At 43.0% G+C, this 71937-nt stretch overlaps 3 protein-coding genes across 4 annotated transcripts in view; 1 reads left to right on the top strand and 2 right to left on the bottom strand.

Annotated features, from left to right (window-relative positions):
- Positions 1–17027: 17027 nt before the first annotated feature.
- Positions 17028–46492, bottom strand: VTA1 (vesicle trafficking 1). 2 transcript variants are annotated; one of them, XM_083733979.1, is made up of 8 exons: positions 45340–46492; positions 37838–37932; positions 35359–35486; positions 34630–34705; positions 27140–27245; positions 25584–25751; positions 23981–24061; positions 17028–18143 (listed from the first exon to the last, which is right to left on the bottom strand). In XM_083733979.1, exons 1-8 carry the CDS (start codon positions 45446–45448, stop codon positions 17998–18000), a joined length of 909 nt encoding a protein of 302 aa, XP_083590105.1. In that variant the 5' UTR covers positions 45449–46492; the 3' UTR covers positions 17028–17997. The 2 variants fall into 2 exon arrangements, with proteins under 2 accessions (XP_083590105.1, XP_083590106.1); XM_083733980.1 differs by lacking the exon at positions 45340–46492 and adding an exon at positions 39585–42516 and having other exon boundaries at positions 37838–39514.
- Positions 46493–51772: 5280 nt separating this feature from the next.
- Positions 51773–61609, bottom strand: GJE1 (gap junction protein epsilon 1). The gene is made up of 3 exons (XM_083734073.1): positions 61519–61609; positions 54264–54446; positions 51773–52310 (listed from the first exon to the last, which is right to left on the bottom strand). The coding sequence occupies exons 1-3, from the start codon at positions 61555–61557 to the stop codon at positions 51915–51917; spliced, it is 618 nt and encodes a 205-aa protein (XP_083590199.1). The 5' UTR covers positions 61558–61609; the 3' UTR covers positions 51773–51914.
- Positions 61610–65785: 4176 nt separating this feature from the next.
- Positions 65786–71937, top strand: part of NMBR (neuromedin B receptor) — a 16778-nt gene continuing 10626 nt past the window's right edge. The window contains exon 1 of the mRNA XM_083731689.1: positions 65786–66661. Within this exon, the coding sequence (XP_083587815.1) occupies positions 66213–66661 (449 nt within the window). The 5' untranslated portion in view covers positions 65786–66212. The remainder of the gene's footprint in view (positions 66662–71937) is intronic.

The following is a 71937-nucleotide window of genomic DNA, read 5'->3' as shown; positions in this document are numbered from 1 at the left end:
CCTCCATGTCTGTCTATAGCAGGGGTAGCTAATCTCAGGGCCAGGCAGTGGCGTAGCGTGGAGGGTGCAGGGGGGGCCGGCCGCACCGGGCGCAACAACTGGGGTTAGGGTTAGGGGGCGCAAATCCACGGGTTAGGGGGCGCAAATTACTTGCCTGCCCCGGGTGCTGACAACCCACGCTACGCCACTGGGGCCAGGGATCAACCACTGCCCACTTCAGGCTTCTCTGTGTGTCCCTTGGATCTCTCCCCAGGCCCCCTGCCTCAGCAGCCTTGCTTCACACCCTCCTTGTGTGTTTTCAGCTGGCTGAAATGCATCCTTCAACTCTGATAAAGCCTCTTGCTTACTTGGATGAAGGCTAGAGAGGGGCAGGTGGGCAGGTGTGGAAAGTAGCCTGTTGTACAAGGGAAAATTTATACCAATTGGCCTGCCCACTTTTCCCTCTGGCCCCACCCAGCATTGGCATGTGGCCCTCAAAAAGTAGCCTGGAAGAGCAGCTGCCCCTCTGCCTCTGCCCTACATAACCATGTTCCTGGCCCAACTCCACTTCTGCACTACTTTGTTTACCCAGTTTATCTGTCCAGATCTACTCAAATGCTCAAATTACAGGGGCAGCAGAGGGATCCTGACACCTTGTGATGCCGTCCCCTCCCCAGTGCTGTGCCGACAAGGCTGTGGGAGTGGGGTGTGGGGAGAGACATGCTTTTGCTAAAATTTAGAAAATTTAATATCGAGGGTGGAGCCTGTGAATTTAATTTCTCCCGTTATCTGAAGCCTTCATATCTGGATGCCATTAGTAATGGCATTAATGAAGGTGATTATTTTGTAAGAAAAGGTGGGCTTCATGTGCTTCAACATGTGCTTCAACAACCTGTTAGAGAATAAATATTGAGACAATTGAACTGCAGCATGGATTCATATTCTTATATGGCTGAACTAGACAAAATGATGTTGCTTGCTAGATTTATAGTTTGAGTGGTTTTCCTCACTCCACTTCCCCAAAAAAACAAGATTCCCACAGCTGTCCCACAAGACATCTTAGATTTAATTTTCATCTCTGAGAGGATATCACCGTTTTCTCATATGTTTCTATTTCTCTTCAGGATGCTGAAGGGGGATCTTCAAGTCTGTGGAAAAATATGTTGTTGTTAAATTGGTTTAAAACCTGTGAAGGCTACTTAAGGTCATGGGAAAGTGATATTTTCAACCAAAAAACAAAACAAAAATCTAATGTGAAGATGTCCACATTTCTGAGAATAAGTGGTTACGTGTGCGTGTTTGTGTCTCTGTGTGTGTGTGTGTGTGTGTGTGTGTGTGTCAAAGAAACAAGGAAGCAGAATGTTCACAGCAATTCCTACCCCCCCCCCCGCCTCCAGTTCATCTTTATGCATACCAGCTGACCCTTCTGGCACAACATTTAATAACTGCAGTTTCCTTTGGAAATACGGTGTTTATTATAGGTCATTGCTGCAGTACATGCCACACTATTCTTAGAACTCATGTGGTTCATGACTGGCCCTTGCCAATTCCCAAGAAACCTGTATACCCCCCCCCCCTCAATAATCAAGAATGACTAGTTGCTGTTTATTTCATCCCCATGATCTTTTTTTTTTTAAGATGTCAGGTGTTTTGCCCGAGCAGAAGTCATTTCACGATGGATCTTTTAACAACAACTTTATTTGGGGAGCAATCAAGCCATAGTTAAGTTCCTGCAGCAACCCTCAGCATACTGATTTGGGAGGTGGAAACTATTAATGTCAGTGGGACAAACTATAAGCATGGTTCAGATCAGGTGGCAGGCCCTAGCGATTTCCATTGGTTAAGTAGCTGCATAAATATTTCCAGGAGAAGTGAAGGGAACTTTAAAGTGCTTAACTTTGCCTGGATGCATCCCTTTGATGATTTAATTAAGGTCTTTGGGAAGCAAGTGCAGAATATGAATCTTTCCTCTAGTTTCCACATTCCTCTATCAAACTCTACAATGCCCCACTGATATGTTTATATATTGAGACCACAATCCTGTGCACACTTTTCTGGGAGTAATTATGGAACTGAATTTGATTTCTGAATAGACATGCATGACCATGCACTTTAAGGCTACAATGCTGTGCACACTTACCTTTATTTTCTTTAATTCATTTTCAATCTGCTATTAAGTCAAAAGAGGCTCTCAGGGCAGTTTCATAAGATGGACTTTGCTTTCATATTCACAGTCTAAAAAGGAGTACAGCACAAAAGGAAAACATATTGGGACGAAGGAGGGAGAAAGTGAACACAGGCATTGTTGCTTGTGACAAGGTTCTTATAAATGAGAAGCTGGAATAGAAAACAGTCCATTGTGATGTGGAGTCAAAAGTTGCTGGTCTCTCCCATTTCACCCTCTTTCTCCCTGGTTATCCTTTCTACCACCATCCCTCATAATTGGCACTGAGTTGTGTCATTTTTTGTTCCTCCTCTTCAGTCCTTGCCCCACAGGCAATATTTTTTGTACTTCTACACCCCAGCCTCCTAGTCCTTTCTCCCTCTTTCTGTTCACTGCTTTTGGCTAAATAAGCAATAGCACTCACAATCTGAACATCAGAAATAGACAGAACAACCAACTTTTGACAGTATCTAACTAACAGGCTATTCTATAAATCTAAAGCTGAAGCAAGGAAGAGCATGGCTTGCTTAAGTCAGCGGTGTATTACCTTTGAATAAAATATGCATAAGAACCATAGAGCATATGGTCAAGTTGGTTCCAGAGGTGCCAACTTGAATAAAATATTGGGTGGGCCCAGGTAAGTTCCACTTCACGTGACATGGCATATGCACACCATTTGAATGGCAATGTCCATCAACGTTGCAGGGGGCAATCCCCTCAAATATTTTAGGGGGGCAAAGGGAGTTGGCTCCTATGCTGGGTTCAAAATCTGGATTTTTCAGATTTGGAAATATTGACAGATTTCATCCTCCCCTCCCCCCAAAAATAAAAATTCAGCTAGGTAAAGATAAAGGTAAAGGACCCCTGACAGTCCAGTCCAGTCATGAATGACTCTGGGGTTGCAGGTACCAAATGTCACTAGCCATAACTGCATAATGTGGAGGGCAAGGGATAAAAGCTTTGATATGCAATCACATAAAAGGTTATGGCCAAAGACCTGGGTGCCAGAGTTTGGCAATATACAGCTGAGTGTCACCAAAATGCTGTGGAGGTCAGATTCTCCCAGTTTTACCTTGAATCTGCCCAAATCTTTGGTAAGCAACAGATGGGTCACAGCTTCCACAAGGCATAGAGGTATTGTGGCAATGTAGCAGCAACAGCAGCACCCCAAAGAGTTCAGTTCTGTCCACTAGGTAGCCTAGAGTGTTTCTCAGACTTGGGTCTCCAGTAGTTGTTAGGCTACAACTCCCACAATCCCTGACTACTGCTTCTGCTAGCTAGGGATAATGAGAGTTGTAGTCCTACATTTGGAGGGCCCTGGGTTTCTCAGCCCTGCTCTAGATTAACACACCATGCTACAATTGTACTGGGGTGGCAATTGTGACACTTTGTCAACAGCAACATTTGTCCATGTGAAGTTTCAACTTCCTCTGGTTCCCCGACTTTAAAAGCAGGGAAAGCTACTTTTGCAACACAGAGACAATTGATCATACTGATTTTTGTTTGGGCCCATCAAAAGCAGCAGAATTTATTAAGAAGGGAAAGCAATTCCTCTAGAAGGCTACTACTATATTATAACGTTATAAGAATCTTTTGATTGTGTGGGCATATAAGTAATGCTGCCGACTGCCATCCTAACTCTTTCCCCCAAATCCACAAACCATAAGCGCAACATTTAAACCATCTCCTCCAGGAAAGAGTAAAATAAAAACTCTTATCGAGTAAAACAAAATAGCAAGCAAGTAAAACAAATTGTTTTCCTCAAGTGGTTTCTCAGAAAGGGCATGAAAGAGCTTTAGGAGTGAAAGGAAATTGGTAATTGGGGCTTTGGGTCTATTATATAAAGGCAACTGGGAGAAATAATATAGCCTCTGAAATACAATTAAGGGAAGCTAAACAGCTAACTAGACTGTACAGACAAATGTGTGTAAACTGAGGCCTGTTTGCCTCCCTCCCTCCCTCTCTCTGTATGTATGTCTGTGTTTGTGTCTGTCCAAGAGTAAGGAACCTGTCGGTGGGCAATGAAAATCATGGTGATGCATGCAGACAGAGTGCACTCCAAGACAAGGTACTGTGACTTACCTAGGGGAAAGTGGGGCAGAAATGTTCCAAAACAAATGTCCCAAGAGACCTCTAGTCATGCTCCACCTTGGAACAAGACAAAATTGCTTCAAGGTGGGACTAGAGTGGAGGTCTCTCAGAGCCATTGTTCCTCAGCGTTTCTGCCCTACTTTCCCCCATGTGGTACCAAGGCAGCTAACAGCATTGAGCAACACTATGAAATAAGGATTACAGCTTGACCAAATGGAAAGTAGGATTCTTGTGGGAGGCTAATGCAAAAGATGGGTTCGGGTAACACCCCCCCTGTGATCTTGCATGGACTCAAAGAAATAGATTCCCCCTTCCCACCACCATAAAAGACAGACTTAATTATAGCAGCATATGGATATGGGCTTGATTTTTTTTATGTTGAATTCATAAAACATAAATTAGTTCCAGCTACTACTGTTACAGCGGGCAACATTTTTACTCCAGACATATTCAACAGTGGAGAAAACAGTTTGGTCAAAGCTATATGTATATGAGACACTGGTCAGCATTGTGCAGACTTTCAAGCTTCCAGAAGACATTATTTTTTTTTATTGATTTATTTACATTGGAAGATTTGTACCCCCCCCCCCAAAGTTTGCTTCTGAATCCCAGTTGCTGTAAACCACAGGAGGGGAAATGGCTCTTGTGTTCAGGTCCTGCTTGTGGGGTTCCTATAGGCATGGTCTGTAGGTTGGTCACTGTGGGAACAGGATGCTAGACTAGATGGGCCACTGGCTTGACCCAGTAGCTTTCTCTTATATTCCAGGGTGACGTGATATATTCAATATATAATAAAAGACAGTAGTACAATGGTTTCGGGTAAAGCTGTGCTTCCCCCTTGGTTCTCTAACATTCCAGCTGCCACTCTGCAACTGAATGTCTTGGCCTAGACTGGACTGTTGAAGCAGCAGATGTTAAGACCAGGGCTTTCTCAGTGAGTTACTTCTGCTAACAACTCCAAGTTTCTAGCTGTCTGGCAGATTGAACTGAATGTACTTTGAGGCAAGTCCCAACAGTACATACAGTCCCAAGAGCAACACTAGAGAGGAGTCGGACAGTCCAAGGGTCAAATACAGATTCAGGTCCGATGCAATGAGAAAGGTTCGAAGTCAAGTCATGAGGCCAGATTCCCATCTCTGAAGATGATCCAGAGTTGAATCCTAGGGTCAGTCCCAAAATCACAGTCCAGTTTGCTCAGCTGGACACAGAGTCCTCTGCCTTTCTTCTCTTTTATTCCTCCCAGTATTACTGGGGAAACCCCATGGGAAGAAGGCCAGGGGGTTGGTGGTGGGATAGTGATGAGTGGTCAGAGGGAAAAGACTGGGAGGAGGTATTGGAAGCTGAAGAGGTAACAGGACTTAGTGAGGAGGTAGAGTCTGTGGAGAGAGCAGTCCAGATTCAGAGGAAGAAACTGAAGCAGGAGAGAAGGGAGGCCAAGAGGCAGAGATGAATCTGGCTGGAACAAGCTCTCCTTTCCTCTGGTCTACTAGAACCAAGAGAGGCATGAAGAGGGCACAGGAGAAGCTAGCTCCACACAGGCGCAGTCTCAAATTGCTTGGGAGAACCCTAGGGAGGAGGGGACTTGGGCAGCTGTGGGGAGGCAGGGACCTTCAATCTCAGCACCTGCTTCATGGGGGCAAGGCCTGCTGGAAATGACTTGCTGTGCTTATTAGGCATGACCCTCTTTTGCAGATCCTGTTTGTGCTAATAAATAGTTAACTCCAACTTGCTTGTGTGATTTACTGTTGTCTCTCTTCTGTCACTAGGCATTTCTAGTTTGGCCTCCAGTCTGAGCAGGCCCTTCCCTTTCCACAGCTTGCCACAATGCCCCTGTGTCACATCTTGGGAAGGAGGCAGCAGCAGCATGGTTGACTTGTTTCATGCTGATGCTGCCATATCTTCTCATTTTGACCAGCGCATTTGCATTGTACACTTTCTCTCATTCAAGGCACCATAAGATCAGGTGTGCAATACATGGAATCAGTGCTGTTTTCAATACTGGGTGAGTAGCCTTTCTTCTTAGCCATCTGACCATCTATGGAATTAATTTCCAAGATCAGCAGCCATTGCTTTCCCAGATATTTGTACATCTGCTTGACGTGCAATTCCTTAGTTCCCATTTTCCACATCAGCCAAATATTTTTTGTTGTTGTTGTTGTCAACTCTACCTCCTTTGGCTTCTACTATGGTACTTTATGCCAAGTCAAATTACCACATGAATGGATTGTGCAAAATTTTGTGGCTTTTTCCATTCTGCTTTCCAACAGATTCTCCATGAAAACTTGAAGCCATCTATTTTACAAAAGATGGGCAGCACGAACCAATCTATTCCATTCCAGGACAAATTCATGTGAAGGTTTTTTGTTTGTTCGTTTGTTTGCAAAAGCCTGGACCTGGAAGGTTTCAGCCACTAACATTATCTTCCTGGACAATATATTTTAAGTGGGTCATTTCTGACCAAATCCAACACTCTTGGATGAAACTGATTTTCTGGATCCATTTCAATCAGGTTCAGGGCTGGTTTTCATGCAGAAACTGCACTGGTCACCCTGTCAGATGACCCTTGCCAGGAAAGAGACAGGGGTGTTGTATGATCCTGTTAATCCTGCTGGGTCTCTCAGCAACTTTTGACACCACCTACCATGGTATCCTTCTAGACAGGTCTAAGCTAGAGGTTGGGTAACAGTTTCTGGGCGATTCTACTGCTCTCTGGGTGGCTGATTCTATAAGGTGGCACCATTTCTACTCATCTCCTAAGAACATAAGTTGAATCTGCTGGATCAGACCAATGGCCCATCTAGTCCAGCATCCTGTTCACACAGTAGCCAGTCAAATGCCTGCTGGAAGCCTGCAAGCAGGACATGAGTGCAACAGAACTCTCCCCACTTGTGGTCCCCAGATATTGGTTTTCAGTGGCATACTGGCTCCAAAAATGGAGGCAGAACATAGCTATCATAGCTTATAGCTGCTGATAGTCTTGTCCTCCACTGATTTGTCTAATTCTCCTTGGTGTTATGCTTTGGTGTCCCAGGGTGATATATTTTTATTTTCCATGCTTTTTATTGTCAACATCAGCAGTGGGAACGTTTGGCCCATGGACACAATTTTGCCCACCAAGTCTCCCCATTTGGCCTTCAAGGCCGTTTTGGTGAAGCCATGCCCATCTACCCACTATATAAACAAAATAACAGGTAAGGATGTGGCAAGGCTGAAAGGGAGTTTCTAGGCAATGCCTAGCTGATCTTCAGTTCTTTCAATACACAGTGAAAGGAAGTCCTGACAATCAGCTGATAAACTTGCTTATTTTATTTTTATTTAACAAAATGCATATACCGCTTGGTAGTAAAAAGTAAAAAAGTGAAGGTGAAGGACTCCTAGACAGGTAAGTCCAGTCAAAGGTGACTATGGGGTTGCGGCGCTCATCTCACTTTCAGGCCAAGGGAGCTGGTGTTTGTCCACAGACAGCTTTCCGGGTCATGTGGCCAGCATGACTAAGCCGCTTTTGGCAGTTGGTACCTATTTATCTACTTGCATTGGCATGCTTTTGAATGGCTTGGTAGTAATAAAATGTCTAAGTGCCGAATGGCAAGTTGGTGGCCCCACTCATTTGTCATACTTGGTGTGTGGGTAGGTGGGGTAGAGATAAGGATCTGTTATATTGGCTGGATCCATTTTTGTACCCCTGATCTACATGAAACTGTTGAATGAGATCATTCAGAGATTTGGAAAGGAGTGCTGTTAATATGTAGATAACACCTATGCATTTCATACATCTATAGACTGGGACATGGTCTGTTTGGCAGATTAAGATGGTGGGCGTCCAACATGGATGGGAGCTGATCTTTGTTCCCATTCAGAAGAGGCACTGCTGCCTGTTGCCCAAGGGCTTGCCAGGGGAGGGCTGTAAGACATGGCATGGCCCATTCAGGCCATTGAGAGGCTCTTTGAAGCCCCTGGGGCCCTCAACCAACCATTGGCACTGACATGATCACCAAGTTAAATAAGCCATGTAGCTTGATTAAAAATCCTCAATTTTGATTCAAGCCATACATAGACAGGGCTGAATTCCCTGAGAAATTGTAAATCAGTAGCGTCATGCTGGAGTTTCCATTTGAAGTTCTTTGGTTGAAAGAGGACCACTGTAAGGTCAGCTGCAGGGTGTCCTGGTAAGTTGAAATGGTCTCCTACTGGCTTCTGGATACTGCCATTTCTGATGCCAGTGTTGTGTCTATATGCTATTCTGCATAGACACCGTTCTGTTTGTACTACATAGGCTGCAGAAGGACATTGATGGCAGGTGATGGCATATATTGCACTGGAAGTGTGATGGCCTGGGATTCGGATTCAGATGCTGAACCTGAGGAATCCCAGCCTACACAGGATTCCCCACCTCCAGAACCAGCTGAGCCGGGGCTGGGGCATGAGCCTAAAGGGTCCTCACCTGTGGTGGATCCTCAGGTGCACACAGCAGCTGAGTCTGCTCTGGCTCCTGAGGTGATGGAGGACCCATTGCCTGCAGGTGCTCCACTCTCAGCCCCGTCAGAGGAAGCTGAGGTTGCCTCTGGGTCCAGTAACCCTCCAGCCTCTCCTGAGCTGCAGAGGCTCAGGGCAGAGAGGCGGAGAGAACTAAGTTCCTGCAGGAGGAGTGCTCGCCTCTAGGCCAGGAGAGGCGAGTCTCCTGAGGTTTGGGGCCGCCCTATGCCTCAGGACAGATAAAAGCCAGCCAGCCCCATTCCCAAGTTGCAGGAGCAACATTGTTGGTAGCCAGTTCCTGCCTGAACCTTGTCCTGCTTTGCTGCTGGAGCTCCTGACCTCACCCGACTCCCGGCCCTGCACCCAGCCTCAGCTTTGACGGACTGCCTCCATATTGCACCTTAGACCTTGGACTGGACCTGGACCTCGCCTCTCGCCTCCCACGGGACCAGCACAGGAAGGGAGGCAATCCATGAAAAGCAGAACCATGAATTAGGGAGTAAATTGTGTTCATGAGTTATTCACCAAGCACACTTCCATGAGTGGATTCAGTTAATTTTGTGTCTTGAAAACATTCTACAGGAGTTGCTGCTGAAATGACAACTAATTTGCAGCTGTCATAAAAGAAAAAACACGCTATGATTAGATACCACCCCTCTGCCCCCAAATATAAGGCCTTCTGACCTAGGTCCTTTTACTTGGTACAGTAAGTTTGAAAAAGAGAAGTGTCAAAAGTGTGATTTGACAGAGTCTACATAGAGACAATATCTAAGTAGCCTGTATACTCAAATCTATTGCCCATGTTTAAAACATAAAGTCTCGGGCAGTTCTCTCAGAAGTACCAAAACATTTCCTGCAATAGTTCAGTTTTTTTTGGAGAGTGATCTTAAAGCATTATTTATGGATGTAATTATTCAAATTATTATTAACAGACTCTGAGAGGAATGTGGTATAAACTCAGTTCCACTTCCAGATTGAGAAAGCTGTTAATATTCCGGGCCAGTCTTGGAAGCAAAAAAGGAATGCTTAGCAGCTTGCTCAAAGTGTAATCAAATTATGATACCCAAAAGGCTTCCCTCTCTTTCCCGTTACTCACTTCTGTCAAATGTTAACACTTCAAAACACAAGAGCTACTTTGTTGTATCAGATGAAAGATCCATCTAGTCCAACATTCTACAGTAGTCACTGCCCCAGGGAAGCAGATGAGCAGGGCATGATGGGGGCTGCAATCTGCTCTGATTGTGGTGTGTTAAGGGAGGGGTAGTACATCATGCTCCTTCTGGAGTAGTTTGTCCACTGTTGGTCCCCACGTGAACTCAACTCTCATCTGTGGCTCTTGGAAGCTGTCAGTATGTGACTGCCACACCCTGGAAAATGGCTTTGACTGGCCAGCTAAGCCAGGTGCGAGTTGCCAATGGGTCTCAAACCCTCAGCGAGCTGAGGACTTCCCCTGCGTGCAAAGATAGGGTCCAGTGCATTGAGTGGACGAGACCAACAGTGGGTCCAACAGTCAATAAGGTGGTTTTTGCATGTGCTGTAGAGGGCAGTGAGGGGCACACATTGGCAATCCTATTAATTTATTTAAGCCATTTATATCCCACCCTTCATCTAAAGTGCTCAGGGAAATAGCAAGGCTTAAGAAAAGAGAAATCAAAGCACAACATCGCAATAAAGCAATCTTGTTTTTGGCAAAATAACCCCACTGTTCAACAGAAGTCAAAGATCTTATTACTGACGGAAGAAGGAGGTCTTCAGCTGACACTGAAATACAGTCAATGTTGGTGCCAGCTCAACATCTGATAATAGTAGGGGGGGATGCTGGGGTGTCATTGCTAAGAAGACCCTGTAAGCCTCCTTTTTTCTAAGCTCAATTTTACTGCTTATAAGTTTAAATGAAATATTTGGAGTATTTGGATCTTTCTTCCTGCCCACACTCCTCTTGATAGCTGTCTGCATAAAAGTATTTGGATGCAACATGTCTGTGATGTTCCGCATCTCTATCCCCAAAAAGCCAATTTTATTTTTCTATAGGATTTAGTAAAATTACACCATGGAGAAGTGAGGCTCTGGGATGTGTGCCATGCTTCTTTCGTCCTTATGTGTCATTTATCATGCTGAAGTTTCAAAGGATATAGCCTCTGTTTTCTATTATTCCCGACGAGACACAAACAGCCACTATACTGAACAGAACTGCATTTCAGATGACACTTTGAACAATTTACAGGACATCTTCATCTTATTATAAAGTCCACATGACAGAAAATAAGTGGAGCATCTCATTAAAAAAACCAAAGGAGAAAAAAGCAACCAGGGAGCAGGCAGGAAGAGGATCCTGGTTTCTTGATGAAACAAATGAGTGCTAGGCAGCGAGAGAACTTTGATTGCAGTGCTAGGCACCCCTTTTAACAACCATCTCTGCTTTGAAAGTTTTCAGGAGAGACAAGAGGTATAGGCTTGCAAAGTATGCATACAGTTAAGGCTCCTCGGGTCTTAGGGGCCCCCTGTTATTGGTACACATGGTTAACTAAGAGGATACCTTCAAAATGTGACTACAAGCAAGAAATTGCCATTGCTGAAGTCCAGTATTTCAGTTTGTTGCATTGTTTTCACTCTTCATTTCTCCAGCTTCCTGACTGAACATCTATTTGAGCCATGAAGCTCTTCCTTCTTTTGCATGGACCGTGCTGATCCACACTCAGGAGTGAATTTTCTATTAGTAGACGGGATGGATTTTTAAAAGGGAAAACTTCAGCATTTTGTCTTTGCCGAGATCCACAGCAATAAGCATAAAATCTAATCGTTTAACTTATTCCAGTCTTCCCTTTTCCGGCCAATGAATTTGGGATTCTAAGTCCTGGCAAACATGAAGAGTGGCACAACACCCAGGGCAGCAAAGCCACTTGCGCATTTTTCATAATTTTCTGCTGAATCATTTCAGATTGGTTATATGCAATGCAAGGAGTATAAGGAAGGAACCTCTCCATCACCCAAATCCAGACTGGCTTGCCTAAGAGAGGGCTGCTTCATGTTTGATATTTTAGCACGATGTGATTGTACAAAGGGAAAGTTTTCTACTGGGAAACTCTTCAGGCTGGCTCAAGGCATTTTGCTGCCTGAGGCAGAGCAACACATACACAGCACTCTAGGAGATCACCTAAGGCAGAAAATTTACAGTGCATATGATCATTGCATACTGTGTTTTAAGGAATTTTGTACAACACACCATAGGAGGGGAATTGTGCCTTGAAATATGATTTATAAAGCATTTAATAAATAAAATATAAATTGTGCAGGTGCCTCCCTCCCTCCCTGAAGTACACTAATGATATATTAAATCGCTAGCAACCTGCTGCCCTTTTTTGTGACACCTTAAAAAACAGTTGCCTGAGGCAGCTGCTTTCATCTGTCCAGAGCACTCCACATTGTGAGAATAAATACTTTTCTTTCTGCTTCCTGTCATGCACTCTCTTGCAGATTCCGAGATCATTCCTCAGGATTGAGCACCTGTATGTAAGAAGCTGCAGCAAATTGCTTTGACATGCACTTTTTAATTGTTGCACTCTAATTAAATACATCCATGTGCAGGCCTCTTGATCAGGGTGGGGGGAGAATTAGTGGACTAAGGGAAAGTCCTGGAGCTTGGGCATCTTAAAGTCATAGAACTGTAAAGGGAAGGGACCCCAAGGGTCATCGAGTCCAACCCCCTACAATGCAGGAATCTCAGCACATGGTAATCCATCAAATTTGCTGCACTGTCTACCTGGGACACACAAGAGAGATGTAATTTGGTACAGCTTGGGAATTACTGTCCACAGGTGCAAGTCTATTAACATTATTGGAGACTGCATCCTGTTAATTTTAATAGAGCAGAATAGCAAGCTAGCTGGGCAGAATGCACTGCAAGATCTGGTGCTGGGTTTTCATGCACCGGAGAGAGTGAGGGAGAGCACTAACAGGAATCCTCAAACCTCTGCAAATTTTGGAGCAAAAGTCTTCAACCTTCTTGCTATTGAGATTTTCTTTATAGTCTTTATACAGACTTTAATTCACAGCTCCGCTTTGCTATGGCTCTTTGGAATGCAGGAAGCCAAGGCTATGGGTTTAAGTATCAGGAAGTAAAACCAAAATGTTTTGACATTTGATGTGAAAATAAACCGCTCCAAATTCTTTTTCCTGTTTGTTGTGTGCAAACAGAATAGCTCGCAGATAATGGGCAAGTGAAATTGGTTCACAAGATATTCTGTTCCATCCTGAAACAGGTGTGCATTTTGTGTCATCCAACAAACGGCATCCTTTTAGACAAGTCCCCCAGCAATAAGCAGCACCTGTGCACTTGGTAGGAAATCAAATGACGCAACCACCTGGTGCCCATTCCATGTTAAAGACATTAATGGGGCCAGACAAGGAGGCAGGTGGCAACCATCTGATAGCATCATCCAGGCACATCCACTGGTTTCTGCCTGGTGACGTAATCCCCTCACTTCAGCCTGCCCACTTCCATGAGTTTCTTCTATTCATGAGTACAAAGGTAACACCACCAGCTAGATGAATCTGTAGGGCGTACCACTCCGGGTTAAACCAAGTAAGTGCCAGGGGGGATGATGATGATGATAATGATAATGATAATTATTAATTATTAGTACCCCGTCCATCTGGGCGGCTTCCACAGAGACCAAAAATACACTAAAATGTCACAGATTAAAAACTTCCCTGAACAGAGCTGCCTTAAGATGTCTTCTGAATGTCAGGTAGTTGTTTATCGCTTTGACATCTGATGGGAGGGCGTTCCACAGGACAGGCGCCACTACTGAGAAGGCCCTCTGCCTGGTTCCCTGTAGCTTTGCTTCTCGCAATGAGGGAACCGCCAGAAGGCCCTCGGCACTGGACCTCAGCATCCGGGCAGAAAGATGGGGGTGGAGACACTTTTTCAGGTATACTGGGCCGAGGCCGTTTAGGGCTTTAAAGGTCAACACCAACACTTTGAATTGTGCTTGGAAACGTACTGGGAGCCAATGTAGGTCTTTCAAGACCAGTGTTATGTGGTCTCAGCGGCCGCCCCCAGTCACCAGTCTAGCTGCCGTGTTCTGGATTAGTTGTAGTTTCCGGGTCACCTTCAAAGGTAGCCCCACGTAGAGCACATTGCAGCAGTCCAAGCGGGAGATAACTGGAGCATGCACCACTCTGGCGAGACAATCCGTGGGCAGGTAGACAATTGCCCTGGACACAGAATTGACCTAGCCTCCATGGACAGCTGTGAGTCCAAAATGACTCCCAGGCTGCGCACCTGGTCCTTCAGGGGCACAGTTACCCCATTAAGGACCAGGGAGTCCTCCACACCAGCCCGCCCCGTCCCCCCAAAACAGTACTTCTGTCTTGTCAGATTGTGGAACTTTCAAGGAAAAGGTGCTAAATAAAAAAAGAAGCCTGTTCTACTTAAAAGGTCAGAGTTCAAGGTCTTAAATGACAATCCCTGGAAGATTCCATGGACAGAAGCAGCTTTTCGGTAAGCACAGCTCTGCTTCTGTGACTGGAAGCTTCTGTGAACGGAGCAAAAGAGATAGGAGCCAAGCCCTAACCTTCAGCACTCCCACAGAGCTTTCAACTGGCTACTGCACTTAAGTGCTCGAGAAGCAGTTGTATATCACTGGCAAAAACATTTCATTTTAGAGAGTTTTCCATGTTCAACTAACGCCAGAGAAAGTTGGAGGACGTAGTCTTCTCTATTTTTGGAATCTGCAAGTGTTCCAGGTTTTATTTGGATGAAAAATACTACAGACGTTTCTCCTGGCTTTGCTAAGCTGAGTAAAACTTGAACCTCCACATACACAAAGAGAACAGAGGATTCCCAAGTGAGTTCTTTGAAAGATGCTTACAGTTCAGGAAAGCTGAACCCAAGAAACGGATTATCTGTGCATACGTGTGTACGTGCGTGTGTGCAGCAACAATTAAAACACAGGTCTTTATCATTGCAGCAATGTATACATATAACAAAATCAAGGTCATTCCTTGATGGGAAACATAATTCCTTATTTATGCATTAGGCCGGGAACAGCCAAAATGGTGTTTTTTTCAGTGTCCAGGGGCTATAACTCCCATAATTCCTGGCCACTGAGCATGATGACTAGGATAAAAATACCCCAGCGCCGGTGAAAAATACCCCAGTGCTCTCTGAGGTTGAATTCAATTTACTGCATAATGTAGGGGTATACAATATGGTGCCCTCCAGGTATTATTGGACTACAACTCCCATTTTCTTTTCAACAGCCATCCTCCGTCCAAGCTGCTCTTGAGGATTCCCTGACTCTCTGAAACAGGGGGCAGGTGGGCCTTTTTGGCTCCATGGGCCAGACCCTTTTCAGGATCTGCCTCATGGGCCAAATGTCCAAGGTGGGCAGGGCTGCACCTGCAACTTGTTAAAAACCCTTTGTGTTCCACTTGAAGCGGGAAGACTCTCAAAGGCTTTTGCAAGCCTCTTTCTGCCTCTTTTAAGCTCTTGATCTCTGTGGCCAAGTGCTTTAATGCAGTTGCCATGCTTCTGTTGAAAAGCACGGGGATTCATAAAGATTCAAAGTGTTTGAAACCCTTCTCCTCTCTTAAAGAGTGGGGAGGCTGCTCTGTAAAGCAGTCCACATGCTTCCATTGGGAGCGCAGGAACTGTATTAAAGCATCAAAGGGCCCATTTGAAGCAGCTTTTCCCTTCCTTTAAAGGGGCAGGGAGACTGTTTTGAATGGTGCTTTTGCACTGCTTCTCCTGTAAGCAATAAAACAATAAACAGGATGGTAATACAATGTCTACTGCAATAGACAGAAGACAACTGCCTGTAAATATACATCCATAAAAATGGCAGAAGTAGTTTCTTTCCCAAATCAGATTTATCTTAAACAATAGCAAACACAGTAAATAAAGAGTTGGCTTGTAACATGTCAGTGGTTCTGTGCTCATTTATTCTCTTTCCAAAATAGATCTTGAACAATTGCAAACGCAGTAATAAAGAGTCCACTCGTGATTTACCAGTGTTTCAGTGCTCAGACATCGTTCCAGTGATCCTACGCTTTGTCACTAGATATCTTGGTCATCGAGCCGACAAAATCTATTGTAACAGAATTCCACTGAATTAACAAGTAGAATAAGGAAAATTAAAATTAAAAATCAAAATGAGGAAAATCAATGTATTTTTAATTTTTTAGATAGTTAGCGACAAAACGTTGGATTATCGGAATGACATCTGAGCACTGAACCACTGGTATATCACAAGGGAACCCTTTATTACTTGTATCTCCTGTAAGAGGGCAGGCAGCAGCAGTGGCAGTGATCAGTAGAAGTGGAAGACACTCTCATCTTCCCACCATCCATCCTTAAAGAAGGCAAAGGGCTTTAATATGATAAATACCTAAGTTTTCATCGTCACTGTGCACACACACACATGTGCTCATCAGCTGAGGCTTTTTTTAAAAGTAAGAATTGCGTGCTGGATCAGGCCAGTGGCCCATCTAGTCCAGGATCCTATCCTCACAGCTGGGATTCCAGCAACTGGTATTCAGAAGCATATTGCCTCCAACAGTGGTGGCAGAACATAACCATCAGGGTTAATAGCCACTGATAGCCTTATCCTCCATGAATGTTTCTTTTTCTTTTTTGAATGGTCAAGTGATGGATAAAAGAATGGACAAGCCTGCTCCCTCCCAGCACATGGATGTTCTTCCTGCATGTGCAAATGATTGCTGAGTTCAAACATATTATGGATTGGTTCTAGTTTAATGGAGTCTAAACACCTTGTGGAATATAAATGTCTGAATATATTGGGAATGTCTAGTATAATATACACTGATAGATTTAACTCAATACCCTGCTTCCGGGCAAGATTCCAGGTAAGATTGCAGTTCTAGCCTTGAGCCGATTATTCCTTTCAAAAAGTTATTAAGCTTCTAAGTCTGAACCTGGTACTCTGAACTTGGATCAACCAAAATGATTGAGGGTCGATGCCTCCATTCAACAGCCACTGAGTGGATCCTATGGGGTGGTGCATCAGGCATGGAGGAGAGCAGTGGTGACAGGCCTACAGTCTCTTGGGAAGATGCAGCCATTGATAAGTAGGCCGCCTTTTGTGTGATTTCCCAACTTGCCTGCCCAATGTCCCACCTGGCAACTAAAGAAAGCTTTGGGCCATCCAATCCAATTCACGCTGATCTGTGGCTGTGTGTACCTGACTCATCCAAGGCCCTCCGAGTACACCTGATCTGAATCGGGCCTCAGCTGAATCCGATGCACCCCTTATCCCATTATGTAGAAAATACGCAGGACTAAAACTAAGACTAGCGATTTAGTGCATTTGATACTAAAAGGCTTTTATTCCTTATTAAACAAGCATAGACACCTGTTAACATTATATGAGTAATTCAACACCACATGTAAAGGGTGCAGGATGCTTTAATGGAGTCTACAATCTACTATTAGTTGAAAACTTAAATTTAAGTAGCAATTTCCCCATCTGGCTACAGATGCAAATAAAAATACCCCCAAACCCAAATAACAGCAAATCCAGATACTTCGTTATAGCAATGGCCTCTTTCTAAGATTCAGAACACAAATAATCTTGAAGTTCAGGATGCAGCCGGCTTTTGGACTTCAGACACATCTTTCCTTTGATTCCTTTTATCTTCATACATGAAATAAACCGTACAAAGGGGAAAGAAACCAGAAACAAAGTACAGCATAGAGCTTTGATGAGTGCTGGAATCACACAGCATTAAGATGCTTTTGCCTCAAGTATCTTTAAAGCTCCCTACACCTTTCTAGTCCTCAAAAAAGCCTCCTTCTGCCTCTTTTTGGCATATCACAATCTTATGGTATAATGCTCCAAAATGATCACCTGAACTTTAAAACCCTTCTGCATTTCCAAATTATTTTATTTTATACTTCAGATAAATTCCAAACGCACTAACTCCCCCTTTTCATTTTAAAATAAATAAAAATTAAATGTTTTTTTTTTTTTTAGTAGCTCAAATGTTGGGGCATTCTGCAACATTGGACAAGAAATGCCTCAAATTTGGCATCTCGTGCTCAAACCACTGTCCCCAGATGGTTCTTGTTTCTCTGCCAATAAATGAAGACAGGCTGTAGTTCCAGACTAGACTACAGAAAGATCTGATAACAGAGACACAGATTTTGTTTTCTTGTCACAGAAATCAAAAGCTTTTGTGCAACCGTGTTCCCCCGACAGGCTGAAGGTAGGAGTAATGGACTGTTCAAGTTTTCGAAGCGCAAGTCATGAATCCGGTGGACAAAGGCATCATTCTCTGCCTGTAGTCAGTAACTTGAGGGCTTTCTGTAGATTTTGCACAGCAGTGCTCACATCTTCATATTGCAAAGCACTGCCAGCATATTTGCAATATTTCTGGGCCTTGGCAAAGTCTTCGGGACTCAAATGAATTTCCCCTGTGAATCAAGAGAGAGGATTAAGAATCAAGGCCACTACATTATGCACATATTTACTTAACCACTTGAAATGCTTTGGAAATATCAATGGTGAATGCTAAAGTTGTCTGATACCCTTTATGAGTAAGCCAATACTTTGAGAGAGATTTGCCCTTTATCTGAAGCCACTAAGGAAAGCTTTTAAAAACGCCACTCAGTTAAGGGTAATCATGTTACAATGTGCACAAAAACAAGGACAATGTCTCATGCGTTAACCTTACATTTCCTTCCCTCCCGCTCCAGCCTGGAACACAACTAAGGCCATTCATGCCGCCTTGGTGTAATTTGTCTAGATACGGGAACATCCCGTTACAAGATACACCCATTCCTTGATGCAAGATATGCACACCGTCACATTTCTGTCCTCAGGTTAAACAGTGTCAAATATGTACTTAATGCAGCAACAATTTAATATAGAATGATATACTTCTGCCTATTTGTATTAAAAGAAAATGTCAGGAGGTGCTCACTTGTAATAAAATGATACAAGTTCTCCAGAACTAGAGCAAACTTGTGAAAGTTTGTTACTGTTAATGTCTCAACAAAGTACGATACAAAGCAGAAGGTAAGAGGAAAGGTGGAATAAATCCTCTGGCCTGTTTTGTCAGTGGTATTTAGCCATTTTTTAAAAAAATCTGCTTCATTTTGTTTGCGTCATTGTTAAGTAAGTGGCCTTGGGCTGATGCTTGCCTGAATAAAGATGGCAATATTAAGTGGTTAGTGGCAAAGAAACAAGCCTACATAAATAAGCTAAAGTAAGAAAGAGCAGATTCCTTTGGATCACAAATCCCCTATTAGGGCTACTACAACAACACAAAATGTTCACAAATCTGCCAACAGAATGCCAACAAATGCTGCCATGTCTGAGGCTGCATTAACAGGAACAAAGGCAAACAAACCAAAGGAGTAGGCGGAGGGAAAAATCTGTTTATCTTTTATGATGTTCTGTGGTCAGGGAGACCAAGAGGGTATGGTGAAGTATATTCTGCATACTGATTTACAGAACAGTCTTAAGGTGGTGGTAGATTTAAAGGTAGAGAAATTGCCACTTCTGAAGCTCGGCCAACTCATGCCAAAAGATGTGTGTGGATTTTCTGTCGTTTGTTTTCCCCCATTCAGCCTTTTAAAATTCCTCCCTTCAATGTTAATGGGAGGGAAAATAACTATGCCTGTCCTAGGACTACAGTACTTTTGGGGAACAAGGAAGCTTTGGACTGGTGAACCAAGGCCTTCCAAGATGCAGCCCAGAAGAAATGCTCCATTTTGGGCCCTCTGTCTATGCAGCACCACCAAAGACAGAGACAACACTTCCCGCTAAACCGGGGAGGCCGCCATCAATGGACCTCCCCCTCTCCACTGGAAAACAGCTTCCAGCAGCTCCTTCAGCTCTTGCTCCTGGAAGTTTAAGATTTATTCCTTACACTAACCCACTAGAGTTTTATTTGATTTGTAGCTTGCCCCATTCCAAAGGCTTAAGATGAGTAATAGCATGTTAAAACACCTTTACAAATCCTGAATTTCAGCAGTTATATTGCTCTAGTCCTAGCCACCAGCTGAAAGAGTATCTCACACAGCTTTTGGAAGATCCTCATATTTGAGCTTTGGTAAGTCTCCAAGGGGAAGAATATTCTACTCATATTGAAGAACGCCCCCTGAGAGGATGACTCAGCACCTCTCTGTATGCCCTTAGTTCAAAACTGGCACATGTTTTGAAAATTTAAGGCAGCAATCACAGTCAATCTTAAGAGGTTATGACAGAACATAAAGAACCAGAAGCAGTATGTTCTAGCTGCAAGTCTCCAGTATTAACATGTGTTTTTATTGTATTGTGTTTAATTTATTATGGCTATTTGCCTTGGAGGATCTGTGTTGCGCTCAAAGGCAGGTCAAAATGTTTTATAAAAAATAAATAGTATTTTGTATGTACACACTACACCCAGGAAACTGCTTCATATGTGGTAGAATATTTTATACATACAGTTTACAATTTATAGCTATGCCCTCCACCAAACTAATCATGCCAACAAACTGACCAGTTTAATTTATGTCAATTCATCATCTTTTGTTTGACCACAGACAAATATTGGTAAATATTTCAAAAATCCACGATGCATATGGTACTCGAAGAATTGGCCTGTTGTCTACTTAGGCCAAGCCGCCTTTAAAAACTGGTGTTTCTTATTTCAATAATTGCTGTATTTTGCTAAACATCACAATCCTAGGCATGTTTACTCAGATACAAGTCCAATGAGTCCACCTGAGGTTTAAGGGGCATTCCTAATCCTGAATACTGCCTGGTGGGACCGAACAGAGTGGTGGAACAATGGCTGTGCAAAATGGCTGAGGTGGGGAAGAGTAGGCATGCCAGCCTGGAGTTGGTGCAGTGATTGGGCCCAATGCTGATGACAGCAGGAAAGGCTCAGGATCCAATGGATCCCCGGCTGGCTCCCTATGCTTGGTGTACTCTGTTTTGGGGCTTGTTGCTGGTTGCTGCCAGCAGGGATCCCACAGGTGGCACTGTTTTCTGCTGCAGCGTTCTGCTGGCAGAAGGGAAAGGTGTGTGCCAATGAAGTGACACTGGTGTCACCCTGTAGATGGTGGCTGGTAGATGCCAGCAGGGCTGGGAGGAGATATACCTCTGTTTAATTCAAACTCACTCACCACTCCCTTGACTGGGGGGGGGGGTGTTGCTCTGGTACTCTGTAGTTAAGTGTGTTTGGGATTGCAGACTTGCTCATGAAGTTTGTTCAGAGCAGCCTTTCTCAACCTTGGGTCCCTAAATGTTGTTGGACTACAACTCCCATCATTGCTAGCCAGCATGGTCGGTGGTCAGGGATGATGGGAGCTGTAGTTCAAGAACATCTGGGGACCCAAGGTTGAGAAAAGCTTGTTTGGAGTATTGTCTAGGATTCAATTTTAGAACAGCTGTGCAGTGGAGGCATCAATCCTGCCTGGTCAAGGGTGCTGCTTTGAGAAAGAGCACCCCATTAAATTGACACATGCATGTTGAATTATGGTTTTTGAAAACCTTAAACAAACATTAGCCACACCCTTGAACTAATTTGGGACAGGATCCAGGGTGGAACAGGATTTCCCCAAGTCATCCTAGGGTGGGTTAGCCAAATTCAGAATCCACACATTAAGGCCACAGGGCAAATGCATGGACTATAAACTAGCCATTCTATCAGAGCATTAAATGTTACACTAATTATTGTGTAAAATACTCAATCACTGTCAAATAGACCAAGTTCAATGCTGAATACACAGGACTTATATTACTTTCCTAATTTAAAATACTAACACAGTTCCAACTGTGACGTGCACAAACTGATGACTGTTCAAGTTCACATTTAACATTTAGTCAAAAGTGACCTCTCCTCCTTTTGAAAAACACAGCAAGAACAAATTACCCCAAAGACCATCTTGAGGACATTTTGTTTTTTCATATTATGATGCCAAAAGCAACTTGAAAATCATTCTTTTAGAAAACAGCCAAGGCATCAGTCCAGTATTCAACTGAATTTCTGGAACAAAGCCTAAATTAACCAATCTAATCTTATTTTTACAGTACCTACTCTATTACATGTTCTGTTGGCAACAGGCCTTATTTATTATTATTGAGGCCCACTTCAGATACCATTATAGCAACATGTCAGGAAAGGGTTTATAATATTTGTAAATGAAAGGGAGAGAAAACTGGAGTTATTTCAAAATAATGAACATTCAGAAAGTTAGCTTACATGCTAACTGCTTTTAAATCTGCATCATTTGAAAGGACTAAATTCTGAAATACCAAAAATATTGACACATGGGTGAAGCTGTGCTTTATGCAGCCTGAAAGAAGCCAGACTCTCTTCAAATCCAAGGATAATATTGGTATAGTAGTTATATTCATTACTTGAAATGTGACAGTGCAGAGTTAACTTCCACCAAATATGAATCTTTCAGCTAGACAGTTAAGGACCTGATATGGGAACTGAAAATCCATTTAGATCAGGGATAAAGAAATTAGGCTAACAAGGAAGGAAAGCTTTTTAAAATGAAAACTGGTGTCTGACAAAACTTGTATCTGTTTAAAAACTGGCTTCACACTTGCTCCTCTGAGATTACAGAATTTGCTTGAAAAGCATACTTTTATTCCAAAACAGTAGTTATATTTATCTGTGGCTGCAAACAGAGACATGTGGTACCTTAATTATTATTTTTTTAAATTGCTGGGACATAAGCTTTTGAAGCTACAACCCATGTCATCTGATCCATTAAGAGAATTGTGTGCATTGTCTCAAGTGGTAGATGCACAAATCCAGATCAATACCTGCTACCCAATGCCCTTTTGCAAACCCAGTTCCTGATTTGCCAGGTACACATAATGTTTGTATAGTCCATATACATCCATGCCTGTGACCTTCACTCCAGCTCCATTACCCTTAAATGACCCCGCCCTCCTTTTGCTGCCTCTTCTGCTTGGAACTGCATCCCAGGACACTTTGAGTGTTCTTTCAAATCTCATCTGTTCAGCGATGCCGTTAGCACAACCCCCTAAATACTCTACTGTAACCAAGCCTGAGTACATGTAACTGAAATAAGGCATTCTTTTCCTGCTTACCCCGTCTTTACTTTCCTCCCTTTCTGTTCCTCTGTATCAAATTATAGCCTGTAACTTTATGGGCAGGGACATGCCTTTTGTGCTGTGTAAGAGCACTGTGAGCATTGATGGTACAATAGCAATAATTACTGCATTATCACATTGAATAAGAACACACAAGGGGATATTGCTGAAGGTGCATTGCACAAGGAGAAACAAAAACTACTTCCTATTGGTGAATGGGAGATTATGGAGTGGGTTTCAGATTGTAGAACTCAGCACGTAACAGTATATGTATATGGAATTCAAGTGCAAGGGATTGCATGCCAATTACAAAAATGATTGCAGCAGTAGTTCTTGTATAGCTAGACAACCCTAGGCCCCCAAATCACATCTGTCTGCCAATGCATTATTTTGTCAGCACATTATTGCTGGGCAGCTTTATGCCACACCCACAGAATGGCTGTTTTTGGAGAAAGGTTAGTAGAGAAACTCTGCGGCACATAATTTCACCAGCCCTAGTTTCCTAGTCAAACAAAAATAATGACAACACAGTATCAACAGTCTGATTCTGGTTAATAACTTGGCAAATTAAACATTTAGTATGATCTAGCAGGCAGACAATGCAAAGTTGATAGGCCAATTCTTATGCCTGTACAATAGGGCAGCCTTTAACCTATACTTAACAGTGGTTAAAGGAAGAATTTTAGCCTCAGCCAATTTTTCAGAGCTGGCGCCCTTCATCCTCTCCTCATTTTTATAGTCTACAAGACACCGAGGCTTGTTCTGAGAAAGTATTTGAAAACATACTCCTCTGTTAGCTGTAAAATTACCGAATATCCAAGGTCTACAGTGGTGGGGGTGGTTATATTTCTAAAAAAAATTGCTTTCACATATTATTATTCCTGCAAGGCCACTTTCATAACACATTACCTCTCAGGCACAAGCTGGAATGTCTAGTCGAAAGAGTATTTTCAGTTACATGGGCAAGACTTTTGCTACTCTGCAAATGTAACTTGAATTCCCGATTCAAGATTATAATGATGGTCATAATCTTAAATACTCTTACTTGTGAGTAGATTTCATTGGACTCAGCAAGATTTGCTTTCAAGTAAATAGATGTGCTTCTAGCTTTAGGTATGAAACTCTGTTTTAATGCAGGCTGCACCCAATCCTTTTTGAATTATGCAGATCACGGCGGGTGGGGGCTTACCTGTAGGTTGGACATTATAAAGCGAAGGATCTACTATGGGAATATTCTGAGGTGTGGGTTGAATTGTACTGCTTGTTACACCTGTTAGTAACAAAAAAGGGATTTGTATATTTATATCAACATTTGCAAATCATTCGTCTTCCTATTTGACTTCACAGATTCTCTGTGAGGATATTATGTTCCAGACCATTTTGGAATAATAGCCCCATGTAGATATCTTAATACCAGCCTTCTGGGATTCATAAAAATAACACATGGTACGTGCACATGACATTCTGTGGTGAACAAGTTTATAGAACTAAGTACAAGCGACCATCTGAGTAGCCTTCCTTTGGCTCCATAAGGGTCAGAAATACCTGGTCTGAGACCACTTTACTGTGTTGAAAGAAAATTGGAAAGAAATTAAGAGATCCTCTTTGTTAAAACCTAAGTGAATGTTTTAAAAAGCCACAACCACCTTCTTACCAACTCACAATGCTAATAGTGTGAGCCCAAGCATTTTTACTCAGAAGAAATCCCACTTCTCAGCTGTGCTTACTCCTAAGTAAGTGTGCCTTAGTGTTTATATATGGGCATTTCAAATTTTCCATCCCTAAATTTGTTTAAACATACAAAGTCAAGATGATGTTATTTTATTTTTTCAGACGTACCAGTGTTTAATTTAACCTTGCTTTTGGCTACTGCAAACCTTCCGATTACATTTTCCCCAAGAAAATCCACATCTCTGTTGCCAAACCTTTCCTTTCATATGTATAAAAGAAAAAGAAAAAATAGGACCTGTAGGCCAAGATGCAAAGAGTTACTTTCTTTAAGCATGGCTAAGGTATTGGGTGTGGCCAGTAGGATTTGTGAGTTTTTCCTCTATGAACAGGAAAACCTCTTGTCCTATCACAATCCATTTCTTAAAAGTCTACTGAGTTGCAGCTTTCTGTGCAGCATGAGCAGCTGCTGTTCAAAAAATACAATGTGTGCAGAAATAGTTGCAGAGGTCTTTGGATCCAAACCATGCAATTTAAGTGTCAGTATACCACACCCCAAATACATACAAACCTTTTGCCTCTGATTGTTCTTGTGGTTACCTTTGCTTAATTGATAACCTAATTTTATTTTATGGCAGAGGATTAATAGGCAAGCAAGAAAATTATTATAGCCCAGTAACATGAAGTTGAATTGGAAAAAAAAAATTGTGAAAACATCTATAACTAATATGGTGTCATATATTATTTTATATAATATCATTGCTCTTTTAATTTTATACTGGTCAACTTCACTTAAGCTTTAAATTACAGCCGTACCTTGGAAGTCGAAAGGAATCCATTCCGGAAGTCCGTTCAACTTCCAAAATGTTCAAAAACCAAAGCATGGCTTTTGATTGGCTGCAGGATGGTCCTGCAGCCAATTAGAAGCTGCGGAAGCCCCATTGGATGTTCGGCTTCCAAGTCAATGTTCACAAACTGGAACAGTCACTTCCTGGTTTGTGACGTTCAGGAGCCAAAATGTTCGGGAACTAAGCTGTTCGACTTCCAAGGTACGACTGTATTACACATTTGACGAAATCTAACCAATGAGACTAATGGGTCTGAACATATGTAAAGAACATTACCTGTGCTATGAGGCACTTCAGCGGGAGTGTTAGCTGGAGCATGCGCACCGGGTGGGATTTGTATGCCCGTGTAGTTGCTTGTGGGCACATCGCTTGATTCAAACGCAGAAGGTGAGTGAGATCCTGGGTTCAATGGAGCAGGGGACCCAACCTCTTCATTTTCATCATCTTGTAGGTAAAGAACAGAGGCATGTTGATTTTCCCCACCCCATTAAACAGCAGTGAAATTACTTGCAAATTTATACGTATTTCATACCACTGCCTGCAAATCAATGTATTCTAGTCTAACCTACTTTACATGATCACTGGGAAGATAGACAAAAGAACCGCCCTGGAATATTATATGCTCCATTACATGTAGAAGAGTGTGAAGGCAAGGTTTAGGCTAACAGATGACTTGAGGTACAGAGGATCAACATTCATCATCTGCACCAAAAACACTCTCTAACACTGCACTATGAAAGACTAATATCACTATGATTATTTTAATTGAACATATATTCCCAGGGAATAAGATGCTATGCTAGGGCATAGTGAAGTGCTTCAGTAAGCCCCAGAACAAAACCAGATATAGAATGCCATGTCACAGTGCAAATATTTACAATATGGTTTTCAAGAATTACAGGGAGAATAACACTTTTAGAAAACATGGAATTTTGTCAAGATACAGAAAGTTAGTTTCATTCTGTTTCAAGACTGACTTTTTCCACTTGCAGAAGAGAGAAAAAAGTGAGCAAGCAGAAAGGAATGGGGGAAGTCCTTCAGTACACTTAAACAATGCTGCTTTTCTTTCCCAAATGCACAAAGCAAGAATTATTAGACGTTCTTTGGGTATTTTGGAGTACAAATACATTTCCATACGAACTTTGGCACTAAAGAGACCCTAAACCTTCTGGGTTATGTGACACGTAAAATGGAACTACTGTATATCAACAGCCTTTAAATATGATTTTACCAGTTGTTATCCTACAGATAAAGTAAAAATAGAACATTAAACACAACAGCAAAAAGGAAAACAGGTAATCTAGAGTATTTTAAATATCAATGCTATTTTTTTAAAAAAGGAGTAAACATTCAGACACAGGTCTATGGTCAAAAATGTTTTCCAAGACAGCAAAGACAGCCGTCTAATAATTCTAACAGAATATTTTTAATGCTATTAAAATTAAATGTGCAAAACACTCAGCAGTTTTCTCTCAAGCCAAGAAAATCAATGAAACCAGCCAAGATAATGTAGCTAAGGCCAACTAGAGTCTTAACAGATGCAATCATTAACAAGAGAGGAAAGGATGGCAACCCTCCTCTTCTGCATTGCCCAGCATATGCAATAAAAGAAAACGAAGTGGAAGATTAATACTGCTCAGTCATATTAGCACCTTTGCATCTACTGACCTAAAAACTGGAAAGTGGGACTGATTGACTTTACATTGAATAATTATGCAGAATTACTGCTTATACATCTTCTTGCATCATTTAAATGTAAATGATTTTACATTTGATTTTAAAGATAAATCAAAACTATAAGCAATATTCGATATCACAAAATAGTTACTCACATTCCCCTTCCATTCCAGTAGGTCCAGATTGTGGTGTTTCTCCATTCTTTAGACAGTTATGAATATATGCTGCCTTCCACCTGGCATATTTTCTGTGCTGAACATTCTACAAAATAAAGCAAGACATTTATTATTAAATTATTTGATTTCTTAGTATGGGGAAGCTTGGGGCTGCACAATAATACAAGGAAAAGAAAGTTTTAAGCTAAATATTTAGAGTTATACTACTTTGTTAGAACCCACCGGTACAAATCCTTCTGATAGACCACCTTATTCATGCTTTCCACAGAAATGGATTTTTATTCCTTTAATTAATTTAAGGCATTTTATATTCCAACTTTCCGGCAAAAGTGTTAAAGGAAACATAAAAAGGAACAGTTGTTCTTACCATAAATGGTACTTGTTCAAAGATTACCAGGAGTCTCCAAGCTGGTAGTGCTTGGAGCTCAGAGACAGGAAACACCCACATTCAACAGAAAACCTTCTACAGGTTCCTCATTTGAGAATAATACTTCCTGTTTTCAGATGGAGACTGTGGCTACTGTGCCTGAAGCAAGGCCCTTGCACAGGAAGCAGATATTCTCATAGAGCTGGGCTACAATGGAGGGGTGGGGGCAGACTGGAGCAAGGGACCACAGCCATGTTGTCAGCAACAGGGCCACTGCTGTTTACCAAGAAAGCCCCTCCACAGGTGCCTTGGGAAGTTTCCTCCTCAGGGTTGTTTGCAGATAAAAATGGCGGCCACGGCAGAGGCAGAAGATTCCAGTGACTGGGAACTGACTGTGGCTACTGAGTATGGCCCACACCCTTGCTAGGCCTTTAGTTTAATAGGTGGTGCTTGGGATTGTGAAGCTGGCAAGGTGTTGCTCACTGTGAGGGCTGTAGGCATTAAAAAAGCCATTTTTGTCCGCCAGGAGTGGGGAGAGAAAAGACGGGGAGGGCAAAAATGGTTTGTTTGTTTGTTTGTTTGACAACTGTTAAACAATGAAAGAGAATATAACAGGGGAGGACAGAGAGAGCAAATAATCAGGAAAATATTCTGTTAGGATAAAGAGGTAACTAGCAGGAGGTGCTCCAAACTGATACAGAAAACATACTGAGCCTAAAAAGGAGGGGAGGTGTTCCCTGTCTCTGAGCTGCAAGGGAACCAGCATTACTTGCCTGGACACCTCTGCCATCCACGAGATAACCAATTCTATGCAATATGAACATAACATCACAAAACAGCAAACACCAGAATGCAAAAATACAGAAATACAATACAGCAAAGAGCTTCGGAAAATCATTTCTCCCCTTCCTTCTTGTAAGACATTAAAAACTGATTGAGTGTTGAACACTGGACAGACTAACTGTCAGGGATGCTGTAGATGCCTGCTGCACTGCAGATTCTGTATTGAGCAGTTGGATCCCATTATCTCGATGTTTCCTATTTAGACTCACAGTCAAAGGCTCAATCCAGTATAACTTAGAAATGGCTGCCAATGGGATTTCTCTATACCTAGTGTTTCCTGGATAGTGTATTTTTCCTACATTTCAAAACAAATGTCAAAGCACATTTTATAAAACCAGAAACTTTATAACTTTGGTCTTTGTTGATTGCTTCTTGATGTTTCTAATCTGTTGTTGTTTAGTCGTTTAGTTGTGTCTGACTCTTCGTGACCCCATGGACCAGAGCATGCCAGGCACTTCTGTCCTCCACTGTCTCCCGCAGTTTGGAGCTCATGTTTGTAGCTTCAAGACTCATGTTTGTAGCTTCAAGAACACTGTCCAACCATCTCGTCCTGTCGTCCCCTTCTCCTTGTGCTCTCCATCTTTCCCAACATCAGGGTCTTCTCATGAGGTGGCCAAAGTATTGGAGCCTCAGCTTCACGATCTGTCCTTCCAGTGAGCACTCAGAGCTGATTTCCTTAAGAATGGATAGGTTTGATCTTCTTGCACTCCACAGGACTCTCAAGAGTCTCCTCCAGCACCATAATTCAAAAGCATCAATTCTTCGGCGATCAGCCTTCTTGATGGTCCAGCTCTCACTTCCATACATCACTACAGGGAAAACCATGGCTTTAACTATACGGACCTTTTTGAGATTGCATCCCAATACAGCTTTTGCCACTCTTTTGTTGACTATGAGGGCCACTCCATTTCTTTTAAGGGATTCTTGCTCACAGTAGTAGATATGATGGTCATCCGAACTGAATTCGCCCATTCCCGTCCATTTTAGTTCACTGATGCCCAGGATGTCAATATTTATTCTTGCCATCTCATTTTTGACCACATCCAACTTACCCAGGTTCATGGTTCTTACATTCCAGGTTCCTATGCAATATTTTTCTTTACAGCATTGGACTTTCCTTTCGCTTCCAGGGATATCCGCAACTGAGCGTCCTTTCAACTTTGGCCTAGCCGCTTCATCAGCTCTGGATCTACTTGTACTTGTCCTCCGCTCTTCCTCAGTAGCATGTTGGACGCCTTCTGACCTGAGGGGCTCATCTTCCAGCGTCATAACTTTTATATGCCTTTTGTCTTTGTCCATGGAGTTTTCTTGGCAGGGATACTGGAGTGGCTTGCCGGTTCCTGCTCCAGGTGGATCACGTTTGGTCAAAACTCTCCACTATGACCTGTCAATCTTGGGTGGCCCTGCACAGCATAGCTCATAGCTTCTCCGAGTTATTCAAGCCCCTTCGCCACGGCAAGGCAGTGATCCATGAAGGGGTCTAGCATGGGCCTAATCTATACAGACATTTTCTGTGGCTTGAAGAGCAATTTACCGCATAAAATACTTCCTTATATAAAAATTATAAAACGAGTTTTAGTGTTAAAGTCGATGGAGGGTGCTTAATAACTTGTACAGGAGAGGGTTGCTAGAATTTAAGTGCTAGGATCTGGATGTGAAGAGACAATGTTTCTGGTATGTTTTCTGAAGAAATAACTTTGGTATTAATGCCTGCCAAAAGAGATTGCATGTTTTAGAAGAAACCTATAGACTCCTGAGCCTACAGATTTGTTCTAAAACATGCAATCTGCAAGTGACAGCATAATACAAGCCATGAAAAGACGAAATAGACTGGTCCACCTTGTATTTATATCCCATGATGCTTCAACAACTAGATAACTTACTGCTTGTCTGTCTATACTGATTTCACTAAAAATGATCGCAGCCTTGGTGATCCAAGACATCTGATTGTGGTGCTTGATGTACAATAGTTCTTTCATTTATGCTGCAGTCACCAAGTGTTGAGCACATATGTACAAACAAAGTCCTTGGTGCCTTCCACATAAACATCTGGAACATCCTTCGGGTTTTACTTGTCAGTGCAATTGTTGCTTTTAGCAATATTGTTGCACTTATTGGCTTGGAGCCAGAGAAGAACTGGCAGAAGGTGGCCGGGGGGGGGGGGGGATCTAAAGTGCTGGGAAAGAAACTAGCTAGAATTTTGAGTTGCTAAAAGTGTGACTGGGGGAAAAATGCATAGACACCAATTTCAGGGCTTCATTCTTTATCAAGACAATATGTTCTTCAGCCTCCCAAATCTTCAGTCCAAATGAGAAACAGCCTACAGGACTTGTTTGAAAATCGTAACTTCACATGTTTTTATTTAAAGAGGCTCCAACTTAGGGAAGGTGCCTTTGCCCCATTTTCAATTATCGTCTCCTCCTTTTGCATCACAGCCCACCCCATTCAGGAACTGTTTCTTGACTCCTAAGAGAGGCTTTTTGGGGTGCAGGCTGCCAGCACGAGAAAAAACACCTTTTTCTATACCCCTTACACTGGTTCCTCTCTAGGTCTAAGTCTCTTAAATAACAGCATACTTGTGAAGTACTTTTTCTTAAATGACTGCCATAGGTTGGTTGGCTTGTTTCACACTCTGACTCAACACTTGGGAAGCTGAAATAGGTATTGCTTTGATAAAGCACGATAGAATGAGCTCCTGAGATGGGTTTTCCTGCATCCCCGCCCCCCATTAATACCTTCAGCAACTACTAATTTCTTCTGGCTATATAGTTGTTTTTTAGTTCAGCACTTTAGGGCTTGCAACATACTGCTAGCTATCCAATAATCAACACTGGACACAAGGAAAACATTTCTGAACCTTCCCTCTCTTTTCTCTTTTCTCTCACTGTTCTGTAGCACTTAATACCGAAGCTTATTAGTTTTCTCTAATTTCTACTCTCCATGAGCTGGTTCTTTCCAAAATACGTCTTAACAGGAAACAGTCACAATAACAGGAATGCAGTCTAGTTCTTACGGATGCTGGGTTATTTGCTCCTTGGAACATTTGTAGCTGCTGAGGAGGGAAGGTCATGACTTTGAATCTCAATGGGAATCATCCCTCTAACCTCAGGGAGGCATTGAATGAAGAGACTAGTTTACTGATACATATTTTCTGAATGTGCAAAATAATGTTACGATTTAGCTATTTTACATGCATGTACTATAAATTATCTGCAATAGGCAGTATTCTACCACCAAAACATTTTCTAGCAGGAAATTATTACAATGTACTTATGCTAACCATTTTAATTTCTTACTCTGGTTTTTGTAAAGATATGTTAGGATTTTCATTAAAAAAAAAGGCTCTTCAATCTCAGAGCTGCAGGCCTTTTTCATAAATTACAGCAAGTTCATGTATCCTGCTTCTGGGATGTGAATTACTTTAACATGGGTTTAACTAATTTTATAGTCATTCCAGAACCCCTTTGACAAGCTTTGAAATTCGCCTACTCCAACTTTATGAATTTTATACTTCTGTACAAGGCTTTCAACATTTCTGACATATTTTTCCATCCGGGCCTCTTAATTTTGACCATTTTGCACAATTCCTTCAAATTTATTTTCCGAAGGACATGCCAGAAAATGGAACATCTTGTTTAGAATTTATCTGTTCCAGCATGCCTCGGACTAAACCTCCTGGTGAACATGTGTAAGCAAGAGAAATTAACTAGGGAGCTGGCACACATCTTTATTTTAAAGTAGTCTTCATGATGGTTTCCATTTCCCCCTTTTATTAGGCATACTTAACTCTAATCCTGTTCAGCCAAAATAAAGAGTCTTTGTTTAAATAAGAAATCTGCCTTGAGAAGTTGCTCAAATTATATTTACCCCAGTTATTTAAAACCAGGGATGGGTCGCTTAATAGGCACAAGTTGCATGCAAGCCTCCAAACCCTCCTTTACAATCACTGAGATCTTCCAGCAAAAGTGTGACTAAAAAATTTTATTTTGTTTTGTTTTTAAAAAAACATGCCTAGAGCATGATCTGACACATCTGCCATTCTTAACATACAATCTACTTAGCTGCCATGTTTTTCCTGGATCTCTAGGCCCTTTCATCAACTAAATCTACCACTTTGCACAAGGCAGTAACAGCCTTTTACCTTAAGTACCCAAGGCTTATTGTACAATATATGATATCTGGATCTTCATCACCTTTTTAAGAGTTAGTGTCTCAAATGGGACCTTCTATAGACTAGTCCTAATGGTGACCAATGGTTATGAAACGATCCTATTTCTGATATAAGTAACAGGCTTACAGGCTTAACGGCAGTGAATGGCTATGGCATATTATTTTTTAAAACACTCGTTACATTTCCCCTAAAATATTTAAAGCTTTATGGGTCTAATTCTTCTGAAGACAAGCAGTTTTTAATGGGGGAACAGAAGTAGATGGCAGTAAAAAGAAGTATCTTAGTTTCTCTTCCCAATACTCCCCCAACTATTCCCTGGGGCAACCAATAGTGGAGCCATACTGTTGAACACACTACTGCACTTTGGCCCTTTCTTTTCTTATGCAAATTTCATTTCTTGTCAATAATGCTAGTTCAGGTTAGATATAAGGCCCTCTAGTCCCAGCGCAAGATCCCGCTGTTTGTTCCCAGTTCCTGAATCACAAGTGTATTTTACGTCTGTATTGTTCCTTGCAGAGGACTAATGAGATATATTTCTCAGTGATACAATAGCTATTAAGAAGTGCATTCCACTCCATTACAATTCATTTTCACATATAAGTAGTCTAAGATCAACTACAGGACAATCAAAACGCCCGTACAATTTTAATATTTATTTAGAAGGCCTTCCTCCTTGAGATACACGTCCTCCTTGCTTTGACTAGACATCAGCTGAAGTAATTTCTGTTTACCTAAGTTTTTACAAATGAAGTCAGATGGGTTAAACCAATCTGAAGCTGTTAGGTATTATGCGTGTTTTTACTGCCCTGATCATATGGATATATTCTAGTTCTATTTGGTTATTTATGTTTATTTATTAGATGTATCTTGCTGTTCTATTCTTTATACATTGCCCTGGGCTCTGCAAGATGGAAGGAAAATTCACAAATGCAATAGATAAACAAACAATACAGAATACAAGACCATTTCCTAAATACCCTGCCCCCGCCCCTGTTGTCTTGAGTCCTTCAGGGCTAAAACAACACCTAAATAAATATAAAATTATACCTGGTTAGAGAAATGAGGGTCTTTGCCTTAAAATCAAAGCTAGTATGAATTGAGATCTTGGTTTAGTTGATCATAAGTTATATTTTTCAGAGATAACTGGATTCTCAGCCACCTACTTAAGATCTTTAATTTCTTTTGAAAAAGCAAAATAGTATCATTAAGAACTGAAATTTTCATTTTGATCCACTTCATTTAGTTCCTTAATTCCGTCACTTCCTCTGATTTTATATACCAAATGAGAAGTGTGTAGAATGCTGGTTTTCTTCTTTCCCTCACTTTAAACCATCTGAATGCCGCTAACTCTGAATGCTAAACTCTGCTGCTTTTCAGTTCTATTCAGTGCTACTGTAAAAACTGCAATTAGCAGCTGCTATTCTGTGAAGAAAATAGTAAACTGGGATCCTAAGAACTGTGCAAGTTTTGTGCAGCCAAGTGGACTCCATGGCTTCTGTTTCTCAAACTGCTGCTCCCAAAGTCATATAGCAAACTTGTGTGTAACTCAGAAAACTTCCAAAGGCATTTTGTAATCCAAAGATCTGCTCTTCAAAGTCAAAAATCCTACGATTTCCGTTCTGCGATTCTCTTCGTCTAGCGGTTTTTTCGTCTTGCGAAGCAAGCCCATTGACAGCTTAGCGGATTAGCGCTATTAGCAGTCTAGCGGCTTTTAGCGATCAGCTGTTAAGCGGCTTATCAGCGGATCACCTGTTAAGTGGCTTAGTGGCTTAGGAAAAGGGGGGGAAGCGGGGAAATACCCGCGGGAACTCGCAAGATTTTTTTGTCTTGCGAAGCAACCCCATAGGGAAATTTGTTTTGCGAAGCGCCTCCAAAACGGAAAACCCTTTCGTCTAGCGGGTTTTCCGTCTTGCGGGGAACCACTGTATGTGCAACAGAAGCAAATGGAACATGTTAGTCACAGCTAACTGAAGTCCTATTGCTCTGAATGAGATTTAGTCACGACTAAGTTTAGCTGGACTAGAAACAAAAATCTGTTTCTCTATTTCACGCAATTAATGACATATACTGCTTAACCGTGTAACTTACCTCATCTGTTAGTTCTCCAAACACAGTCAGGACATCTATTAGAAGACTTGCGGTATAAAAAGACTTGATCATATTTCTGGGGGGAGGGGAAAACAATTTGAGTTTCTCAGTAAGATTAAAAACAAAACAAAAATGAATCTTTTTTAGATATTTGCATGTGAAAGAAGGCATTACTTTACCACAGAGGACAACAGATGGCCACCCCACTCCCCAATGCTTACACCTCTTTCTGCAACCTTGATCATTCAGACCAACAGATCTTTTGCATCATATAAATAAATGAGCATACGCTGGTCAATTGTTTTATATTTAACTGCAAGGTTACTTTGCTTGGCGCTGTGGGTTAAACCACAGAGCCTAGTACTTGCCGATCAGAAGGTCGGCGGTTCAAATCCCCGTGACGGGGTGAGCTCCCGTTGCTCGGTCCCTGCTCCTGCCAACCTAGCAGTTCGAAAGCACATCAAAGTGCAAGTAGATAAATAGGTACCACTCTGGCAGGAAGGTAAACGGCGTTTCCGTGTGCTGCTCTGGTTCGCCAGAAGCTGCTTAGTCATGCTGGCCACATGACCCGGAAGCTGTACGCCAGCTCCCTCGAGATGAGCGCCGCAGCCCCAGAGTTGGTGACGACTGGAACTAATTGTCAGGGGTCCCTTTTTACTACTTTGCTTCAATTTTATATTTATTTCAATTAGGTGTTACCATATACATTGCCTCTTTCCCCCCACTTACTTGTGAAATTGCCCAGCTCGGTCTTCATTATCTGCATAAAGAAACATTTTCAGTGCATAATTCTCCACATGGGCACAGCCAACTATTTCCTGAGTAATAGCTTCATTATCACCCAACTGCTTCTTTGTCTGAGAAAATTTAAAGACATATTTGGTTATTTACTAGGCCAGAGAAATGAAACTGCAAGGGCATATTCTATATTCTTAATTCTCAAAGGTATAGCGTGAAGCCACCAACACAGCTGCAAGCACTCTTGGATTCAATCATGCTACTGTATGTCTTCAATGAGAAAATAAGACTAACTCTGTTCTCTAAACACCTTTCCTGTCAATACAAGTTAGCCATATGTTTGCATGTTCCCTCTGCTTCCCTGTGCTGTGGAGGGTGCCATATAGAGATTTCCTATTAGTCCTTGATTTAGCATCCAGTAAATTGGTAAATTGGCTATGCCACCTCAGAGAGTAGGTAAGAACTTGCATATCTGAATGCTCTTCCATACAGAAAAATCCCTCCACAAAGAAAGGAAGGTCTTAAGAGAAGAGTTCTAGCCTGGATGATTCCTTGACATGCTAGTTTTCTGTTTATAGAAAACTATATTTTTTTCCTTGGGAAAGCTTTCTACTATTTGATCCTTGACCTACATACAACACACACACGGGTATCTTAGCTCAGTGAGAACCATTAAACTTGTTGCCCTTTTCTCACTCATTGTTCTTATAGCTAACTGAGCCCCATGCCATATCTATCTATCTATCTATCTATCTATCTATCTATCTATCTATCTATCTAAATTCATATACCACCCTTCATCTGAAGATCTCAGGGCAGTTCACAAGATAAAAGCACAAAAAGTTACAATAACCCCTCATCCCCCATTTGATCTGGCTATATTTCTGCCACTATCTGAACAAATTACTCCTGACATGGGGAGGCCACCAAGAAGAGACTTCTGGTACTTGCTGCAACTCTTTTAAGTGTTGCTACCATGTAGATCAACATTATCAAGTGTTATTGGCAGAAACTTAGAGGTGATGTGTAACACACACTCATTCCAAATTTCTGATGTGGAAGAGCTCCTCACAGCATTAAGCAAATATTTTTATTTGTGCAATCTATTCGGTGGGGGGCATGTAGAGTGTTGGGGAGTATATTTTTAGCAACTGAATATACATTGCAAACTAAGGAATGAAGCACATGCTACAAAGGAAGCAGTGCTTGGAAAGGATAGGCACCATGCAGTCACCAAGTACCAGTCATCACCATTCATCCTCACTCTGGTTTTTTTTTATTGCCTAATGTTTTTAAACTTTATCCATAACCATGAAAACTATGAACCTTAAAAAAAATGAAGCAAAACATATTCAGGATTTTCAAACAACAACATACTGTGCCACAGAGTCAGACTGTGGCTAAGCTGCCACAGTTCAGATTTCTAAAAGTTCTACGACACTTTTGCCTCCCTAACCCGCACATAATAAAACTTTGTATAAAGAGTCAACACTATATAACTCATAACCTGTGTCACAGGCAGGGAAGGTCAATAGGACTCAATAGTTGCCTCCTGTAATTCAGATTGCAACATTTAATATGAATAAAGAGCTAATGAAATGAGAGTCCCTGATTCAACCTAACTGCTCTAGTGACCTGAAGATTTACGGTAATGCTTAGTCAAGCAGTGCATTGCGATTCAAAGACCTCAATTCAAAGATGTTACAGAGTACAAGAAGCTTCAGGTTTCCTAATAAAATCAGCAAAGTAAATAACACTGTTACAGTTACAACAGGTGGATTTAGGGCTCCTGAATAGACTTACTGTTGGCATTTAAAGAAACCTGAGTTTCGCCTTACAAAACAAAAAGCAAGGATATTAGACTACCCTTATATTTCCTGAGCTGCCAAGAGTGTACAGAAAACACTGGGAGGGCAGTCTATTTTGCAAGTAGTACAGAAACAAAATTTAGAGGCCAGACATCTATAAACTGGCAGCACACAGTGGGCAGTTTAGATCACATTCTGTTTCTTTGAATTAAGGATTGGGAACGTGTCATGGCCTCATGTACTTCATATTTATCCCTTGCCTCTTCCCTTGTTTATCAAGGATGCAAAAGAGGCAGCACACATTCCCATAGCCCTATACTAACCAGAGTTACTCTGAATCAAGTCTCACTGGTTTCAATGAGAATTTATTGTAGTATTGAAGCATCAATACTACAAACAATGGTTTGTAGGATAATCGAAACTGAGCCAGAATGTAACAATACAGGAACTATGTGAGATATCTAGCAGTCAAATTTAAACCTTACTGCAGTAAATAATACTATCAACATACAATGCTATATTAGGCCTGATTAGTTGTGCACTGCATTTGTTAAGTGTGTTCTTGTGGAACATTCACTAGCATTATGGTCAATTTATTCTCCGTGAAATCTTCTTTATATACAAGTGCCAAAAATTAACAATACAGCAACAAAACTACTTACAGCTTCAAGTTGATCCATGAGCTTGCATAAAAATTTGCGACACTCCGGGTTTTTACTATCAATCTTCATACCTGTCTGCATAGCATACAAACGGCCTGTAAAAAATAAAGCTTAATGAATGTCACTAATAAAGACAGTGGTACCTCGGGTTACATGCGCTTCAGGTTACATACGCTTCAGGTTACAGACTCCACTAACCCAGAAATATTACCTCTGGTTAAGAACTTTGCTTCAGGATGAGAACAGAAATTGTGTGCTGGCAGTGCGGCAGCAGCGGGAGGCCCCATTAGCTAAAGTGGTGCTTCAGTTTAAGAACAGTTTCAGGTTAAGAAGAGACCTCCAGAATGAATTAAGTTCTTAACCAGAGGTACCACTGTACTATCTCCTCTACATCAGTGAGATTTAAAAATAAAGCAGGGACCTGAATCCAAACAACTGTGCAACTAGTTTTACTTTCCCATGGGCTTTCAGCATATATTTCTCAACACAAAAGCTCTTCTCAACCCATCCATTGTGTGTCATGTCGCATGGCAAACTTCTGAAGCTAGAAGGATCTTCCAAAACAGTTTGTGTGACAGCCTACTCTTTGCTCAAGGGAACAAATAAAAACCCCAGTGGAAATGGCCGAGTCCTAGAGCATATCTAATGAAGCTATTTGTATCCCAGCCATGTTCTCAGTAGATGTTCCAAATTTATGGAATGCCCTACTTCTGGAAGGTTAGCGGAAACATCCTGAGTAGGACAAAGTGAAAAAATAAATGGAGGGGGTGAGCAAATGAAGCAGTCAGTGAGAGTAGGACAAAAAGAGGGCAGGCAACACTGTGCAGTATATTGAGCTGCCTAGCTTTCTCAAGGAGTATTTCTCACCCTCTCTTCTCAATTCAGAGCACTCCAAAGTGGCCAAAGCAGGTGACTGAAGCATGCTCCATACCTCACATGGTACTACTATCTGTAGTGCTACCACCACTCATCTTTGTTCAGCTGCTGCTAAAGAAACTCTTCAAGATAGTGACAAATGACTGGAGTGAGAGTTTCTGCTGGCATGATTTTGAACAAGAAATGAAATTATGCTCAGGGATGATGTAAAGAAATGAAAATATGCCCAGGGATGATGAATATACGCAGTGCCTCAGAAAATATAAGTTGAAACCACGGGTGTTTCAACTTTAAAATACTTTACAAAACCTACTTTGTATTTATGAAGTAAAATCAGGAAGACTGATTTCAAACCAGCATGTTTTTCTAAAAAATATGTTTTGGCAACTTAAAGACAAACTCTTGCATTCAGCCACGTTTCCTAGGAGCAATAATAATAATAAATAATAAAATACCATAGAAAAAGGAGCTGCTCTGGACTCCAGTGTATAAAAATTAGCCTGAGTAGAACACACTACTAATACAATGGATCTAAAACTTAACATTAAATTTTAAACCATTTTAAGAAATCAGTTTTTATTTCTACTTAAGTTATCCGTTAACCACTCTTCAGCTGTAGTTCTCAAAGCAGTTTAGAGAAGTCACAAACTCATAAAAAGATACAATAAATCACAGAGAACAGTCATACCTCGGCTTACAGCCGCTTCCGGTTGCGTTTTTTCAGGTTGCGGACCACCGAAACCCATAAGTACTGGAATGGGTTACTTCTGGGTTTTGGCAGTCACTCATGTGCAGAAGCGGCTAAATTGCGCTTTGCGCATAAGTGCCAAATCACAACCCGCATGTGCGCAGACACGGGTTGTGAATGTGCATCCCGCATGGATCACGTTCGCAACCTGAGCGTCCACTGTAGTTTAAAATTCCAGCATTAGACAATAAAGCCTTAGTAAATATGACTGTCACCTGGCACTCAAAAGAAAATAAAGATGGCACCAGGTAAGTGAATTCCTAAGGTATGCCATAAATTGAAAAGGCCTTGTCTCTCATCACTGCCTTACTTCAGCTGCTGGGGTGGGGTTTAGACTTAGAGCATCATCTTTGATGTGATCTTGAAGTCAAGACGGGTTCATTTGAGAGCAGGCGAGGGTTATCTTTAAGGTACTTGTTCCCAAGCCATTCCTTTTAAACATTCCAAAACAATAGCATTTTAAGTAATGGTTACAAAACATGATTTTGTTTTTTGTTTTGAAGAAAAAACCCCCAACAATTAAGAAGTGCTTGCATACAAAACAAAGTATTGTACAAAATCAAAACACTGAAAATTGAAAAAAGCTTTAAAATACACATGCTTATTACTTAGGAAATAATAATAATAATAATAATAATAATAATAATAATAATAATAATAAATAATCAATCATCATCATCATCTTATAGCCAGCATATACTGTGCTTGCTTGCTCTCAGGCCATTCTTGGCTTCATTTAATGTTAAAACAAAGGTTACAGAATGTTTGTCAATCTAGTCATTCAACTGTGTTTCACTTGACTGTGTTCCAATATTGCGAGAGACATGAACACTTGGCAAGCGCATGTTCAAAAGCAAACAATATATATCTCAATTTGCTACTCAAGCACTGAAGTGGCAAGATTAAACATCTTAACTAGTATGCTCTGCATTAGTGACCAGCGGGTTAAAAAGAAATGTTATACAACAAACATTGTCAAACCCTTGTTTTGTCATGGTAATATTTTTTAATGAATTTATTAACATTAGTGTGTGTTAGCCACAGATTCGCTTTGACAAGTATTTGCAGCTTCCAAAACATACCCTTCATTGAAATCCTCATATTGGGAGTGCTTTGGAACAAGTGGCACAGCAGTCATGATCCTAGCAAGCAATCTAGGTTTGGCCAATGTCATAAAATTTGATTTTTAAGAACTAAGATCTCAAGATCTATGTGCTGCTTTAGTAATGTGCTGATACTGCCTACGTGTGGAAAGCTGTTTCAACTGCTGCTAAAGAGTTTACACACACTGAACACTAAAAGAAAGTCTGAGAGAAATCACAACAATCTGGATAGATTTTATCTTTTAACAGTTGGCTGACAAGTTCTTAAAACAGTTTATTTCCCAAATGAGCAAACATTGTTCTAGAGAATAAACATAAGTAATGAATAATGAAACAAATCTGATGCACACTTGTTCCTGGAGCATTTTCTGCCCTGCCGGGTTGGTGGTGCAGAGAAACATTTTCACAACTCACTGTAACTTAAAACCTGAAGTCATCAACTTATCAACTCCACACTGACTTTTAGGGTGAACTACATTGCACAAAAAATTGCCAAAAATGACAGCGCCTCCTGACAATCTCCTTCTGGAGGTCCCTCTCCAAAACATCTAATACAAGTTATGCAGTAACTTCAGACCATTACAATGCCTCTTTCTACATTCACACTCTACATCACTGGAGTCAGTTCCAGAGGCTAGGAAACAAAACGTAATGCCTTCAAGACACAGGGTACATACATTGAAACTCATAGGGGCTTTCATTTGTTTCTCCCGGATCCGTCCCCCTACATTCTTGAGGGATGGAGATCAAGTGACGCCCAAACAATGAGCACCCCCACCCAATATGTGAACACAAGCCCTTTCTGCGCACAATGGGTTTTCTCTATATCCTGTTACTTTATCTAATTAAGCACTAAACAACAATTTTTTAATCTCCCTGGCAATTAATTCAAGGGCTGAAGTTTACCATCACTTATTCTGGGTGACCTGCACATCTCTATAAATATATACTGAAAGAATGAGGAGCAGATGTGGCACAAAGAGATCAAATTGTCCTTTCACAAGCAGTGCAAGGAAGGTGGCATAATGATCTCTGAGAGAAACTGGAATTCACTTCATGTCCCACCATTCTATGACTGTAGGTACCAGTCTGCCAATGTCTGCCCTGGCCCCAATTAATTATATGCTGTTGAGGGACAGGGTAGTGTTTGAAACTGCATCAAATAACTTGCATATGCAGTTTGCAAGCTATGAACTATGAACTAAGAACATGCTGTTCTCTGAATACAGCAGCTTGTTTTACAACACATTTGAAAAGAACGAGTTATATGTGCTACTGTAAATGAAGTTTGCAAGTCTTCTATTCTAATTGATAAGGCGGACAGAAGTTAACTATACTTCAAAAAGCAACCATCTTCAGCTCTCCATCATACCTACAACTTCTATTCTCTATGCTGAACCCAAGAGAAAGCACAAGGCAAACCACAACTACTGACTGTAATGACTCATGATCTGAAAAATGATACACAGTCACTTGAAAAATCAGAAGGTCTGCTCTTGCGGCACTTACATTAAGCTAGGGGTGTCCAAACTTTTTTCAAAGACAGCCAGATTTGATGAAGTGAACATGCATTTTTTAGGATTGAAGTTGTTGAGGGGCCAGATTAAACCGACCGGCGGGCCAGATTAGGCCCCTGATATGGACTTTGGACATGCCTGCATTAAGCCAAGTGCTTTATTTTTACACAGAAAAAAACACCAATTTAATAAGTTCATTAGCAACAATGAATGGATGCTAATTACAAATATAATGTAAGGCAAGCTTGGCAGTGTCAGGGAGTACAGCTGTGTTTACTAAATAAAAGTAAAATAAGCACCCTAAGCTAGAACACTATCTAGGACATTATAACATTTTCCAAAGCCAAAATGTACATTTTCCTGTGCAAATTGTTCTGACTGAAGATTTTCCAGAAAACACTTATCACAAAGCTACAATTCCCATAGTTCCCTGTGAAGAGGGACTGATCATTAAACCATTTTGAGAATTGCAGCTCTGTGAGGAAATAGGGGTCTCCTAGCAACTCTCTGCACCCTTAACAAAACTGCAGTGCTATCAAAATACTTTAAGTATACAGTGTAAATGTGGCCACAGAATAATGGAGTCTAAACTGGTAGTAGCTAAGCAGGAAAAAGATCTTTGGGTTGCTGCTCAATGAAAATGTTGATTTGGTGGGTGGCAGCTATGAAAAAGGCAAAGCTTGGCTATAATTGCCCCCTCCCAGCAACCACCACTCAGGCTGCTTGGTTCTCCAGTTCAGTCCCACTTGTCTAGCAGCAAAAACTTGCACAACTGGTTTCAGGGTAAAGGCACTCTTTTCTCTATTTGCTCATCTTCTGATAGCCACTTCACTAGTTCTGAACAGCAGTAATTAATCACATGAATTGTGATCTGAGTATAAAACAATGGAAATATATTGCTATCAATTTAGTAGCTCTAACAATCAATCTGCACAGCCCTTAATCAAGTCACAGGGATATAATGGATTAGTATGAAAATTGTATTTTTACATTTCCACCTTCTGCAACCAGCTCATTTTTCTTCTATCATGTAGTGTTCTGAACAAAATTTGCTTTAGAAAAATTTCCTAGCACAGTGAACTCTCATATAATCTCTTAAAAAGTGGAAAGTATATAACATTGAACACAATGAGTACCATAGCACAATACCACCTCCTTTCCCATACAGCCCTAACCATTATAGCTACTGCAACCCCATACCTACTTAAGTGAGTAATCCTTGTCAAACTCAACTTCAAAGGAGACACATAAAGAATTCCACTATAAATATAATTTGAAGAACAGTGTAACTATAGTTAAGTATGCAATGGAACCAAGTTCTACAGTTCTGGAGCAGCCACTCAAAACAAAGTGGAAATATGAAGAATGTGCTGATCTTAGAAAATGTACTGAAATGCTGGGCAGGGATAGAGATGTAGTTTCCAGAAAATTTGAAGTAATGAAAAGAAGAACTCATTTTTTTCCAGGCGAAGTCCCCCCCCCCCCCCCGTAAAAGAAAATGCATATGCAGTACTTGCTTTCTTCTTGAAGCAAAGCTTACTTTACTATTTTAAGACCATGAAATGTATTATAACAATGTAAGACTGTACTGGTGCGTGTACTCAATTTTGGGGAAAAGTAACATATATGCTAACAGATACACCTGTTAGAGAAGGAGCTGCTAAACTCTAAAGCACTCAAACATATTTTTCCAGTTGAGCAAATGGGGTGGGTAGGAGGGGATTGAAGTTGAAAATAGAATCAATCAACTATCAAAAAACAAAGGAAATTTTTATTATCTTGGCTCTGAGATAGTATGCAGATTACGGTATTATCAAACAAAGCCTCAGAAACTCACATGAGATCTCAAGGACATCCCAGTGTCCTGGGTTCATCAAGTGTAGTTTGGGGGTGCTCCTGGCTCCAGTACTGTCACTGGAGGTATAGGTGGCTCCAGCTGTTCCTGGACAAGGAATGGCTGGCCACAGTTATTCACACCCTAGATAACTTCCTGGTTCATGTACTCATGTAGCCCATGCACTCCACATGGGGCTGCCCATGAAGACATGTCTGGAAACTGGTGCAGAATGCAGTGGCAAGGACACAAAGAGGAACCACTGGCTAGATGCACATTAAGGCAGTTTTAAAAAGATCTAGAATGATTGCCAGTTTGCTTCTGGCCCCAATTTGAGATGCTTGTTTATTATTATTATAATTTATTACATTTGCTGGTTGCTTTATACAAAATCTCAATGTGACTTAAGATAAAATATACACAAAAACAATTAAAACCCAGACAATTTTAAAACAGTGTACCACACAAAAACTCTACTATTCTTATCTAATGACACAATAAAAAGGAGAAGTCCTTTTTGAGCACTACCACAAAGGCACAGCTTAGTTACGAAAGGCCTGAGTGAATAAAGCTCCTGCAACCAATCGGAAGCCGCACCTTGGTTTTCAAATGGCTGGACAACCAAGGTACGACTGTACTCACAAACACACAATGAGAAGCACACAACCACTTTGCGTTTTAACACTTGTAGGCGCCTTAAGAGTGTTCAAAGTGTGTGTGTCCCCAATGACATCTGGATCAGCCCTGAAAGGGAGGGGAGGAAGAAAGAAAGACAACTGCTGATTCCCACCCAGGACCGGATTTAGGTTTGATGAGGCCCTAAGCTACTGAAGGTAAAGGGGCCCTTTATATATCCAGCTGTCCTTTGTCAACAACAAATTGTCACTGGTTTTTTTTTTTTTTTTTTGAGTTGAATATATGCTATATGGTAATTTATGGACCTAATAGGTATTTAAAGCCATTTGTACATAACAAAATATGTATTTTATCAAAGTAATTGTTGAACTGAAATACAATTAAGAAGTATATTAATAGTGAAATAATTATTAAGCTCTAACTTAAAATGATTTTTGATTCAAAAAAAACTTAATAATGCAAACACATTGGCATTTGTCAATAACAAAAGTTCTTTTAGAAACACAATTTACAAAAACTTATAATGTAGTCTCTAGAAACTTGTCTGGGGCTGTGAATTGTGGGTGGACCTTGAACCAAAAGCTTCTTCACTCAGGACGTCGCAGTGCACCCCCACCCCCACCCCTCGCGGCCACCCACCCTGCATTTAGACGGCAGGATGGGCGGGGTGGCTGCCACGTGACAAGGCGGAGGCGAGGGGTGTGACTCCCCCCAGGCCCCTCCCGCAGAGGCTGCGAGGTTCGAAGTGGGCGGGGCCCCACAGGGCCTTTTGAGGCCCCTCCACTTACAATAATAGGCCACCACAGGCTCCCGCTTGTCGAGCTCCTGCGCGGTTCTCAGGAAGTGCTGGATGGGCTTGAACTGCGGGGGGAGCGGCGGGAGGCCCGAGGCCGCCATAGCGCTATGGACTCAACCCAAAGCAGGTAGCTCGCTAGCGAAAACCACCAGCGCCGCCGCCGCCGTTACTACTAATCAACCTTTGTAAAGCCCAGTCAGTTCCGCTTCCGGCGCGGCGACACAAGTAGCGGGCCCGGCTCCGCTTCGCGCATGCGGACTGGGGCGGAACAACGCGAGACCCGCGCCGTGGCTGCAGCGACATCTCGCGAGCGGGCGAGCTGGAGCAAAGCAAAGGGGCTGCAGGAGGAGCTTCTGGAGAAACTTCCGGTTCCCCTTTGGTGCTTGACGGGAGTCACCATTTGCGGGGTCGAGAGACGGAGAAAGGAACGTGAAAGTCTAAAGAGGCGCTTGCGCTGCTTTTTTGTTGCAGCGCTTTGAATGATTACGTTCAATGCCATCAGAAGAGAAAGTGCGGCGGAAGAGGGACGGCTTAAATTCTCTCGCTGACATATTTTTTATACCTGATTGTTTTAATGACACGATATAGGGGTAACTGCCAGGTTCACCTTCGCGTTCTTGGGGAACACCCTATGCCAAAATGTTATGGGAGAGGCTCCAGGGCACGTTAAAGTTCGTGACAGGCTGACAGAAAGTAACAGGCACAGCATTTTCCCTATCTTTGAGATACAGCAGTGGGGAAAGCTGTAACTATGAAAGTAATATATCTTTTAATGCCCAGATGTCTTCTCAGCAGTTTACTTACTGAAATACTGCCTGAAATTTCTGTCAAAGGCACGACTGAACCCCAACATTGCGACTGTAAATGGCTAAGCCCATCCCAACAAGCACATTTGCTTAACGTGCACGCACACACCATGCCTTTAAAGCACATTTGAAAAAAAACATTATTTCCCTCAAAGGTGTGCACATGAAGCACCGGGGTGTGGGTGTGTTACTGCCCCCCTCTCAGGATCATCTGCCTTCAAGATGTCTTTCTTTGCCTGCATTTATGCTTTCTCTATGTATTTTGTACATGTTTCCAAAATACTATAAGTCTCTGAATGTGCGCTCATCTAAAGGAAACTTTATCCAATAAATGTTCCCCTTTAACTACTTGCATAAGTGGGAAACTTGGTCGGTCAGATCTGGTGAAGGGCCATAACCCAGTGGCAAACAAAATTTTGGTCCCAGGTTCAATCTCCAGGTAGGGTTGGGAGAGACCCCTGCCTGAAATCCCAGAGAGCCACTGCCAGTCGGTGTGTAGACAATACTGATCTAGATGAACCAAGAGTTTAACTCTGTATAAGACAGCTTCTGTTGTTCCTAATTTTGCTGGCCTTTTAAAGCCATGTGAGCTAATGGGCACCCTCCATCTTACCCATCAGTTGTTTGGGTTGTTAATTGATGCTCACAGGAGAAATTGTGCTAATGCTCACTTGGGGCTCTGTCAGGAGCCAGGACACCAGGGGCCTTTAGAAGGCTGCACTGCCTGCCTCCCAGGAAGAACATCAAGGCATGGGATAGACCAACTTGGCCCAAGTATTGGTTAGTAAAGAAGCAGCTGCTCCAACGCCTGTTTTCCTCTTTCTTCTTCCCTTCTTCTTTTTCCTTTTGTACCATATTAGAGTGGGAGCCTGGGGGTGGGGACTGTCTTATCTTTTAAAAGATGTACAGCACTCAGCAAATGTTGGACACCTTATTACAAATGTTAGATAATAATAAGTGTAAAGGGGTGAAGATGACAAGACTGCTGCAATGCAGTTGGATTGCAGCAGGTGGGAGGGTAACCATGAGAAATGCCACCCAAGAGTGGAGCATGTTGTCAGAGTTGACCACCTTTTTCTGATAAACTGGCAGATATTCAGCTGGTGTAGTTATTCTATGCAGGAATGGTAAACTTTTTACCTACTGAAAACCTGCCCATCATACACCTTTTTCTGGCAGAAGCTCTGCCAGGAGAAAAATGGCAGCACTACAAAGCAAAAAAGAAAAAAGAAAGAAAAGCTGCTTTTAAGCACTTCTTACGTTTTCTTTTCACACCATTAAACCCCTGTGGTTTTTGGTTGTTTGGTTTTGCAAGATAGGGGCAGGGCTACTGTGCCTCTGTGAAAGCACACATGCTGCTTTTCATGCAACTTGTTCAACCATGTGCAGAAATCAGGATGGATTTTGACATTCTCATACTTCACATTCTTATTTTCACTGAAATATGCAGTACAGGAATAGATTTCATTTAATATATTCACTCACACCATACTGTTATGCATAAAAAGTTTTATTGTACCTGAGATCATACATTAAATTGAAATAAAACAGCTTTTGTGTATACGTATAAACATGGATGGATAGATGATACAATAATACACACATAGCAATTGAACAAAATACATCAAACCATTTAAAGTAGGATTGTTAGATAATCCAGAAACAACAGCTGTCCAGTTCCTGTCACTTTAATAAGAGTGCAATCTGGAGAAATTACCCAGTGGTGCTTTTCATAGCATTACCCCTGTTCATGTCTTCAGATCAAGCTGGTTTTAAAAGAGTTGACAAACCACCCCTGTGGTGCAGCAATAAAACTGCTGCCACATTTGCAAACCTAAGCAGAGCCCAGTATGGTTTCAAATTGGGTGGGGGAACCACATGTTGAGACTCCTGCATTGATGGGGGTTGCACTAGAGGATCCACAGGATTTCTTCCAACTCTACATTTTTATTATTCTAAACCTAGTTTTCGTAACATGGTACTTGCATAAAATGTAACTCCTATCCACGTAGAAAGACAAAATATTCAACAATAGTAGAAACTGAATTAGAACATAGGATCACAAATGCTATATTTTTATCTATACAGGAAAGATCATTAGATATCAATCTTGCACTCCTTTTGTACCAACTAAAAACAGTGGAGCTGATTTTGTAATTGTGGATTAAAGGGTTACCTTTACAGATTATTCAGATGTCAGATAGGAGCCAGCACGGGGCAGCAGCTTGAAACTCGTGTTCAAATCCCCACTTGTCTCTGAAGTTCATTGCATGACTTTGGGCATATCATAATCTTTCTCATAATCTAACCTATAGGGTTTCGGAAAAGTGCCACTCTGAGCCCTTTGTATAAATAATGTTTCAGCTACTGATAATAACTTCTGGGAATTTCCCCTGAGTTTTGCAAAATAAGCTAACTTTCAAATCCCTTTCTTTTAAAGTCCCTTTCTTATCTTTTATTTTAAATTCTAAGTTATGTACATAGATTGTAAAGAGGACATGGACCCCCTACGCCAGTGATAGCCAAACTTGGCCCTCCAGCTGTTTTGAGACTACAACTTCCATCATCCCTAGCTAACAGGACCAGTGGTCAGCGATGATAGGAATTGTAGTCCCAAAACAGCTGGCGGGCCAAGTTTGGCCATCACTGCCCTACGCCATGTGTGTGGAATTTGGAGATGCTACCAAGTCCAGCTTTCTCTGTTACCTTCCTTCCAACCACTGCCTATCTTGCTTGCTTATGCAAACCAATAAGTACCTTTAATACTCCCTTTTTAAATTGTTTGTCTGTTGGCTTATAGAAAGACAACATGGTAGTGCAGATACTGGGAAGATGACTGCATATTGTTCATAGCTCCTGTGTGCATGCAGTTTGTTCTATGAACACTGCATTAAAAAAACCTGAACTCAGAAGCCGAGCTGCACATGGAGAAGCTTAGAATTGATAACTGAACAAGCAGAAGATACAACAGGGGCTGGAAGACAGAAAGAAGGCGTGAGAGTTACATCTCATGCTGAAGATGCACTTAGAGCAAGCATGCAAGTGCCTCATTCAAGGAAGGTTGTGCATTTGGCTTAAAGCTATGGATGTATTCTTAAGTTGAACACTGTCTGCCAGATGATGCACAACTGACCTGGTTGTGTCCAAGTTGTGCATGGGTACAGCTGAGCGTGGCAATTTTTTGGTTTGTCCTCGGATTTCTTCCATGCTTTGCTGTCTATTTGTAGGAAAGGGGGGAGGGGGCGGAACAAATTACATTATATATCATGGTTATTTTTTTTAGTCTGCAATGTAACATATTTCAGCCATGGTCCCTCTTTAATTCAAGGTGACTTGAAGGCTGAATTTCGCTTATTCTGTAAATTCCATATTAGATGGCAAATCTTACAAGTGCTGTCTGTGATGCGCACTCCAGTTTGTGGCAATAATTGCACTTAGTATACATGGATTAGGCTTGTAGGAATACCGCACACAGGACACAATGAGTTTGGGAGATGCTTTTTCTGACCACACAGAAAGGCCCTAAATTTAACATTTGGCCCATAAAAGAATCATTTTGAGATTATTTACTTTGCAGGTGATTAAAAAAATTCCTTAATTACTGCTGAACTGTATTCAGGTAAGGCCCAAAGGCTTTTGCTTGAGAATTCTGTGGCTCTCAGTATTGTAAGTAGCAACCTTTCTCTGTGAATACTTCAAAAACTCTTGATGACAGTAATAAATCAAGAAGCAGAATGGAAAGTTAGCATGTCCAGTGAATTGCCCAAGGTCACATGTCAGGAAAATGGCAGAAGTGTTTAACCTTATTTGAAACTAGAACAATTGGCATGACAGTATTACATTGCTCTGTCCATCAGGCTAATAACCTATGCTGATATAAAACACAAACGGGTGTTTTATGCCATTATTTCTGCTTATCTACAGGAAATACTGCATAAGGTCTCTTTCTCCCCACCATAGATAATTTTCTGTGCATAAAATATCTCTGGCAAGTTACTATACAAGCAAGGAATATAAAACATTTGGAGTGAAGAACATTTATCAAAGTCTTATATTAAAGTTAAGCAAGTGTTAAGGCATGAAAAATTGAATAAGGTTAGCGATCTGTCTCACAACTGTGGTTTTAAAGGCACATTACAAGTGGTAAATAGCGCAGATAAGTTTACTTTGTACAGAAACAACACATAATTAAAGCAATTATTATACAGTGAAGTCTCAATATTCATCACTGATGGTAGTTAGAGCAACACAAAATGCTTCTGGTTTGTTTATTGTTCTGTCTTTGAGTATTAATTGTTAGTTCGTTTGACTTGGGGGTTAACAAAAAAAGTTTTTGACTGCTCCCCTGGGTTACCATGATGCCAAAAATGTTCATGACCCCCTCCCTGGCCTGTACTAATTAGTTTTCTTTTTACTGACTGTTCGCCTAGGTCACTATCTGGGGTACTGTGTTGTCAAAAGTTTTAGGGCTCCCAAGGCCTCACAATTTCCCATAAAAATATTTTAATTTAGTTTTTTACTGACCAATTCCACAGGTGCTCTGCTTTGATACTTTATTGTCAGAAGCTTTTTGTGACCCTTTCCCGAGACCTCCAAAATATCTCCTAAAAATTGGCCACATCCACTTTTGCACTTTGGTCACTCTCTTTTTTGCATGCAGTCCCCAGAAGACTGGCCATGGGTCACTGTGGCCACCCCCAGCTTAAATGGTCACATGCAAAACATGGGATTTCCCCTTAATTGTAGAAAACACAGGGTGTTAGCCAATATAGATTTCATATATTTTAAATAGATTTTTCCCCTCACTAATTTGCCTTAATCCCTATAAAAGAATGTGTTCTACATTGCCTTTCCAGAATCAGTCAGGTTATAGATGTATGATTTTCACTGTGTGATTCAAATCCACAGATTGCCAACCCTTTCAGGGCACATTTAGATTTTTGAGTGAGTGCCATGCACACCCCTCCCTCTGGCCACTTCCAGTCAAATGAATCTAAACCTTTAAAAGCGCTTAGAGCTGAAAGGGGAAGTGGGAAAGAGTGTCACTCTTCCAACTTCCTCCTTCAGCTCTATGGTTTTTCAAGGGGAAAAGGGGTAACCACTGCATGACCAAGAGGGCATATGGAGGGGATGCAGTTCAGAGGCTTCATTGTCGCCAGGGGGAGACCTCAAGGGCACCATTACATCCACATGCATCCACGTCCGAAACATCCACAGTCACAATATTATACCTGTTTACTTGGGAGCAAATCCTACTGAGTTCCATGACACTTAGTTCCAGATAAGTATTCTTAGACAAGGGAGTAAGCCCAGCAGGGTTTCACATGCTATAGGTTAAGGTGCTGCATACTTTCTCTCTCTCTCTCTCTCTCTCTCTCTCTCTCTCTCTCTCTGTGTGTGTGTGTGTGTGTGTGTGATATATACACCATATTTTTCCGTGTATAAGACTAGGTTTTCCTCCCTAAAATATAATATCCAATGGTGGGGGTGTCTTATACATGGGGGCCATCTCCCCCCATTTTCTTAAATCGGAGTCCCCCAAAATAGATGGGAAAATATGGTATGTAAAATTTATGAGTAAAAAAAAGTCATAATGAAGAATTCCCTGTAGAGGTTTGCTGATATTTAAATACATATTTTTAAGATGCAACTTGACTTTGTTATTTAAAGAAAGTTAATTTTGTTTCAAATGGATAACTCTGCTCTTTGTACAAAAAATGTTATGATAAACAAATAGAAATAATTCATTATAACACTGAAGTTACTGACTATTCAAGAAGCCCAACCTTCTACACAAGATCTCAAAAATCTCTGCAATACACAACATAATAGTAATCACAGTAAATGTGTACATAGCAATAAGGAAGATAGTCTTTTCAAAGTGTTCTGGTACCATGCATCTGGTAATATTAAACTTTTTATCAAGGGCTCCTGCATCACATCTGTAGAGTGGATTCACTTGGAAACCAAAGAGCTGACTCTGAAGCCAAAAGGCCACAACTTCAAGGATGATCCTTAACAGAACAGAAAGAATATAAAAAACGGTGTAGGCAGGTCTTTGGAGGATATCTTCCTGAGCGATGCTTTTACATGCAGCATAAAGGTGGAAAATGGCTCCAGGTACCAGTACGGTCACTAGCTGTAAAGCCCAGAATACCTAAAGTATAGCAGAAACTTGGCTGTCAAATCATTTATCACTATATTGTGCTACCTGATAACAGACATCAACCAGAATGTCTTGTGACTGCTTTTCTTTATCAGAGGACATAGATAATCTTAAAATACTACTTTAAAAATAGCATTCATATGAAAAATCACTGTTATCCTTTGCTCCAAAGGTTAGTTTCACAGTTCATTAACTTTTTCCTTTCAGCTGGTTCATTACTATTTGATGTTTATCAATTTAATGATAAAACCAAAAGGAAACTGCTAGTTTTCTGACTTTCTACCATTGGAAACTCCCTTCCACGTGTTGCAGAAGATTCTGTGTCATGTTCCGGGACAGATATTTAATTCAGGCAAGGACAGCTGGCAATACTTTTTGAACCACTTCTGTTGCCTATGGAATGAAGCATGTACCAAATAACACACCCTATAGTCTCCGAGGACCTCATGTTGCTGGGAAAATTGGTAGTGGTTGATAAGTCACCACCACACCTTCTCATTAAAGAGTCACTGTTAAGCTTCCTAAAAACTAAGGGCACAACCCTATATTCATGATAAGTCAACTGAGAGGCTACAGAATATGGCAGATGTGCTGGCATAGTGGTGGGTTGCTCTGTGAGTCAGTTTTAATGCAGTATATTTTAGCACTTGCATGATTGATTTTGTTCGTATACATACTTCATTTGTTGCTTTCATATACCAGTTTCTTCTATTAATTTACTTTTCCATGCTTGGCTTTGCCTCCATTTCAGTGACCTTCATGTGAGGCAGAGTGAATGCCTCAAAGCAGGCATAGGCAATCTTGGCCCTCCAGATGTTCTGGGACACAACTCCCATCATCCCTGACCACTGGTCCTGTTAACTAGGGATGATGGGAGTTGTAGTCCCAAAACATCTGGAGGGCCGAATTTGCCTATGCCTGCCTCAAAGTTTCAGTTCCTGGCATGTCCAGGAAGGGCTGGGGAAGATTCGCTGCCTGAAACACTGGAAGGTCTCTGCTAGTCAATGCCAACAATACTGAGCTAGGTAGACCAATTTTCTGATTTAGTATAAGGCAGCTCCTATGTCCCTTAGCTTCTTTTGTGTTGTTTTCTTGATTGTAAGCTCTTTGGAGCATGGATTTGTCTTCTGATTTTGGAAAGCACAGTGCACATGGATGTTATTATACTAACAACAAGCACTTGCCCAGCTTTGGGAAGGAGGCAGGAGGACTCTAGGACCCTGTCAGAGCTTGCACTCCTCCTTCCCGGAGCCAGGGAAGTGCTGATCAGTCTCCTTGAGAAGGCGTCTTTTTCGGCTGTGTGTCCAGTGCTCCCACACTTGTACTGCCCTAAATCTGCCTCTCACAGAGCATATGTAAACATCTGAGCTAAGATGTAGAGAACAGTGCAAAGAAAGGGTCAGTTTCAGCAGACAAAACAGGTGTGTACCCCTGCTCATTCCCATTCTTCCTACTCAGGAGCATTCAGAAAATGCAATGAAAGTTGAGAATTTAAGAACAGACAAAACACAGCACATGGTTAAACTATGGAATTTGCTACCCCCAGATGCAGTGATGGCCACAAAGTTGGATAGATTTAAAAGAGACTTAAGACAAATGTGTAGCTGGTAAGGCCGTCAGTGGCTCCAATTCTGAAGGCAATATGCCTCTGAATACCAGTTGCTGGTGATCACAAATGGGAAACTGCTTTTGCATTCATGTTCTGCTTGTGGGTATTCTGATTGGCCATTCTGAGAACAGGAAGTTGGATTGGATAGGCCTTTATGCTGGTCTAGCATGTCACCACTTATGCTCTCAGTTGCCTGCCTGCAGTCTGAAGTAGCACTGCTCAAAATGCTACCATCTCAGCCTACAACTTCATTCGGTGCCCTTAAATCTTTCAGGGACATTTTGACTAATGTCATAGGCTACATCCTACCTTTTACAAGAGAAAAGAAGACTTACCGGTGGGGTTATAGGTCTGAATTGGTTGTAACAAAATAGATTAATATCCCTCTTGTCTGGCTCACAGCTGAAGTGTAAGGCTTCATTGCCGTAGACAGCAAAACCCAAAACACCAAGGAAAAACATTCGGACTGAGCCAAAGAAGAGTGTGTGGAATTGACCGACCACTGTTGGAGGCCTAAGCTGTAAATAATCACATGGAGGTTAAGTAGGAAAGAACGGGGAGCAGGGAGGAATCAAAAGCATTAGTAGTATTCAAGATGTATCTTAATAATGTGTGTGTGTATATATATATATATATATATATATATATATATATATATATGCTTTCGTAGATTTTCACGGGTACAGGAATGCAGGTTTTGGTGTCCTCGGGTGTCTTCCCGTGTAAAAGTTGGGGTGTCTAGGCGACGTTTCGACGAGGTCTCACTCGTCATCTTCAGGCTGGTGCTTTCGGCTTCTTGTTACTGGAACAGAGCGGGATCTCAATGTTTGAGTTCCTATAAATACTGTAGAGGGGGTGTGGTGTCTAGCCTCCAATGTTCTGGGCAGAGAGGAAGTTCCCAGGCTAGTGTGCCTTTTCTTCTTTTGTTCCTTAATTACTTGAGAGATACCTTGAGTGATTTCTTGAGTGATATCCTGAGTACCACTTAGGTGGGTCATTAGGTGTGGATTAGTTGCTAAAATCTTTGTGTCTTGACCTCTTGAACTTTGTGAAGAGTTTTCCTGAGAAGATGGCTGTATTGCACTTAGTTGTGCTTTGGCTTGGCTTCGTGTATAGGGGCGAGCTGTGGTTTTGTGGCTTGTGTCAGCCAGATCTGTGTAGGGATTGCAGGGGGGTGCAGCATCCGGAGGTGCCACCATGGATTGGCTACTGGATGGTGTCAGTAATTCATCTGTGGAGAGGGTCTGGGTTTGGGTCTGGTGTGGTTGATTGGTGTTGGCGTTCTGTGTGCCTCTGGATCTGGTGTCAGTTTTTGTGGAGAGGGCTAATTTCCAGATGTCTGGCAAGCGGGATGTGTCGTCACGCTTGTTCATGTTGTGAGGGTGTTTCTCTATCTCGATGGCTTCCATGATTATTCTCTTGTGGTGATGTTCCGTGTTAAAGAGCAATTTGGAATCTGCAAAATTAATTTCGTGTCCTGTTTCTTTCATGTGTTGGAAAAGAGAGGAAGTTTTTTCTTCTTTTTTGACGGCATTCTTGTGTTCTGCGATACGTGCATTTATTCGTCTGTTTGTTTGTCCAATGTACGTGGCTGGGCAGACTTTGCAGGGTATTTCATAGATCCCTTGGTTTTCCAACTGGATTTTATCCTTGGGGTTTCTGAGGATATTGGCTATTTTTTGGTTGGTGCAAAAGGCTGTTTTGATATTGTGTTTATGGAGGATTTTGCTAATTTTATCTGTAGTGCCCTTGATATAAGGAAGGAGGGCCATGCCATTGTTTTCTTCTGTGTCTTGGTTTTTGGGGGGTGTTTCCTTTTGGATTAGCTTCGTAATCCTGTTTTGCTGGTATCCATTGGCAATTAACACATTTGAGAGATTCTGTAACTCAGTTGTCAAGTGGTCTTTGTCAGCCAGGCGTTTGGTTCTGGAGATGAGAGTCTTGGCTACGGAGTTTATTTGTGCAGGGTGGTGGTGTGATTGTGCATGTAAGTAGCGGTTGGTGTGTGTTTTTTTCCGGTAGATAGTGTGTCCTAGGGAGCCATCAGGTTTTTTGTAGATTAGGACGTCAAGGAAGGGAAGTTGGTTGTTGGCTTCTATTTCCATAGTGAATTGTATTTTGGGGTGTAAGTTGTTGAGATGTGTGAGGAAGCTATCCAGTTTTTCCTTCCCGTGTGGCCAAATTACAAAGGTGTCGTCAACATATCTGAGCCAAAGTTTGGGTTTGTGTTCTGACTTGTCTAAAGCATTGGTTTCAAAGTGTTCCATGTACAGGTTTGCGATGACCGGTGAGAGGGGTGATCCCATAGGTGCTCCTTCTATCTGTTTGTATCTTTGTCCATTGTGGATGAAGTACGTGTTGGTTAGGCAGTGGTTGGTCAGGTCCAAGATGTATTCGGGGGGATTGTATTTGTTTTGAATAGCTGTCAAGGCTTCATTAATGGGCACTTGTGTGAAGAGAGATACAACATCGAAGCTCACAAGTAGGTCATTAGGATGTAGGTTTTGCTTCTTTATTGTTTCTATGAACTGGAAGGAGTTTGGTACGTGTGAAGAGATGGATTCTGCATAGGGCTGAAGTTGCTTGGCGAGAAATTTAGCGAGATTTTGTAGAGGTGAGCCTATGGAGCTGACTATTGGTCTGAGTGGTGTTCCTTCTTTGTGTATCTTGGGGAGGCCGTAGAGTTTGGGGCATCTGGATGATTTTTCTCTGGGGATGATTCTTAGCTGGATTTCTTCACTGATAGGAGAGGCTTTTATTTTGGATTTGGTGGTTTTTTCCAGATAGGTGGTGGGATCTGTTTTTATAGGTTTGTAGGCAGGATCTTGGAGTAGCTTTGATAGTTTTGCTTGGTAGTCCGATGTGTTCATCACCACTGTGGCATTACCTTTGTCTGCTGGGAGAATGATTATGTTGTTGTCTTTCCTCAGGTTGGTGAGTGCTTTCTGTTCTTCTTTGTGTAAATTGCTTCTGGGTGGTTTGCTGGAGCAGAGGATGTTGGTGACTTCAAGTCTGATTTTATTGGCTTCATCTGGGTTGAATTTGGTTAGGCTAGCTTCGACTCCGCATATGATGTTTTCCGTGGGGATGCGTCTCGGGGCGACTGCAAAGTTGAAACCTTTGGAGAGTACTTTGGTTTCAGTTGTGGTGAGGATCCTGTCTGATATGTTATGTACTGTTTGTTTCATGGGTTGCTGTGGAGGGTGGCCGGGCTTCTGGCGTTTCTCTAGTTTGTGGAGTTTGTTGGTGTGTGTGTCTGTCTTATGTGAGGTCTCCGTTTCAGCTCTCCAGACGGCTAGTTGTTTGCATTTGTCCCAGAGTGCAGGGTGGATTTTGTTACATTTGTTACATCCTAATGACCTACTTGTGAGCTTCGATGTTGCATCTCTCTTCACACAAGTGCCCATTAATGAAGCCTTGACAGCTATTCAAAACAAATACAATCCCCCCGAATACATCTTGGACCTGACCAACCACTGCCTAACCAACACGTACTTCATCCACAATGGACAAAGATACAAACAGATAGAAGGAGCACCTATGGGATCACCCCTCTCACCGGTCATCGCAAACCTGTACATGGAACACTTTGAAACCAATGCTTTAGACAAGTCAGAACACAAACCCAAACTTTGGCTCAGATATGTTGACGACACCTTTGTAATTTGGCCACACGGGAAGGAAAAACTGGATAGCTTCCTCACACATCTCAACAACTTACACCCCAAAATACAATTCACTATGGAAATAGAAGCCAACAACCAACTTCCCTTCCTTGACGTCCTAATCTACAAAAAACCTGATGGCTCCCTAGGACACACTATCTACCGGAAAAAAACACACACCAACCGCTACTTACATGCACAATCACACCACCACCCTGCACAAATAAACTCCGTAGCCAAGACTCTCATCTCCAGAACCAAACGCCTGGCTGACAAAGACCACTTGACAACTGAGTTACAGAATCTCTCAAATGTGTTAATTGCCAATGGATACCAGCAAAACAGGATTACGAAGCTAATCCAAAAGGAAACACCCCCCAAAAACCAAGACACAGAAGAAAACAATGGCATGGCCCTCCTTCCTTATATCAAGGGCACTACAGATAAAATTAGCAAAATCCTCCATAAACACAATATCAAAACAGCCTTTTGCACCAACCAAAAAATAGCCAATATCCTCAGAAACCCCAAGGATAAAATCCAGTTGGAAAACCAAGGGATCTATGAAATACCCTGCAAAGTCTGCCCAGCCACGTACATTGGACAAACAAACAGACGAATAAATGCACGTATCGCAGAACACAAGAATGCCGTCAAAAAAGAAGAAAAAACTTCCTCTCTTTTCCAACACATGAAAGAAACAGGACACGAAATTAATTTTGCAGATTCCAAATTGCTCTTTAACACGGAACATCACCACAAGAGAATAATCATGGAAGCCATCGAGATAGAGAAACACCCTCACAACATGAACAAGCGTGACGACACATCCCGCTTGCCAGACATCTGGAAATTAGCCCTCTCCACAAAAACTGACACCAGATCCAGAGGCACACAGAACGCCAACACCAATCAACCACACCAGACCCAAACCCAGACCCTCTCCACAGATGAATTACTGACACCATCCAGTAGCCAATCCATGGTGGCACCTCCGGATGCTGCACCCCCCTGCAATCCCTACACAGATCTGGCTGACACAAGCCACAAAACCACAGCTCGCCCCTATACACGAAGCCAAGCCAAAGCACAACTAAGTGCAATACAGCCATCTTCTCAGGAAAACTCTTCACAAAGTTCAAGAGGTCAAGACACAAAGACTTTAGCAACTAATCCACACCTAATGACCCACCTAAGTGGTACTCAGGATATCACTCAAGAAATCACTCAAGGTATCTCTCAAGTAATTAAGGAACAAAAGAAGAAAAGGCACACTAGCCTGGGAACTTCCTCTCTGCCCAGAACATTGGAGGCTAGACACCACACCCCCTCTACAGTATTTATAGGAACTCAAACATTGAGATCCCGCTCTGTTCCAGTAACAAGAAGCCGAAAGCACCAGCCTGAAGATGACGAGTGAGACCTCGTCGAAACGTCGCCTAGACACCCCAACTTTTACACGGGAAGACACCCGAGGACACCAAAACCTGCATATATATATATATATATAGTTCAGAATTGCAGACACTTTCTGCACACCCTTCACCAAACATTAATCTGAAAGCTCTGTTGTACTGCATAACTGAGTCAGTGAGTAAACACATTGTCAGTTTCATTGACTCAAGTCAATCTAAGGCCAGCATTGATTTGAAGGGGGCATTTCCACATAAGAGGTGACGTCTGAAGAGCCCCTCTTACAGTAAATATCAACTGATTTTCTCTTCCAATCACAGTCCCTCTCTGACTGCATCAGATGCCTATTGGGAGGCTTTTTTTGGACCCTGGCCAACACACGTACCGTCATGCTATAGAAGGCTCCCTTCACAGAGATTTCATCTAAGGGATTATTTTATAAAGCTTCCCCTCCCCCTCCAGTAACCTGTGACTCATCACTCCGGGGACAACACCTATGTACTCCAGATCCATCATTTTCTTATTCCAGTATGCAACTTCAGAAACTGGCAATCTTCATACATCAAGCTGTTCCACACATACAGACCAGCCATACAGGTTCCCATACGGTGTTTCACATACAGTTCTGATCACTTACTGATGCAACAAATACGATGGTATCATTAAAATCAACTCTTATTTAGTCTTACAAGTAATGTCAGCTTATATGCAGCATTTGTAAGACTTGCTGCAGAGCAAGAGGAAAATGCTAGTAATAAAACATGCTTTCTCTGAAGAAAAATGCCATTTTGTATGCTGGGGATGTTGTTTTGAACCTCTGTAGTTCATAAATTGTTTGCGACCAACCCTGAAAACCTGTCCTCATAATGAGATTATTATTCTTTCTCTAGTACTTCTTATCCCATCCATACTTACACATCCTTCATAGAAGTTCTTGATGTAATTTAAAGACATGTCTTGTAAGATGTTCTCCTAGTGCAATTGTGGTATAATCCCTACGCCTCATTGCCAATTTGCTGTCCTCAGGCTCATTCTGATGCTATTACTCTCTCCTGACCTTTCCTATGAAAAACTCTTGTCACTGCACAATTATAATTTTTTTTTTTATCTCTGGGGCCCCAATTAACCTTACACTTTCAGGGAGGGAGAAGAAAAGGCCCAAACAAAGGCTGTGTACATGTGGCCTGCCCAATAATCCCCACTGAACGTTGTCAGCAAAAACCTTCACCCAAACCCCATAAACTAGCAGCCGGCGACACAATAGGATGGAGAACGTGCAACTGGCCACGGAATCCCCTTGTTGTGCTAGAAACACATGACCCTCCTGGCTTGGCTCCTAGGGCCTGTCCAGACTCCTGCTTTGCCCACCGTTAATGTAACATAGCAGAAACAGCAGGAGCTGGTGCAGTGCCCTGAGAAAGAGATAGCCCGGGAGAGTCATTATTTAATTTTCAAGCAGACTTTATTTTGGGCTGGTGCCACCCGCACTGTTCCTGAAAGCACCCCATGTGCACTGGCAAATGCTGGCTGAGCAGACAGACTCATTTGGAAGAGCTCCAGAAGACAGAAGAAAAAAGCCTCCAGAAACTACATTTGCCTTGCAACATATTCTGGGCAAAATTAAGTTTGAGGATGAAAACGTCTCAGCTAGTATTGGTGGTAGTAGTAGTAGTAGTAGTATTGAATTGTTATTATTAATATTAAATGTATTAGCTTCCTCCCCACCCACCCCATTACAGGCAACTTACCATATGAAAGATTAGTAATGTGGGATGCCATGAGGATTGTAGTTTGAAACGAATTTCAAGCAACAGGGAAAGCAATTCCCCCAGCCCTCTGTGACTTGCCAGGATTCCTTTTCAAACATCTCCACCTCCCAGGTGGCATCATGTTCTGTAAACCTCAACATGGTTCTTGAGATCTATGACCATCTCCCCTCATTACCAAACCGAATACACCACTGAAGATTACTTGTATGCTGCTTTGATAGGACAACTTTCCTGAAAGCTGGTGGGAAGGCCAAACAGGCAGCAGGCCTTCTTGGTGGAACGCCCTCCCATCAGATGTCAAGGAAATAAACAACTATCTGACTTTTAGAAGACATCTGAAGGCAGCCCTGTTTAGGGAAGTTTTTAAGGTTTGATGTTGTGTTGCTTTATTATTTATTATTATTATTATTATTCTGTTGGGAGCTGCCAGGAGTGGCTGGGGAAACCCAGCCAGATGGACAGGGTATAAACAAACAAACAAACAAACAAATAAATAAATAATAAACGTCGCCTTAGCTCCCTTTCCTACATTGACCCTGCTCGGATCTTGGTCTTCCCTCCCTCCATCGAGGCCTCAGCTCACACAGGACCTCACAGCAAACTCTCCTGAGCCCTCTTTGCTCTCTGTCGGGCGGAGGCCGCCCAGTCCAGCTTCCCTGCCCGGGCTACTTCCCTTTCCCCTTCCGCCCCTGGAAGCGAAACCTCGGAAGCAGGGAGGACAAGAGGAGACGCGAGATACGCACCAGCCGCAGCCCCGGCGTGGCATTGTTGGGGGGCCCCATCCAGGCGCCTGCCTGCTGCTCCGCGGCGACCGTCCGGGGAGGCGCGTCGCGATCATCCTGGAGGGGAAATGCGCTCCTGCCCGAGCAGAGAGCTCCAGGGGCGGCTATCCCCCGCCCAGAGGAAGCGAGCCGGAGAGGGAGGAGGGAGATCCAGCCTGGCAGCCGTCCAGGCCGGAGGATCCCGCCGCCCAGCGCGTGGCTTTGGCTCTCCTGGGGCGCTCATAGTTGCGCAGCCGAACCCAGACGACTCAAGAAGGAAGCGCGCGTCTCTCACGACACTTTCATCAAGAGCCAGCTCCCCAATTCCAGATGGGCACGAAAGGGGAGGTCAAAGCTCCCAAATGGATCTGTTAGGACAGCCTTCGCCAGCCGGGCTCCCTCCGGATATAGACGAACTAGAAATCCCAGCAAGCCCGTGAGCCATGCAGGCTGAGGAGGGGAGTTCTAGCTCAGCGACGTCTGGAAAGAAGGCAGCGGGTGTGCGAGCGCCGAGGGAAGAACAAAGGAGAGCTTCCTATGACCCAGGGCTCCTTGGGGACCCATTAAGTTAGGTGTTAAAATCTAGCAACGATTATAGGTTCGAAATGGGTAGGCGGAGGTTCGAAGTCTTTGACCTCTTCCAGTCACTCTGATTATGATAAGTCAATGATCTTGGGATGGAATGAAGACGCCTTAGCTGAGGTTGGGTGTGTAGCTTTTCTCTAAGGAGAGCGGCATCCCTGGGCAAGGGGAGTTTGCTCAAAGGAGGAGGAGGAAGGATGGGGGACCCTGCGGGACCTTGGCGAGAGGCGTCCTGAGGCCTCAGGCAAGCTCCCGCCTCTTGGTTCCCCAACAGTAAAGGAAGAATTTCCGTGAACTGCGTCGCAGGCAGCAGCGCTCTTCGAAGAGAGTGCCAGCCGATTAATGCACCACTTCAATTCAATAATTTATTGGCTTAAAACCAAAGGTCAGCGCAAAACCAGGGAAAGGCCAACAAGTAGCAATAAAAAATAGCAGCAAAGGAGAAAACAGAAGTATCTGCCTATCTATCTATCTATCTATCTATCTATCTATCATCTATCTATCTATCTATCTATCATCTATCTATCTATCTATCTATCTATCTATCTATCTATCATCTATCTATATCTATCTATCTATCATCTATCTATCTCTATCTATCTCTATCTATCTATCATCTATCTATCTATCTATCTATCTATCATCTATCATCTATCTATATCTATCTATCTATCTATCTATCTATCTATCTATCATCTATCATCTATCTATCTATCTATCTATCTATCTATCTATCATCTATCATCTATCTATCTATCTATCTATCTATCTATCTATCTATCTATCATCTATCATCTATCTATCTATCTATCTATCATCATCTATCATCTATCATCTATCATCTATCATCTATCATCTATATCTATCTATCTGTCTATCTGTCTATCTTTCGCCATGGGGTTCCAGGATGGCTTTCTTATTGTATAAGAATATACAACAAGATGCAGACGCTTCCATAGTTGGTAAGGTGTGATTTTGTGCGTGACGCTCGCCCCCCCCCTTCAGTGTAGGATTAACCCCCTACTACATCTTCCTTTTCATTGCAATACGACATTGCCCCCACCCGACTGGATTGGCTTCCTTGTGGCCTCATATCCCCAGTGGCCTCAGTAACCTCCGGTGTGGTGCTTGGCTCACTTACCTCACTCTCCTGAGTTCCTATAGCGAGATATCGAGATACCTCCGCTGCAGCTTCATCTCTGCCTCCCTAGCCCCCCGTCCCGCTGCCAGGGATCCTGCTCCTTTGACAGTAAAAAAGTAGAAGAGGGAGGAAGGGAGGGAGGAAAAGAAAGAAAGAAAGAAAGAAAGACAGAAAGACAGACGACCTCAGAGCATGCACAGTCTCCTCTCCACACAATCCAAATTCTGGGAGAAGAAGTCCCGAAGTCCTGGTGATTTAAACCCTGGCAACAACACACTGTGATGGAAAAGGTGGGGACTTCGCGGCCCTCCAGGTGTTCGGACTCTGACTCGCATCTCCCCTGCCCATTGGCCAGGCAGGCTGTAGCCTAACAACATCTGGAGGGCCACGGGGCCCGGCGTTTGCTTTAACCTTAACTACATGAGAGGTGGGGCAAATCCTGTGCTGCACTGCAGCGAGAGCGAGGCCCGCGTCTCTCAGGGAATTGGCGTCTCTCAATCTCCTTTGCCTCGCACGACTGTGTGGTGTTCAAATGGCTCCTTGCGGCTCCTTGGGGGTGGGAAAGTATCGGGTGCCCATACACGCAATGCAGCAATAATGCCGACGGCAACGAGAGACCCCTCCAAATCGTGCTTAGGAGGATGTGGGTTGAGGTTGGACTGAAACCTCCGTCCTCCTGACCAGGGATGCCCTTTGGAAGGGAATTTTCCTTTGGCCTTTCTTTGGCTTAAAAATAACACTGCACGGGGATGTGGCATCGCTGGGATGGGTGAATATTATAAAACGAACGAAAAGTGCGATTTTTGGCAGCCGCCTGGGTACACCTAGTAAGCAGAAGTGAGTAATCAAAACGGGGGTGTAATTAAAGTCATTTCCTTGGCTTGGGGGTTCTGCCCGCTCTTCTTCCCTCCCTGTTATTCTGCTCTCTCGCCATTTCGACAACTCCGGCGCCAGAACGGGACAAAACGGCAAGTCCTTTGCTGGAGCTTTTGGACAGCGCTACGACCTGACCAAGCAACCCTAAGGGATATTAACTCAGAAGTAAGTCCCATTCAGTCCAATGTGTCTAACTCCCAGGTAAGACACACCACTCCAGCGGCCCAGTTCTTTATGTTGGAAACAATGTCTTATCTCCATCACCCGGAACACACAAAAACACACAGGGTGACAGTTATTGATCGTTTGAATGTGTGGAAATCAAATCCGTGTGTATTTCATTATGACAAATCTGTTCCTGTCTGCAAAGAACGGGGGGGGGGGAGAAGACGTTTTAACATATGCGGCGCAATCCTAAAGCCATTCATTCATCTGGGAGCAAGGTCCCATTGAACTTAATGGGATATACTTCGGGACAGGAATGTATAGGATTGAGCAGATGTATGTTTACGAAACGTGATGACCTCCCCCTTGTGCTGCTTGTGGTCGCACAGCATTAGTCCTGCAGCTGGCAAGACCAAAAACTTTGCTCACACACACCGCGCAAAGACTGGAAAGAATGCTGTCCAGGAACGCTAAGGAAAACCGCAAGATCTCGGTTTATAGTGTCATGCAGATGGCTCGCAGCTTGAACCAAGCCATTGGGGGGGGGGGGCTTTACTTCCAAAAGCATATTCAGGAGTGCAGCCGAGATGGCCCCCGGGGTCCCTTCTAATTCTATGGTTCTATGATGTCCCTGTACCTCATGTTAAGTACCTAATTCGTTCCGGAGGTCCGTACTTAACCTGAAACTGTTCTTAACCTGAAGCACCAATTTAGCTAATGGGACCTCCTGCTGCTGCCGCGCCGCTGGAGCACGATTTCTGTTCTCATCCTGAAGCCAAGTTCTTAACCTGAAGCACTATTTCTGGGTTAGCGGAGTATGTAACCTGAAGCGTATGTAATCTGAGGTACCACTGTAGTTTAAAGCTAAGACGGGGAGAGGCTCCGAAGTAATTTTCAGCACCAAGAGACGGACAGCTCCATTTCCTTGGCCGCCCCCGGACATTTGAACCTTCAGGCTGAAAAGCGCCTCCTTCCGCCCGGCGCTCTCTGTCACCCCGGCACTCTTGTGTCTGCCAGTTTGGGGTCTCAAGGAACATTCCTACAGAGCTTTGCAGCCCAGTCCTATGCAGGCTGACTCAGAAGTCAATTCCAAGGCAGTATGCATAGGATCGGAGCCTGGAAGCGCCATGCTGTCCACGTCTGCTGAGTTCACTAGGGCTTACTCCCAGGAAAGTGAGCCTAGGGCTGTAGCCTTAGACGTGCCGTTACGCCCGAACCCATAAACTCGACCAGGCAAGTCCAGCAGCTTGGAAAGCCTTTTGGAGCCGCAGCCTCTTGTGGTCACTTCCCCCGCCCCTGTCGCGGGGAAAGCCTCTGTCTTTAACTTGGGTGCTACTCAAAGGAGGAGAGCCGCCCCCTCCATTCAGCGCCAAGAGACCAAGTTGGTGGCTTTTTTCTAACTGTTCGCTCCTCCTTGCGGAGGCGGACCCTCGCGCGTATAAAGGGCTGGTGTTGCGCGGAAAGTAGGGAAAATAGAAGCCGGCTTCTGCCCGGCAGGAGCTGTCCAACCTCAGCTGCTCCACGCTCTGGAGAGAGGAGCAGAGCCGTCCAGGCTTTCCTAGAAAGAGGAGCCGCCAGCATCGCCCAGCAGAATCGCGCGACTCTTTTCGCCTGCTTCACCTCGCAAAAGACCCAACAGACTGGATACCGATTTCTTAACTCAGATCCTATCTAAACAGCACTTACTTGAACAGAAAGCCTTTGGGACTCCGGAGGGACTTCCTTCTGCAGAAGCATCCCAGAAAAGCTTGCCCCGACGGTCGTCTGGGTTGTCCAAAACCTGGGCACTCCTTTGGAAGAAGAGACAGGTTTGCCTTTGAGCACATCGTCCTGTGCCTGTCCGTCTGGGGGTGCGGGAAGGCGCAGAAGTCTGGGCACCGGAGAGAGCCCCGATCCTTCGACGGGCGAGGCTATGTCGTTCAGCTGGACGGGGCTGGGCAGCAGCGCGTTCTCCTGGGGCAACCTGACGGCGGAGGGCAACGGCAGCGGCGAGGCGGACCCGGCTCCTGGCCAGGCGTCAGAGTGGCTGCCCTCGTCGCAGCAAGCCCGGGCGCTCTTCATCATCCGCTGCGTGGTGCCCTCACTGTACCTGCTGATCATGGTGGTGGGCTTGCTGGGCAACGCCACCCTGCTGAAGATCTTCGTGGGCAGAAGCGCCGTGCGCAGCGTGCCCAACATCTTCATCTCCAGCTTGGCCGCCGGCGACCTGCTGCTGCTGCTCACCTGCGTGCCCGTCGACGCCTCGCGCTTCTTCCTCGAGGACTGGCTCTTCGGCGAGGTGGGCTGCAAACTGCTGCCGGCCATCCAGCTCACCTCGGTGGGCGTCTCCGTCTTCACGCTCACTGCCCTCAGCGCCGACAGGTAAGACGAGGCGAGGGGCAGGCGGGAGAGGAGACACCCGGAGAGAGAGAGAGAGAGAGAGAGAGAGAGAGAGAGAGACAGACAGACAGACAGACAGACAGACAGACAGACAGACAGACAGACAGACGAACAGTCTTAGAGTCATAGAACTGGAGAGTTGGAAGGGACCACGAAAGACATCGAGTCCAACTCCCTGCAATGCTGGAATTTATTTTGGCAGAACCGTACAGAGAGACACAGAGAGGAAGAAAGTCACTGCCAGCCACAAAAGACTGAAGGGGGGAAAAGGAAGAGAGAGATTCTTTCACATTTAACCGTGTGCACACCTAGGCTACTCCTGCAGAGGGTTGGACTAGAAGATCCTTTGGGTCCCTTCCACAATTCTATGAATCTCCGTTTGTCCTGGTCAGCGTATCCTGTCTTTCATAGTTCCACGAGAGCCAGTCCAATGGGTGAATAATTTTCCTGTCTCTGGTAAAGGAAAACGCTTTCTTAGGCGAATTTCTGGCCCTTGTTAAAGGCACGGATGCTCTGCTGAGATGGCCATCGGAGCAGGACTTCAAACTTAGTATGTTGGCTCAGATGTAAGGTTACCCACCGAGAAGGGCTGGATTAGAGTTCTGCCTCCCTAAAGGCTCAGAGCACTGGATCAAGTCTTGACTGCAAAGGGAAGGGGGGGGGGTGTAGGAGGTGAACCTGGCCCTGTGCAGCAGGTGTGCTCTCCAGAATTCCCATCCATCCCTGGTCCCACTGCCTGAGGCTGATGGGCATTCAAAACCCACAGCATCAGAAAGGCACCTGCTGGCTGTCCATGGTCTGCAGTGTCCTTCTCTGGACCACTAATCAACCACAGATGATGGAAATGAACCACTGCTCCTGTGTGGCTGTGCTTATGTTGTAGCAATCCCATTCTTAATTTTTTCTTTGGAGGTGAAGCATCTCTTAACACACACACACACACACACACACACACACACGTGTTTCCATATCACACATAAATAATGTGTGGAAATTGCTGAGACAAAGGATGGGGCTTGATCATTTACCTGGCATTAAAGAGGGCTTATTTTATTTCATTCTTTGTTTATATACTACATTTTCCTCCAAGAATCTCAAGGTGGTGTACATGGTTCTTCCTTCTCCCTTTTCTCCTTACAACAACCCTGTGAGGTAGGTTAGGCTTAGAGATAGTGACTAGCTTGCGGTCACCCAGTGAGCTTCATGGCTGAGTGGGGATTCGAATCCCGATCTTCCAGGTCATAGTCCAACACCCTAACCATTGCACCACACTGACTCTTGACAACTGCATGAAGAAACATGGCCATCAGTCACAATATCTAAATGGAGCTTCCCTAGTTAGAGGAAGTGCACTTTTGAACTCCAGGTGTTACAGGGGAGAAACAGGAGCCAGTGGTTGCCTTTGTGCCCTGCTTGTGAGCATCCGAGAGGCATCTGACTGGACGCAGGTGTAAACAGACTTCAGGACACAAAGAATTAGGAAGGCTCTTACCCTTCTTTTAAATCTGGAGTGCTGTGTTCAATTATGGGTGCCACCTTTTAAGAAGGACATTGACAAATTGGAGTGTGTACAAAGGACTGTGAGAGGTCCAGAACAAAGTCCTTTGAGGAACACTTTAAAGAGCTGGGAATGTTTATCCTAAAGGGGAGCTGTCTTCAAATATTTTGAAGGCTGTCGTGCATGAGATGGAACAGATTTATCCCCTGTCATTCGAAAGGGCAGAACTGAAATCCATCATTAGAAATCACAGGAAATAAGATATAGGCTCAGCACTGAGGAGAAATGTCCTAATGGTACAAGCTGTTTGGCAGGGGAACAGGCTGCCTTGGGAGGTGGTGGGTTTACCTGCACTGGAGGCATTTAAGCAAAGGCTGGATGACCACCTGTCAGGGATGCTGCAGGTGCATCTTGCTCTGTCAATCCATCACTGAATATTGGGCTAGCTGACCCCCAGGATTCCTCCCAATGCTATGATTCTATGAAATATTTGGCTCTTCAATGCACTGGGAATGGAATCTTCCACTCTTGATCTGAACTAAACACAGTGTGAGCCGAAATTAATGACCAGAAATGAGTTCTGTGCGATACTCAAAGGACTGGGATATAACCATCCATCCCCATTTATATAAAAAGTGAACCAGGTTGTTAATAATCATTAGTGTTCAGGACTTTATGCAACTGCCTAAATGCAAAGAAGAATCTCACTCCCCATGAGGCTGGCAGAATTAAGAATATACATAGACTCAAGGGAGAGTGGCGAAGATCAGCAATGCCCAAGCAAGCATTTTGCTACATGTACATCCAGTAGGGTTCATCAACAATGCTGGCACCAACTTGCTTTCTTATTGAAGCTGAACAAACTGTAGCTTAGGTAGCAAAAGAGGTTGCAGCCTATATTTGAAGAGACTGTGGGGCCACTTCCTTTGAAAGAAAAAAAGTATTTTCCAAAGTAGCAAACTGAACTTTGAAAGGCAAAATAAAATAACATCATGCACAATATATACCACACACACCACATTGTGAGTTAGTGATCCTCCTTCAAAAAAGAATGAGAGGTCATTTATAAATTGCCATTATCACAGAAACCAAGTGTTACTATACCAAAAGGACTCCTGCCTTGTAAGAGGCCAAATGCCCTGCACACCCATGTTTACAAAAGTTATGAATGGAAACCAAGAAGAGTCAAATCTTCTTGCTCCCCTGGATGCTCTATTTTTGACAGCCACATGCTCTCTTCTGGGTAAGTGAAGAATCACCATATTCATAGTATATGGCAACTGGAAAAAGGAACCAGCCCTTTTATTTTGGGGGAGCTGTCTCCCGCCCTTGGTTTTCTGTCAACCTTAAACTGATCCTAAGGGTAAGCTGAGCTGGCAGTTTTCAAGAGGATGGAGATGCAGCCTTCAATTCCTTTATCATAGTCATTTATAAAGACATTTAACAGCAACAGGTCCAGGACAGAAATGTGCAGCACCCTACTTGTCAGTTTTCCCCCAGGATGATGAGGAACTATACACAAGCACTCTTTGGGTTTGGTCAGTCAGCCAGCTACAAATCCACCTAACCATTGCCTCATCCAGTCCACATTTTACCAGCTTCTCTGCAACAATATCATGGGGGACTTTGTCAAAAGCCTAACTGAAATCAAGATACTCTATGTCCACAGCATTCCCCTGATCCATTCTTTTTTTAAAAAAGAAATGAGATTCATCTGACATGACTTGTTTTTGAGAAACCCATGCTAAGTCATAGTAATCACAGCATCGTTTTCTAAGTGCTCACAGACCTCAAGGACCTTTCCTGGTATTGACGTCAAGCTGATGATACCTAAAACCTCTGGATCAGAGTTCCCCAACTGGAAGCCATATGGCTCCCTGCCCCCCGATATTTCAAGAGGGGCACAGGTGAAAAATGCATAAATGGGGGCCACAGCATGAGGCTAGGGGGGTCACAGAGGGAAGTGAGAAGTGAAGAGGGGAAATCATACATGTATATTTAAATCCTGATTGGCTGGCTATCTGCTTGGCCAATCACAAGCGAGTAAGGGAGCGCCCCACCAGGGCCTAGAGCTCCTTTTTGCCACATGGGTTTTCTTGGAGAAGTCCTGGTTTGTTTCCGGCAGGAGAAGGCAATCGTTGAGGCTCCCATTTTGACCAATAGAGCCTGTGATCCAGAACCCCCAGGTCAAGTAAGTGCGGTGGTGGGGTGGCAATCGGTAGGGCTGGGTGAGCTGGAGCTGCTTGTTGCTGCCACCAGTGCTGGGCCCGGTGGGCCTGACTCTGCAAAGCACAGGGTGCAATCCCCCCCAGCATCTAGTGGATCTGGGCCTTTGGATGTTGTCGAGGGGTGCAGGGTCTATTGGCAGCATCAGCCCAGCTCTGCAGGGCGCAGGTTGATATCCACCACAGCGCCTAGCCAAGCGGGGTTGTCTGGTGCTGCTGACTTGCATCTTGTAAATAATTAAGTGTCTACTCAGAAGAATGTTGCACTGAGTTCAGTGGGTGTCTTACTCCCAGGTAAGGATGCGGCGGGCTATAGTATTTTATCTAGGCAGCCAGGACTCCTCTAGATGACAATATATTTTTGCACCAGGGCAGTGAGGACCACTTGCTTTTTAAAATTCTCCCATATATACAGAACTCCCTGTGCGCCTTTTAGACTGTATCTGTAGATTTCCCCCTCTGTGTCAAATAACTGGGGTGACATAAGCGTTGTTTACTTTTTATGATACATGGAAGATGGATTTCACTCAGGAGGTTCTGGACTCTCCTTCCTTGGAGGTTTCTAAGCAGAGGTTGGATGGCCATCTGCCATGGATGCATTAGCCAAGTTTCCTACATTGCAGGGGGTTGCACTAGAAAGAAGACCCTTGAGGTCCCTTCCAGCGCCATGATTCTATGTTTTCCTGATTCAACAATATTTCATTATGTTCCTATCATTTTATGCAATTGTATTTTGTGTATATGATAAAAAGTATGAACAAAACAAAACATTTAAATACCTACCTTTCTACCAGTGGGGGGCATGGACAGAGCCAGGATTTTTGTTAGGGTGGCAAGCTTTATTTGGGGGGTGGGCAGAACCTCAGATTTGTATTGACCTGTATTGATTTTTACTTATTTTGGGGGCATCTGCCCTCCTGCCCCCCCTTGGTTATGCCCATGGGGGGGGGCCATGGGAAGGAAACAAGGTCGGAAGGGGGGAAAGATTGGGAAACACTGCTCTGGATGGCCATTCAAAAGTTTTGTGTATTATCCTTATCACAATTCTTCTTACTAAGATTTCTTACCTGTTCTTCACTCTAAGGATCCAATGTAGGTCAGAACAAAAAATTAATATGACGATATGGAACTGTGGTCCCCACTACTACTTTCTGGGCTTTTACCTGCAGAAAGGACTGAAGCCTCCACAGCACACTGCACCTCCTAGTTCTAGTATTGCCAGGCAGCCCAGAAGGTTGATGATACTGCAAGATGCCAAGCGGTCCAGCTTCTCTGTATACAGCATAATGCAGGAAGTGGTCCTCCCAGAGGTATTTTGTTGCTGTGCAATACCCAGCAAGGTTTAAGAACGTAAGATGAACCCTGCTGGATCAAGCCAATAGCACACCTAGTCCACCTTCTTCTCATACTGGCCAGCTTTATGCCTATTTAAGTACGCAAGCACAACCTGATTAAAGAGCACTCTCCCCTCTCCCTGCTCCCAGAAACTGCTTTTCATATTTAGCTAGCCATCTGCCATGGATGCGTTAGCTGAG

This window comes from Podarcis gaigeae (genome assembly GCF_964106915.1).
Source record: "Podarcis gaigeae genome assembly, chromosome: 3".
Taxonomy (NCBI): Eukaryota; Metazoa; Chordata; class Lepidosauria; order Squamata; family Lacertidae; genus Podarcis; species Podarcis gaigeae.
This window is presented reverse-complemented; position numbering and strand designations above follow the sequence as displayed.

Bases quoted from the DNA above. Each gene is read 5' to 3' on its own strand.
- GJE1 (XM_083734073.1), bottom strand. From the start codon at position 61,557: ATGGGGCCCCCCAACAATGCCACGCCGGGGCTGCGGCTG. The intron at 54,447-61,518 runs GTGCGTATCTCG...GATTATTTACAG, and splicing joins CCACGCCGGGGCTGCGGCTG to CTTAGGCCTCCAACAGTGGT. The intron at 52,311-54,263 runs GTAAGTCTTCTT...GCTATACTTTAG, and splicing joins TCAGACCTATAACCCCACCG to GTATTCTGGGCTTTACAGCT.
- VTA1 (XM_083733979.1), bottom strand. From the start codon at position 45,448: ATGGCGGCCTCGGGCCTCCCGCCGCTCCCCCCGCAGTTCAAGCCCATC. The intron at 25,752-27,139 runs GTGAGTAACTAT...TTTACCTACAAG, and splicing joins TACTGGAATGGAAGGGGAAT to ATGATGAAAATGAAGAGGTT. The intron at 24,062-25,583 runs GTAATGTTCTTT...TGTTACTAACAG, and splicing joins TGAAGTGCCTCATAGCACAG to GTGTAACAAGCAGTACAATT.